Source organism: Lycium barbarum, chromosome 11 (genome assembly GCF_019175385.1).
Source record: "Lycium barbarum isolate Lr01 chromosome 11, ASM1917538v2, whole genome shotgun sequence".
NCBI lineage: Eukaryota > Viridiplantae > Streptophyta > Magnoliopsida > Solanales > Solanaceae > Lycium > Lycium barbarum.
In genome coordinates, this window is record NC_083347.1 from 26,406,174 (window position 1) to 26,478,262 (window position 72,089).

The window sequence follows — 72,089 nt, forward strand, 5'->3', positions numbered from 1 at the left end:
AAACTAAGTTCTTTCTGATTTCTGGAACATGAAGAACATTCTTCAAAGTCAATGTCCTGCCCGAAGTCATTTTGAGAGTAATATTCCCAACGCCTTCAACCTTAGCTGTTGCGGAATTTCCCAAAAAGATTGTTTCTTCGGGCCCTGCTAGAGCATATGAGATAAACATCTCTTTGTTGGAGTAGACATGGTGTGTAGTGCCAGAATCAATCCACCAATCTGTTGGATTTCCAACCAAACTGCAGTCAGAGAACATTGAACACAATTCCTCCTCTTCTTCATTCTTCTCAATTATGTTTGCTTGATTTTTCTTCTTCTGGTTCTTGGGGCACGACAATCTACAGATTTATGTCCAGTCTTGCCATAATTGTAGCAATCTCCTTTTTACTTTTTCTTCTTAGAATTGTTCGCTGGCCCCGATGATTTCTTCCTTTTGCTGGACTTCGGTTTAGCAGTCTCAACAATATTTGCACCTGATATTGTTGAATTACTGCTAACCTTCCTCTCTGCAGCTTTGTTATCTTCCTCGACCTTTAGACGAATCACAAGATCTTCGAGCGTCATTTCCTTGTGTTTGTGTTTCAGGTAGTTTTTAAAAGCTCTCCACGAAGGAGTCAATTTTTCAATCATAGCAGCCACTTGAAACGCCTCATTAATTATCATTCCTACAATATTAAACTTGTAAGTAACGGTATAATTAATACTTGCAATAAACGTATTAACACGAATTATACCTTCAGCAAGGAGATCATAGATAAGGACTTGGACTTGACTTCCGACAGAGTTATTGTCCATCATTTTATAGTCCAAAAATTTTGCACTACAAACTTTTTCAAACACGCGTCTTCAGTTTTATACTTCTTCTCTAGAGCATCCCATAACTCCTTTGAAGTCTTTGCAGTGCTGTAGACATTGTACAAATCATCCTCTAAACCACTAAGGATGTAGTTTTTGCACAAAAAATCTGAATGCTTCCAAGCGTCGATAACCACGAATCGCTCGTTGTCTGGTACTCCTTCTTCAGGAACTGGAGCATCTTCCCTTATGAACCTTTGCAAACTCAGGGTAGTCGAATAGAAAAACATTCTCTGTTGCCATCCTTTAAAATTAATTCCAGCAACTTTTTCGGGTTTCTCCGCCGGTTGCGGTGCCGGAGCAGTTCGACTAGAACTAGCAACATTGCTCGTAGAGCGAATGACAGGGGCTATTGTTCCAGTACCAATAGCAGTCACATTTGCAGTTTGGTCTCCCATTTCTGTTTGGAAAAACATAAATAGGATTAAAAATCGGAGAAGTTTTTATATCTTCAAACCGAATGCACAAACTTATATATACTCGATGAAGTTTTTATATCTTCAAATCGAGTAAACAATTGAATAGAAAGTTATGAAAACTTTAATCTCAATACCAGAGTAGAAAATTCAAATATTTTAGTCTCCAAATGAGTAGAAAGTTACGAAAACTTTAATCTCAAACTGGAGTAGAAAATCTGAAGATTTTAGTCTCCAAAAAAGCAACTTTTTTTTTCCTGAAAAGTACCTTTTATTTCTTAAAAGAGTAACCCTTTTTATTTCTAAAAAGAGTACTTTTATTTCTGGAAAAACACTTTTATTTCTTAGAAACAATGAAAATCAACAAAGATTTTATTTGTTCAAACCAACACCATTTACTAACTTCGGTAAAGTTTTGATATTCTTTAAACCGAATTTACTAACTCGATAAAGTTTTTATATTCTTTAAATCGAGTAGCAATTTAGAAGTAGAAATGAACATAGAAAAATACATATATTAAATTCCTTAAGATTGTTGTCCAATCTGTGCTCAAAACAATAAACGCTGTTAGTAAAACAATGTTGAAAGCAGGAAATAATATCTCAACAAACTGAGAAAAGAAAGTGACGAAAATAGTAAACCAGAAACTAAAGACGGATAAAAATATTCAGAAAATAAATATCTGAGTCCACAGAATTCACTGTGTGTCCTTAAGAAATTTAATCCCCTCAAGTACCTGAGGTTAAGGATTACTTTCTCCCATGATAAAATGGATAAACCTTTCAAAGATGTAGCGGTACCTCAAACGTCTTTGACTTCACGCGAACTCAAAGATGGCAACAAATCACACAAGACACAGACTCAGTTTTGTTTTGTAAGAAATATGCAGAATGCATATTTTGATTTTGAAAATTTCAGTAGTTGAAATATGAGGCATTGCCTCTGTATTTATAGCCTGTGAAATACCAATTGTGAACAGGTATAGTGTCTGTTCGGAAAGGCCATGCCTTTTTCCGAAAATAACAAATATTTTTTGGGGGAAAATATTCCGCGAAGTTAAAAATAATTAATTTTTAGAGCGGAAAAATTTCAGAAATGGAAAATTGAATAAAGTAAATTTTGTCTAAAAATATTATCAATCAATCAGATCATTTGATCAAATTCAAATCCAAAATTCAAATCCGAAGCCGAGCCGAGCGACGACGACGGCGCTAGGGGAGTCCCTCTTCTCAACTCTTTAAGAGCTAGAAAAAGTGCTTCTATATATAAGCACACAAATGTAAGAGTAACTTTCTTCTCCAATCTTATCAAGGTTTAGTCTCCAAAACCGGGTTAGAAATCACTGAAAAAGTACTTTTATTTCTGAAAGAATACTTTTATAACTCAGAAAAGAGTACTTTTATTACAAAAAAAAAAAAAAACAATTACTTTCTTCTTTGTCAAAAGAGTAAGATTCTTGTAGATTAACAGAATACATAGTATATAAAATTATTAATTTCCTTAAGATTGTTGTCAATCTGTATTCGAAAAATAATCTAAAACAGAATCTGGAAAGAGAAGAAAAATCTAAAACAGAATCTGAAAAGAAAGGAAAATAAATTCGAGTCCACTGAATTCACAGTGTTTCCTTAAGGAAATTATTCCCCTCAAGTACCCGAGGTTATGAAATATATCCTCCCAGGATAGAACGAATTAACTCACCAGCGTCGCGGTACCTCAAACGCCGGTGAACGGCGAACGCAAAAAAAGCAGCAAATCACACAGAATATACTTGAAGTGCAAAAAGAAGGAAGAAGATAATCAGAATTTTCATTTTTTATATGAAAAATCTTATGAAAATGAAGTATTTATAGCCAACAAAGAAAAGGAATGAAAAGGTGTGAAGCCTTTTCCATGAAAAGGTGCAAAGGACCATTTTTCATTCACACCTTTTCATAAAATCATAACACTTTCGACCTCCGCAAATTAACCATTTTTTTTTAGCGGCAATCGTCAGATGGGAAAGGCCAAAACAAAATAAAAAGAGGCCAGCATCTCGATTATTTTGTGCTTAGTGCCTAGGTAGTTCATTAGAGATATTCTTTCTTTTTCTTGTTTACTCCTTAGTAGTACAAGATTTCAGTACATAACACAACAGACGCATGCACAACCCATTGTAAATAGTTTATAAAAAGAATCAGTAGTTATTTTACAATTTACTTGTTACTTTTGAGTTACTCAATTAGCAAGGGATAGTTGGGAAAGAACAATTTTAAGCATCATTATACACAAGTGGGAGCTAGTTAGTACTCTATAAATAAGGAGCAAAGCTTTCTCATGAGACAAGTTAATTAAGGATCAAAGTTTTTTTAGACATGGCAGAGGAGGTCATGAAAACTACTAACAATGTAGAGATGGAGGACGAAGAGAAGCTTGAAGCAGCACCACCATCCAAATCCAACAGTCCCAGCATTATTCCGAAGAGAAAACATGTTTCATCGATGATCGCTAAGAAAATGTGGTCATGCTTCTGTTTCTGCTGCCCAGAAAATTGTGGTGACCACAAGTACACTTCCTAAAGAACATTAGCCCATTTGCCACAACAATGTGATACATAGTATTATTTTATTTCAATAAGATGTTTTACATTATGGGGATGTTATGTACTTCAGTGGAAAAGCTTCATGAGTCTGGCAAAGGCTCTGCCCTAGCTAGGCACAATCCTTAGGATTATAATGAACTAAGTTTGCAACTAATAATTCTCTTTCTTCACTTTCTAAAATCTCTTGAAATCCATACTCTGTTATGAATGGGCCTAGACCAATATTAGCAAAGCAACCCAATACCATATTAAGTGGTTATGTTGGAGATCCGGGTTGATAAATAGCGACTTCGCGGAGCAAAATAGGTTTATGCTAATTGTGGAGAAAAGTATCTGATTCCTCTCATCTCCATTTTTAATCAAACTTCTCATCCCATTCTATGTATCAGTGTATTTCTGTTCTTCTTCCTGTCTGGTTAACCCTCCTTTTAAGGACGGTTAGTTGTTATTTGCTCCTTGTTTCCATTTCTCAGTTGTATTTTGTGTTCTTAGTGATTATAATATATATTATCATTGCCTTGGTAACTTGGGTTGTTAAATATATATACTCCTAATGCCTTCTATAGACAAAGCAGAATAATATTTTATACTAGGTTAAAGTTTCATATGCTATATATGCTCAGATGGTGGAGATTTTTTTATTTTTTTTGGTTATATAATGTATGACAGCCTATTATTAAGCAAGTGCAACTTGTAGCTTGAGCAGGTGAGGAGACCCGCTTTAGTGAAAGGTGTTATTTGGAGGGCAAAATTGCTTCAAACTGGATAGCAGAGCAATAAATTTAATCCAAACAAGGGAGGAGATAATTGAATTAAAAATAATTTTACACGCAGCATACCATGTGGAAAAGCTTTCTTCCATGTTGGACAGCGGGGTCTTTTTCGTCTGAATAATATAACAGGGGCAAATTCAAAACTTTCGAATGTAGAATCCCAAAGAAGATAAATTCAACAACAATTATATTATTCATTTCCTATTGTCAATAGGAACCTAATGTTCTGTTGGACCAATTTGAATCCATTTAAATATGCTCTGGATCGACCCAACTCCGTATAATTGCGTTTTTCCTAGGCCTGGCAGCAAAAAAGGGCCGATCTTTGACAAGAAAGCCAAAATGTCTCCAAAGGTAAGTGACATGACAAACATTTAGAGTTTTAGACCGTGATGACGAAATGTAACTATAATTTCAAAAAGATTATGAAACGTAGCCATAGTAAAAAAAATAAAAATAAAAAATCGAAACGAAGCTACTGTATTTATGAAACATAGCTATCGGCACTGCAATATGTGTTGATACAACTCTTTCGCGTGATTTCGGTTGATACAGTATGCGTTGGTACAGTTGATACCTGCCTGAAACAGCTGAACTGATACAGCTCTTTTGTTGATACATCTGATACCGCCTGATACAACAATTGTAGCTATGTTTCGTAAATACGCAAATTGTAGCTACGTTTCGTAATTGCGCTTCAAACTTTAGCTATTTATGAAATTTTCACAAGTTTATACTATATAACCAAACAGAACCCGTAATTACAATTTTTATAGACACTCTCAACTAATTACTCAACATAACACATAACAGTTTTTATAATGTATCAATTTAATGGTATAATTATCCCTTAATTTTAGGCTTCAATTCCGGTACATCTAATCGCTTTTTTCCAATTTTCTCTTCCCCTTCAGTCTCTCTCTCATTCTCACGGAAGATATTTTGGCTCATTGTATTTGTATTTGTAAATGACTGGATTCTACATCTTTAGTGGTAATCCTAGAATCCTAATGTTCTGAATAACGATGTCCGGAAACTGTATGTGTAGGAGCTTTGGTTCTGTTTTGTGTATTCCATTTAATGGTAGGTGCATTGCTGATTCTAAGAAATTTTGTCTGAGGTTGCAGTGAATGAGCTTATGAGTTCTTTTTTTCCTCCCACTAACTAGTAATTAGCATATCTGACCAAAATATTTATTACTTTTTCGATTTCTCTGACGATCTTGCTCCAACAAAATAGCTCTAGATTCAATGGAGCGCTCTTCTTGTTGTTGTGATAGAATGTGTGGTGATTATGGGGATTTCTAGGGGTGATTATGTTTTTTTTTTTTTTTTGGTGACTGTCTAGTGGTGGAATGATTGTATATCGGATGTATTTCAAATGTATGTTGGCTGAATAATATGAGATATATGTCACGTGTATTACTATACATATGAGATACACGTGATATATCAGCGTATGCCACTTGTATCACATGTGTATGCCACCGCATGTATAGTGTATCATTGTACATACAGAGATGTATATACGACGTAATCATGACATACAAATGATACATACTGTGTTTGTCAATATATATCGTCGTATCTCATCTGTCTGTCGATGTATAAGAATGCTAAAATTGTTGACCACTTATGAAGCTAGTACAAATTCATTTGCTGTCATCGTTTTTCTTGTTTCCTTATGTATAGTGAAATGTGGTGGTGGATGGAGGTGACATCGAAGGGAGTTGGATGAGAATAGTGGCAGTTAGGATTTGCGAGGAAGAGAAGATAAGAAGAAAGAAAAAAAATACTTAAAATCCTTGATTTCATGAGATGTGTTGGAAGGTCTTATATGCATATTAGCTGGATTTTTTTACGTTTTGCAAAATTAGCGTTATATTTTGCAAAGTTAATAATATCGCTATAATTAGCAATAAACGTCATTTATATTGCTATTTACGCAAAAAAAAAAAATTGCAAGGTAAAGTTTGGATTCGCAATGCAGAGTTTTACTGAGCTGGGATTGAACCCATAACCTCGGGGTATTAGGTGAAGGGCAAAACTTAAAGACCACCGATTGGAAGGGTAAAATTTAAAGAACACTCCAAATGAAGGATAATCCGCGCAAAAAAATGGAACCGGTGGGGACGGAATCGTCCTATAACACATTACCGGTGCCGCTATGCATGTATCCCATGGTTTCTTTCTTTCTGGAACTTTTGTTCATTCTCCATATTTGGAGCAGTGGCTATTGGCGAAAAACCATTCCGAATTACATAAGTTTACAACTGTGCTATGTTGTGTTATCCATAGAAATCATTAACCACCAAAATCGAAAAGGATGTTATAAACATGACAAATTATATGACTTTTTTGGTTTGAATTCAATCAAGGGAAAAGATGCAAATATACCCCTCAACTTTGCGATTTAGAGCAGATATGCCCCTCGTTACAAAAGTGGTGCATATATACCCCTGCCGTTACAAAAATGGTGCAAATATACCCCTGCAGTTACAAAATTGTGCAAATATACCCTTTTCACTAACGGAATTTTTTTTAAAAATCATTTAATTTATTTTTTAATTACAAAAAAAAAGTCTACCTATATTTTCTTTAGTAGACACAATTTTCTAAAGCCACATGGTAATTTTTTTTTCTGGTGGGCCGGGTCTGGTAAGTTTAAAAAAATATCTCCGTGACTTTAAAAAAATAATATCTTCATGACTTATTTTGAACCATAAGTTTCAAAAGTCTTCCCTCTTTCTTAAATGTCGTGTCCAGTCAAATGAGTTCACATAGATTAAAACGGTGGGAGTATCTTTTTAAGTTGAAAGTAAATAATTACTAATTAGGGAAGGATATGGCATAGGCTTAATCCTTCCACTGTTTTTTTGGAAATATATGTGCAGATATCCTTTGGTTAGAGGTTTTAGTCCATGTTCCCCTCTAGCATATGTAATTTTTTGCATTAATAGACATGTTTGGAGTCAAACCTAATCCCCCACACCAAAGGATCACAACCTAAGGTGATGGCTTATATATAAGAGGACTAGAATGAAATCTAAAAGTATCAAGTACGAGGATCAAATTATAGATTCCCTACATCCATAATACCCAGTAGCCAGATATGAGATCTCCTCTAAAAGTCCAGTTGAGTGATAGAATTATGTCAAGTAAATGATTTACTTGGACCAAGTTTAAAAAAATGGGTAGACTTATTTTTTTAAAGTCACGGGGATATTTTTTTAAACTTACCAAACCCGACCCACCAGAAAAAAAAAATTACCATGTGGCTTTAGAAAATTGTGTCTACTAAAGAAAATATAGGTAGACTTTTTTTAATTAAAAAATAAATTAAATGATTTTTTAAAAAAAATCTGTTAGTGAAAAGGGTATATTTGCACCATTTTGTAACTGCAGGGGTATATTTGCACCATTTTTGTAACTGCAGGGGTATATTTGCACTATTTTTATAACTACAGGGGTATATATACATCACTTTTATAACGAGGGGTATATCTGCTTTAAATCGCAAAGTTGAGGGGTATATTTACACCTTCTTGACTAAAATACAGGCAGTATATATATATAAACGAAAACACCAAATTGAATAAATCAATAGTGAGTGGTGGCGTGGTCTCATTCCTTCCATTGCTTTAGCTTTATTGGTCAACCACAATTAAAAGCTTTCCATTATATTCTCATGTGACAAGATTGCTATGAATAAATAATGCCACATTACTTTTTGGTTGGGTTATTCTAGACTAAAGCTAGAGATGTCGCCTGTTGTCAATCAGCACATCCATTTTCCAATTTGCTGTTCATTATAAGCATTTATTCTAACACGATAAAGTACGTTAATAGTGGAGAATTTTACGCTAATAAATTATTTTTAAATAGAATCTATGCTTAAGTGGTTGTCACGGACGAAGTGCAAGGGTAGCCATTTTTGGAGCTTTTAATTTCCGTTTTAATCGGGTTTTGCAAATTATTTAAAGTTTAGTCAATACCTTCTCCCTCTCTCTTGTTATAATGAGACTGCCCATTTCTCTTCTTCTGTATTATTGTCTTCTTCTTCTACATCCCCTAATTCTTTTCTACTACATACGAAAGAACTTATTCTATTTCACCAGTAATTCACAAATTGACATAGCTCCGTATATATACATCTTCAACGATGAAGTTTTACCACTTTCATCTTAACCAACAACAAAATTCTCACCTTCATAATGTTGGCTTTAGTTATTCTGCAAAATAGAGATATACAAGTCTGGAGTTTGAACTAAACAGTTCGAACTTCAGGACACAATGTCATGAAGTTTTGAACTGAAAAAACTGAATTTAGGGACATAGTGTCTTAAAGTCTTGAAATGGAATTGAACTTAAGGACATAATATCCTTAAATATTGAATTGAAAAATTAAACTTCAAGACATAATGTCATGAAGTTTTTGAATCGAAATTGTCCTAACGTTTTAGGAAGCGAAGAAGAGGCAGCATTTACCCTTTTAAATTTTGGTTAAACATTAAATAATTTGCTATAAAATCGAAACATCGTCCTAAAAGTGGCTAGCTGGTTAACCCAATCTAGAATGGAGTCAATTTAATACTTTAGTGACAAATTCAAGTCTAAACAAATCAACTAAAGTTTAAAAAAGAAGAAGTTTGAGTTGCTTTCATTTTTAGCTCGAATGTACAATTCTAAAGAAGATAAACTAGTTTTCAATTACAAGTTTCAAAGTAAGTGAAATTTGAACTACTTCATGTTTAAATTGTGTCCAAAATCATAAATGACATAGCTTTTTATTTAAACCCTAAATCCTTGAGATTGAGAAATTAAATAGTTTTTCAATAGCTCTCTTAGGTACTTAAATTAAAATGTGAGGGGTGATCCTTTTTTTTTTTTCCTCCCAAAAAACTGATAGAGGTTATGGACACCTAGCATTGGTTTCCACAACCCCCACCCTAGCCCTGCCCCACCCCCTCCTCTTATGGGCCTAAAACAAACCTGCTCGTCACGGGAGGCCCAAATGGTGGACTTTGGGCGCCATAATTATCATAATTGGGTTTGGACCATCTTGATACAATCTCCTTGTCATGTCAATTTTTATTGCTCTAGGCTAAAACATATATTGTTATGTTTTGTAAACTGAAAAGTATTATTATATTTCTTATTATGTATATATATGTCAATCACCCAAAATGTAACGAGCGGTGAATTATCGAAAAAGTTATCTTGCTAAATTTACCACTCGTTGTCGAAAAATTTCTTCTTGAAGGTTGAAATTCTCAATTCTAAAAGAAAGAAGAAAAGATATATATCCAATTCAATTATACTAATAATTGAAATGCTCAACTCTAAAAGAAAGAAGAAAAGATATATATTCAATTCAATTATATCAATCATTACCTTATTTGTTATAATGACTAAGTTTCTTTTCTTATGTTTTTAACTTTTTTGGTCGATTTCCATATAACCTAATATCCTTCTAGAAGAACAAAGCTCACGTTGATTCAAAGCCACCACCAGAAATGCCAAACAGATAAAATGATTTGGGCTACATTGTCAAAAGATAGCTAGCAAGGCCTTCAAATGTCAAATGATTGATCTAAGTGGAAAACTTTAGGATGAGAAAGTGATTGAAATTCAAGTCGAAGATGTACTTCTTTTTAGTTTTTTATTCGACCAGTTCATCAGCTTATCCAATACTACTTCAATCTCATTTTAATAGTCAATTTGACCAAATTTCTAAATAGTCAATTTGACCAAATTTCTAAAATCAGCTTATTTTAAATGTTTGTCAAAAATTACTTTTGACGAAAAGCAGTTTGTGTTTGGCTAATTAAGTTAAAAAGACATTTTAGCAGCAATTAGTGTTTGCACTAGCCAACTGTATGTATTCGTACACACATGATACGTATAACCTCCACGTCTCGATAGTCATGACCCATGGGGGACCCACGAAGTCCATGTACTAGTCACTCCACACACAGCCCAGAGATGACTTCCACAACACCAGCCACTCCGCACACAACCCAGATGTTACTTCCATATCACTAGCCATTCCGCATACAACCCATAGATGGCTACTATATCAAATCTGTCCATAATCTCGGATGTTCCCTTCTTACTTATCATCATCAGTACCAATCACAGTTCATAGCAATGTATCATGAAAAATGAGTATGAATGCAATGCATAATATCAATCTCAAATGTAAGCATATCAAATCTCAATCGTGTCACTGCATGAGCACATATCACAATATCAATACCGAACCAAGTTCTTTTCTTTATCAATGATGATGCCAAGATAAGTGAGAGACGACGTATCACAATCACAACGTGACAATTTAGCCACAAGTCCAATACCACACACATGGCAACAAGCCAAATCATAACAAACAAGGCAACAGGCCTACAAAGTCAACAATAATACCAACCTAAGAATATCCATCCCAACTTCATACCCGAAGTCTTAACATACTTTCTTCGTCAATAACTAACTCTACATATGCTTCGCTAACTGGAGTCTAACCAAAAAGGTAAGTCGTAACCTACCTAGCTTCCGAGCTGGTGCCACGAATAGTCAAATCTGAGCCTTGCCCTTCCAAAGAGCCTCTGAATACTCAAAGTCTAGCCATTACCGAAATCTAAGTTAGAAACGGGGAGCAACGGTACCCATATTTCTATACATTCATTCGAATCAAAATCAACTAAGGAAAAAAGGGAAATCAGACTCATAAGGGTAAAACGGGTATTTCAAAAGATAGAATTGGTAACCCAATGTTCTAGAACTTCAATTATACTCTCCAATTGTTAATTTAGCTCAATCATTGATCAATTTCATTATTCAAGGAAAAACCGCCAAATTAGGCCTAAACTCTAGCTTTCCGTATTCAATTTCTCAACTCAAATTGAAGACTCAAGCCTATGGGTTACTAATTAATGAAATTTCATGCTTAGAATAGTCAATCCATCAATTAATCTCACATTCAAAGCTTCAAATAATAAATTTAAGGTTGAAACTCATCTTCTCCAACTAGCTTTCTAGATTTTCACCGTAGATTTCAAGCTCAAGCTTAGGAAAGTAAGTAATAGATAACAAGGTGGAAGAGACTTACCCCAAGATGAATCCACTCAGAAAACACTTCAATCGCCCTTGATTCGCATTGGAGAATTAATTTTGGGAATGGAAATGAAGGGATTAGTTTAGACATTTAATGATTCTGGAACAACGTCTTCCGCTCCAGCGGAAGTGGTCCCGCTGCCGCGCATTCGCCTCGGCGGAATACCATCCGCTGGGGCGGATTTGAATAAAATCACAGAGTTCCGGCGCTTGCCGACCAAGCCTCGCTGAGGCGGGTCCGCTAGGGCGAGAGACCAATAACCATTGAAATTCTGGTTATTCAGCAAGTTCATCCCAAATCCCGACATACACCCGAGACCTCCCAAATACAAAACGGATATGCACATATACATAAAAACACTCTACGAACTCGCTCGTGGTCTTGAAATTCCCATCGGAGGTCTATTTGATCGGGTCAACCCCCAATGGCCAAAAACTAACTTTCCAACCAATAGCCCAAAACGCTCCCGAGTGCCTCGGGAACCAAACCGAATACCACACCAAGTCATAATCAACCCTCCGGACCTCACGGAATCGATGGATTTTCGAAAAAGGTCTGTTTACCCAAAAGTCAACTATCGGTCAAAGGTTTTTCGCTTTAAGGTTCTAATTCTCATAAGTTACCATAAGACTCGCCGGATTATCTCGGGAACCACGTCACCCATTCTCGCCGGTCAAAATCATTCTAATAGGGCTCGGGAAGGGTCAATGGGGGCAAATGGGTCAAAAGTGCAATAATGACCAAACGGGTCGTTACACAAGAACACTATAGAGATGAGATCTTTGTGGAGGCATTTCTTTGTGCTCTTATTCAGGACTCGCTCGGTTGGGGATTCATGCAGTGGCGGATGTAGATAGAGCCGAGGGGGTTCATCCGAACCCCCTTCGGCGAAAAATTACACTGTATATATAAGGTGAAAATTATTTTTTATGTATATATAGTAGACGTTGAACCCCCTTAGCTTCTTCATTTATGGCTTCTTTATATTTTTGAACCCCCTTGACATAAATCCTGGCTCCGCCACTGGATTCATGCCAAAACAAAGAAAGGGAATAGCCTTTACATACCTTGTTAGCTTCCTTGCTAGTCCAACCTCACAAGCGATTCAACCTTATTTGCCAAGAACTCCTCTTATTCCACCTTACTTCACTACGAAGTACTCTCCGACTTGCTTGTGAAAACTTGAGAGAATTTTATAAAATGAAACCTTCAATAGGTTGCTGCTACTCCTCGTTGAAATAGAAAGACGGCACAAGACGTTTGTTGTACATCATGGAATTGCAAAGAGGGAAAAAGGAATTGGAGAGAGGGAGAAAATTATTTGCAACCACTTTACTAGATCTGAAAGAAGCCAAAAAAAGAAGATATTTTGCTGTTAACTTAGAAAGGAAACGTTACTACCATATGCACTAACATGTTGCATGCAATTTTTCCCTATAAAGATTTTTTGACAAAAAGAGTTAAAGATGTATGAGCCCCTTTACATGTGTGGCTGCCTTGCCACCTTCCTAACATCATCTTTTAAATGATTCCCAGCACCACCTCCCATATATACACATTCATTAGCTCCCTACTTAATAAAGCTCTACGTGGGCCATGTTCCCCCATTACTTATCCACCAACTTAATCACAATATTTAATTCTCGCTCTTCTACTATAATCTAATATTTAATCAATTGGCTTAATATCTAGATGGACCCTTAAACTTGACATGTTTTGTAAGATAGGCATATAAACTTATAAGGTGACCAGATAGACACTTAAACTTACTCAAAGTGTATTTTTCAAGTTTTTCAGTTGTTTTGAAAACAAAAACTATATTTTTCAAACACTCACAATTTTTATGGCCAAACAAGCCCTAAATATATCACAAAATATTTTTTTTAAAATGCAAAAATAAGGCAAACGCATATACATGAGACTATAAATGTGCACTTAAACCAATAAATACTCGCTAATCGCAATTTTGCAGCTTTCAATTAACTCGGATTTTTTTTTACACTTGAATAATTAAAAAACAATAACTTTACCAATAAAAATCCTTAAAAAAAGAAATTTCAAATTAAGAAATTTCTAAGTTCAGTATTTCAAGTGTAAAAGAAATTTCAAATTAAGAAAACTGTAAAGCCGAGAAGAAAATCCTTAAAAAAAAGAAATTTCTTAATTTGAAATTTCTTTTTTTAAGGATTTTTATTGGTTAAAGTTATTGTTTTTTAATTATTCAAGTGTAAAAAAAAACCGAGTTAATTGAAAGCTGTAAAATTGCGATTAGCGAGTATTTATTGGTTTAAGTGCACATTTATAGTCTCATGTATATGCGTTTGCTTTATTTTTGCATTTTAAAAAAAATATTTTGTGATATATTTAGGGCTTGTTTGGCCATGAAAATTGTGAGTGTTTAAAAAATATAGTTTTTGTTTTCAAAACAACTGAAAAACTTGAAAAATACACTTTGAGTAAGTTTAAGTGTCTATCTGGTCACCTTATAAGTTTATATGCCTATCTTACAAAACATGCCAAGTTTAAGGGTCCATCTGGGTATTAAGCCTAATCAATTACATACATAATTAATTCTTTGATCTCAATTTACTTAAATAACAATCATTTTAACACACTTCATATACTCATTATCATGCTCATACAATATAGCACTAGCCCGTAGCATTTTTTGGCACACAAAAAAAATATTATTTTCAACCACCATCGTCCCACTTTAGGTCTGAAATCATTTCGGGACTCCAACTTCTTATACAACGAGCTCTTTATTTGCATATTCGAATATGATCGAGATTCTCCATGGCTCGGGTCTACTTACATACGTCGGGCGGCTCTAGCCATATCCCGAAAGCCCGGGGTATTCCATCGATGAAACTTATACTCTCTGATTCGCGTAACCTCTAACCTTCACGACACTTAATTGTCACTTGTTAAACATAATATAAATACTTACAGCCTCAAAAATAATCTTGTCCTTGAACTTATGTCGATTAACTTATAACGACAAATCCAACGTACAAAAGTACGGGATGTAACAGCAAGATTACTATTTTATTCACGCAAAAAAAAAATCATAAAAAGGGGGATTTGTAATTTTGAAAATAAGACAAGTTACTATAATATGTAAATCTGACTTGACTGTGTAAAAATTTATTGACATTGTTGATGTATATATAAGTTAAAACTCAATTTTTTTTCTAAAAAAATAGGATTTAAGTTATACGCATTAATAGTGTAAAGATACTACTCTAATTTGTAAATTTTAACTTGGGATAGTATGTTACTTAATAATTTTCACTATATTACCATTGCTTATTAAGATATTTACATGTAATAATCTAACAAGTGGCCTAAAAGTATAAAAGATTTATGTAAATATACTTATTATAGCATATTGAATTGTTTATAATTAAAATCAATATAATTTAACTTGTTAAAATATATTATGTCCCTTGCTATTTATTCTAAGAAACCAATCAATACTACTATTACACATAGAATTGTCTGACAATTACCATTTGAACAATTTTATTGTGTAAATGCTTTCTACCCAATCTTACGTAGAAAAATTCAACTTTAAAAAAAAAAATCCGTTATATCAAATTAAATGCACTTTCTCCTTTTTTTCCCACTCTGTTTCGGTTCTCTTTGACTCTCTTATTTTGAATTTTAAAAACACAATTTCAGGTATGGGTCTTTGTGATTCCTTCCTAAGCTGGCTTCTAAGGTAAGTCTTCCCTTTCGTTCACAATTTTCTCTTTTTTTTTGCTTGACAACTTCTCAAGAATTAGATTCCCTCGTATTTAATTCTATGAAAAGGTTTATTTGAAAGGACCATATGCATGCCTTTTCTACTGAAGTTATTGTATTCTTAGCTCATTGTGCTTATGTGATCAATAGAAACGTCATCATTATTGCCATATGGATTGAGACGTAAAAAAAGTCAATGTCAACTAAATAAACTGTCATGTCATATATATTTTGTTGGCCTAATATTAATTAGATGACTTTTGAAGTAATATATATAAAGTTGGATACTGTTAAAATAAAATGATTTTAATAAATAATTACAATAGTTGGGTGAATTTCTGAGTTTCGTCTTTACCATTATTGGATCAGGTCATTTTAGCCGTTCATTATTATTCTTATATGCCATAAAATATGGAACTTGGTGTCCACGGGAAATGGGTCATGGTGGGGCTCTGATTACTTTGATTAGTATAGATAATAATCTGATGATTGCAGGTGGGACTACTTGGTTCTTGCAATGCATCTCTTACATTATAGTACTATTATTATATTTAGAAAGAATGCTAAAGGCAGAGAAAAAAGGTGCGCAACTTATAAAAATTTCTAACTATTTAGAAGAGCCGGTTGGGCTCCTTTTTCGTCGTCCAACCGGCTCTTTTTGGTCGTCTTCCAAGTTAAAAAATATATATATATATATTATGGGCCCCATAAAACAACAATTAATATTAAAAAAAAAAAAAATTGGGCTCCATATTAAACACCAACCAGTATTAAAAAAAAAAAAGGAGAGAAGAAAAAAAGTGGAACCCACCACATCCAAACTCACGAGAAAATAAAGTGGACCCCATATTAACAAAAATTAAGCAATATAAAAAAAACGTGAATCCCATATTAAAAAAACAAACAATGTCAAAAAAAAAGTACATACTTTGTATTCGTAGTAAACACTAATATAATAAAGTTTTAAATACGGAGCACAAACTACAATGTTATATTAATCGTGTTTTGAACATAGTATTCCATATTGACAAAATCAAGCAATATAAAAAATAAAAAATAAAAAGTGAATTCCATATTAAAAAAACGGAAAAGGCTCATAAATACCCTTAACCTATTGAAAAAGACTTATAAATACCCTCCTTCCACCTTTTGGTCTAAAAATACCCTTAAGGTTTGTTTTTGGCTCAAATATACCCCTCAAACTAACAAAGTTAAAGTTAACTCTTTTAAAAAGCCAAATGACATTTTGTGATTGGACACATATATTATTTAATTTAAAAATTAAAAAATATGAACAAAACTGATTTTTTTTTGCATTTCGTGAATTAATCAACGAAATATGTTTTTTTTATTTTTTTTTTGCATTTCGTGAATAAAAAAACGAAATAGGAAATTATAATTTTTTTTTGCATTTCGTGTATTAAAAAATGAAATAGGATAAAAAAATTAATTTTGTTCATATAAAAACAAAATTGGAAAATATATTTTGTCCAATTTTCCAATTTCGTTTTTATATGAACGAAAATAACTTTTTTTTATCCTATTTCGTTTTTTAATACACGAAATGCAAAAAAAAAATTATAATTTCCTATTTCATTTTTTTATTCATGAAATGCAAAAAACAAAACATATTTCGTTGATTAATTCACGAAATGCAAAAAAAAAAATCAGTTTCGTTCATATTTTTTAATTTTTTAGTTTTTAATTTTTAAGTTTCCACACAATTTTTAAAAAAAAAATATGTAAATTACGGAATTTTATTATTGGCAATTTTTTTTTTAAATCTGGAATTTTAAATTACTGGCAATTTATTATTGGCAATTTTTTTTTAAATCTGTATTTTTTTTTTTAAATTACGGAATTTTATTATTGACCAATTACAAATTGCCATTTGGATTTTTAAAAGAGTTAATTTGAACTTGTTAGTTTGAGGGGTATATTTGAGCCAAAAACAAACCTTAAGGGTATTTTTAGACCTAAAAGGTGGATGGAAGGGTATTTTTAGACCAAAAGGTGGAAGAAGGGTATTTATGAGCCTTTTTCAATAGGTTAGGGGTATTTATGAGCCTTTTCCGTTAAAAAAACAAAAAATGTCAAAAAAAAAAAAAGTGCAGACTTTGTATTCGTAGCAAACACTAATATAATAAAGTTTTAGATACGGAGCACAAACTACAATGTTATATTAATCGTGTTTTGAACATAGTATATATATATATATATAGTGCAAACTAATAATGTCCAAAAGGGTGGGCCCCATACTAAATAACACCAAGCAATATAAAAAATAAAAATAGTACAAATTAATAATGTCAAAAAAAAAAGTGCACCCCATATTAAAAAATCAAACAATATTCATGTAATTTCCAAAGTATCTCATTAAGTCAATAATGATGGATTCATTGCCACGTGCGTATTAATCCATTAGTGGAGCAAATAAAATTGCTTTTCTTCAAAAGGTTAAGTAGTCAAACCATACAATTTTCTTTCTTTTTTTTATATTAGCCTGAGATCTAATCTAGATATTAAACTGTTATATTTGCTATTCCGCCATGTCATTTATTTGTTATGTTTACTAAAATAAATATACTTAAAATATTTATATTTTAAAATATTGTTATTCTTACTCTAATAAATGTGAAAAGAGATTAATGTCATAAAAAAAAATATCAAATGGAGATCAAATAATGAATAAGGTAAATTAGTCAAATTATAATTCTAATCGGCGTTTTCTTAAAAAAGCATGCAAAAGACAACATAACAAGTAAAATGAGCTAAACCGAGAATATTTACCAAAAATTAAAAAATAGTATTTCTTCTTTTAAATAGAAAATCAATTTCTACTTTATTTCGTTTTAAACATGTAAAATTAATTTAATAATTTGAATTAGAATTATCCAAATCAAAATTTGATAAAAAAATAATAAATATTTTACACCTTTAAATTAATCGAATTAAAATTGAAAGTATCAACTAATGCTTAAATATTGTTATTATTTTATCTCAAAGAGAGGAAAATAGTTTTCTTTTAAACAAATCTTCTCTTTTAAAAAATATTAATAAATTTGCCGATTTTGTATTCGTAGCAAACATTAATATAATAAAGTTTTAGATACGGAGCACAAACTACAATGTTATATTAATCGTATTTTGAACATAATATATATATATATATAATCACTATTCAAAGACAACTACATACACATAGATGCAGTATAATCTAAAGTGTTGGGCCCGTGCGCAGCACGGGCATAGGCCATCTAGTAAAATAAATAAACAGGAGAGTATTTTAGCATACAAGACTTCGTCAACTCTCCAGTTTAAGTCTTTTAAAAGTATTCATACCTCTCTATAACGGTATCTGTATATAACAGCACCTCTTTATAGCAGTTAACTTTTTTCGAAATAGATTTTTTATGTTATATTTTACTTCTCTATAACAGCATTTCACCTATAACAACAACAACCAACTTTATAATAGTACGCTCTTTGTAAAATTACCCCTAAAAATAACAGCTATCTTCTTTTTTTGGTAATATAATAATTAACCATCTTTAAAAAATAGAATATCTATGATTACCAATAATGAGTGTAGAGATTTTGACAAAATATTTGATCATTTAATACACTATTACAACAAAAAAATATTATATGAATATATATATTTTCATCATTAAATGATTTTCCTTCATTATACAAAGTGTGATTAAGCTTAGAATTTGACAATTAAAAATGAAAATTAGATTTTATGCATCTTTTTTGCCTATAACAGTAAAATATTATTTAAATGTTAATGCTGTTATAGATGCATAATAGTCATTTTTTATAATAGCTAAAAAAATTCGGACTCAACGATATTGTCACATCGAGGTTTGACTGCAGTAATGACCGTAAAAGAAGTAACTGCTTTTTGCCTAATGTCAATCAACAGAAGAAAAGGGCCAAAAGAAAATAAAAAGAGGCCAGCATCTCGATTTTTTTTGTGCTTAGTGCCTAGGTAGATAATTAGAGTTATTCTTTCTTTTCTTATTTACTCCTTGGAGTACACGATATTCCAGTACATACACACACATATTGTAAATAGTTATAGAAAAGAATCAGAAGTTATTTTACCATTTACTTGTGACTGAGTTACTTAATTAGCAAGGGATAGTTGGAAAGAACAATTTTAGGCATCAATTACACACAGTGGCAGCTAATTAAGTATAAATGAAGGGCAAAGCTTCCTCATTTTTTTTTCATGAGACAACTCAATGAAGGATAAAATTAGTTTGTTAGACATGACAGAGGAGATGAAAACTCATACTAATCATGTAGAGATGGAGGAAAAAGAGAAGCTGGAAACAACTGCACCATCCAAACCTGACAGTCCCAATATAATTCCGAAGAGGAGAAAGGTTTCATCGATGATCGCTAAGAAAATTTGGTCACGCTTCTGTTTCTGCTGCCCAGAAAATTATGACGACCACAACACTGCCTAAATTATATAGCAATTTGCAGCAGCAATGTGGTATTATTTTGTTTTGTCTACCATTTTATTTTTAAAAATAAGATGTTTTAAATTTTAGGGATGTTATGCTAAGGGGAAAGTCTTCATGAATCATTGGCAAAATTCTCTGTTGTAAGTATGATTATAAATTTATAATGAAGTATGTTGGCAAACTTTTCTCTTGCGTCCCCTTTCGAATTTCTCTTGAAATCCATACGCCTAACGCCTTCTAATTCTATATGGACAAGGCAGAATAATATTTGATCCTATGCTAAGAATTGCTTTAATATGTTCAGCTGCTGGATATCTATTTTTTTTTAAAATCATAATGTGTATGATAACCTATGGAGTATTAAGCAAGTGCAACTTAGAGCTTGAGCAGGTGAAGAGACACTTTAGTGAAAGGTGTTATTTGGAGGGTAAAATTGCTCCAAATCGAATATTAGAGCAATAAATTTAATCCAAACAAGGGAGGAGATAATTGAATTAACGGAAAAGGGCCAAATATACCCTTGTACTATTGGAAAATGGCTAAATATACCCCTTGTTATACATTGAGTCCAAATATACCCCTGTCGTTATACTATTGGCTCAAATATACCCTTCCTCCGTTAAAGTTGTTCACCTTGGACGTCCTATCCTACATGACAGTGACATTTGATGAGGTGGATGCCACGCAGCATCGCCACCTCATCACCCCTAACCCATTTTACTCCTCCCCTCTCCCACCACTAAAATTTCCACCCCGTTCACATCATTGCCACCACTATTGCCATATAGTTACAACACAGAAGTTTGAGTTCAGATTTGGGAATCACTTAAGCTTTGGCTCTCAACTCCAGCATTAAAGTGTGATTTGTTTCATTTGATGTTGGGCCAACAAATTGAAGTGGACCTGTTCGCAGTCACAGATGAACACAAATCATGGAACACCTGTGCAGAACTTACAAATCATTCTGAAGCAAAATTGAGTAAACGTGGGTGTCGTTGCTGGGACCAATGGTCTTTGGTTGTAGAAGAAAATAAGTGTCAACAGGATAATCAGATAAGCAACTTGCTAATATGATTATGGTTTTTCACTTAAATTTACTTAATGATGGTTCATTGCAGCAAATATGTTACTTGTGAGGTATATGATTATTGTTCTTTTATAGGATGAAACTGTATGGCGGCAATGGCGGTGAAGGGGTGGAAATTTTAGATGTGGAAAAGGGAGGAGTAAAACGGGTTAGGGGAGATGAGGTAGCAATACCACGTGGCATCCACCTCATCAAATGTCACTGCAACGTAGGATAGGATGTCTGAGGTGGACAACGTTAACGGAGGAAGGGTATATTTGAGCCAATGGTATAACGAGTTAACGACAGGAGTATATTTTGACCCAAAGTATAACGAAAGGTATATTCGATCATTTTCCAATAGTATAGGGGTATATTTGGCCCTTTTCCGTTGAATTAAAAACAACTTTACACGTAGCATGCCATTCGGCAAAATTATCAAAAGCTTTCTTCCATGTTGGACAGCCGTGACCGTCAGTGAAGAGAGGTATTTTCGGAACATTAGGTAACATTGGGGTCTTTTGTGTCTAAATAATATAACAGGGCAAATTCAACCCTTTTCCCCAATAAATTCTTCTTGTACATGGGTTTAAATATTATTATTTTTAAAATAATATGCAAATATATGCAAAAAGTTTACACCACTTAATTAAAAACCAACGCTATCCTAGGTTCAAATCCTTTTAAAAATCACATTTTTATAATAATATGTGTTACTTGAGCAAAAAATGAGAAAATCAATGAAGTTGAGTACAAGGCTTAGGAACATGTGGCAGAACCAAAAGAATATATATACAGAAATATCGCCAATACTGCAGTTTCTCGGGAAAGTGTGGTGGCAGGGCCTCATTTTTTTTTTTTTAACTATTAAGTGTGAGGACCCCGATTAGGATTAGCTCTAATTAAGTATAAAGAAATTATCTGGGGTCAAACTACAAGCCCCTAAGTTTTAACTTTGGTGAAAAAGTACTCCTAGTTACAACTACTATGTTTTTTACCATAAAATATTTAAACCAAATTTGAAAAAGATGTTATAAATATATGCACAAAGCTAGAACGTCAGTTATGCGTTCGGTCATTTTGGTTCAAACTTTTTATTTATCTTAAAATTCAATGAATATGTACAAATTACTAATTTAAAATCCAATAACTTGAAAATCTTTCCCGAACTTATAAACTTCAAATCTTAGCTTTGTTTACACGGAAAATCGTTACAATTGAATTTGTGTACGTGGTCAAGGACACGTGGATCAATGTAACCAAAATTATGAAATAGCAAGTAATAATTAACAAGACAAATGAAAGTAAAGCATAGCTAGTCGTGTAGCCTGGGCCTTGGAGAGGCTTTGAGCTAGAGTCTCCGGGTAGTGAATCACTATCAACACCACGAATTAAACAAGAAAGAGCAAATGCTAAGAATAATATGAGTACTCTATATTGTTGTATAATGTTTCAGATGCCTTACAATAGAATGAGTACCTCTATTTATACTAGAGCTATGGGGTATAGATTCCATGAATCGTGCCCCTTCAATTACCAATATTAATGTTGCAATAAAAGGCAATAAAGAGTAATAAAGGCTGAAGGAAACTTGGGGGTCTTCTGTAACCGCAGTGCATTGAATGACGTTTGACCGGTGATTTGACACGCTCTTCCGGACCCTTTGTAGTTTCTGCCTCCAGAAACAAGTTACCGAATTACTTATCCAGAGCCTCGTATGATTTCTCGGACCCCTTGTTCGCTGACTCGGATCTGACCTGTCACCATTGCCACGTGACACCTTTTGATATGTCCACTTGGTGTCTACGGATTTCGCCCTATACAGATAGTCCCCCCACTTTCCGGTTACTCGCTGAGATGTGACCGGGAAGTGGAAGACTTTCCCCTTCTTGCCTGGAAATCATGTAGTTACCCTCGCGACTGCCTCATTAAAAATCTTGTCAGAAAAACCCAATTGGGACAAAAACTGGGCGAAGGGAAAAAAAGTGCAGTATTTAGGGATTCATGTGATAACTCCGCGCTGGTTCTTCTACTATCAATGGCCGGTTGGTGCTAAAAAAGTACCGCCACCACGGAAAGCTTGATCTCGAGTTTTAACTGTTCATCCGGAACTTCTAATCTTTGACTCTTGGATTTTTAGTTTTCCCAAAAACTTTTAGTGCTTGAATTTGACTCTTGGGGTTTTAGTTATACCCGAAACTTTATAACCTCGCAGCCTTGGAGGCCGGAGGTGTTAATGACCAGGAATTTAGATCTTCTGGTTCTGGTAAAGTCCAGAATAACATGTCCTGTTAACTTTACTACTTGGAATCAAAGCATCCGGCTTTGGCCGTTTGACTGGATGACTTTATAAGAGAGGGCCCTTTTATTTCGGCGCTTATGAAGAGGGCGTCTCCAGTTCATTTAGGCACAATTGCTCGGATTCGTAATTCTTATTTGCTTTTAAGCGTGAGCAAATTTAAGAATGATTCGTTTCATTCGGATGTATACGAGAATGCTTAAAAGGTGCAAAGTTTTGCTTCATTCCATTCCTTGAACGTACACAAGTGTTTAAGACTTTGCGTATATGACCGTTTATAGAAAATGAATAAAAATACATTGCAAGAGAACTATGGCCAAGCTGACATCTATTGGGTCTAGCCGATTCCTGATCCCGGTTCCTTCTATTTTTTTTAGGTCGATCTGGCAGCCCCCATTTCTTTTCTTTATTCCTAAGCTAGTTCGAGCTATCTCCGGTATGATTCCCACAATGTTTTTTTTGTTATTATTCCGGAGCCATCTCCAAATGCTTCCGATACTTATTGCTGTATTTTCGCTGCTTTGCCGTGACAATCCCCAGTGTCCGTAGACATTACTGTTCTTCATCTAAGTTGTTTTCCGGTGACTCGCTCCGGAAACGCTCCTACCGTCTGTCAGTCCGTGGTCCTGACAGGTATGGTTCAAACCAGTGTCTTGAATACCTTCGATCAAAGTTCAGTTGACCTTGATTCCGGGCCTTAGGAGATGTCGGTATATTTACTTGTTCATCTTCTACTCGAATCTTCGACGTTTACCGATTGTGAACATCTTCCCACATCGTTGCCTAGAACTCTAATGGATTTTCCTTGAGTTTTCCTGAAGCATCTGAACTAAGAGGGTTGAGACCCATAGTGAAAGCCTCAGCTGTCCATTCATCCCGAACCACGGGCAACAACATCCTTTCTTTATGGAACCGGGTGACGAAGTCATGGAGAAACTCGATCTCCCCTTGCGTTATGCGGAAGATGTCTGCCTTTCGCGTTCGAACTTTCCGGGATCCAGCATGTGCTTTGATAAAAATATCCGCGAACATAGCAAATGAATCAATAGAGGGTTCAGGCAAAAGAGAATACCAAGTTAAAGCCTTTTTAGCCAATGTCTCGCCGAATTTCTTGATCAAGACCGATTATATCTCATTCGGTTTCAATTCATTTTCCTTGACAGCCTTGGTGTAGGCCGTTATGTGCTCCTGCGGATCCGTCGTCCCGCCATACTTGGGGATGTCCGACATCTTGAACCTCTTTGGGATCAACTCCGACGCGATTTCGGGCTTATATTCCCGCTGGCTGTATCTCTTTGCATCTGGGCCCTTCACGACTGGCGGAGCCCTCGATATTTGATCCATACGGGCTTGCAATTCTTTCGCGTTCTTTTCCGCTTTCTTAGCGCTTTTGTTCATCTTATCAGTTATGTCTTTCATAAATTGCAAGACTTGTGTCCGGAATGGATCATCTCGGACGGATTCGCTCCCGGATGCGTCTTCATTCCCGACGGTCCTTCCCTCCTTTCGGTCTCCACTGGATGTTTCGGTCTCTACTGGGTGTATTGTTTCTGACAGTTGGTACCGGAGGAGTCCCTTCGGGCCATCTGAGTGCTCCGGTGTTTGGATTGCTAGAAAGTGTTGAAATAGTTTGCCTCATGGATTTTATCTCCTCCATCAGTGACCGTTGTTGTTCCTTCACGATCTGCATTGTTCCTTAGGGGGTTTCGTCAGCAGGCGTCATTTCCTCTGTAACCCGTTGATTTAGACCGTTTTCGGGGGCAATTGCTTCATCATTGTTTCTGGGAGTGAGATGAGTTTGGTCATCAGTAGTGTTTGTCATTTCTGAAATATATGTTCTAACAAAAAATACTCAAGAAAATTAGTATAAGAAAGTGGGTCACAATGATACCACAATTGTCCTGGCCCCACTGTGGGTTCCAAACTGTTTACATGAAAAATCGTTATAGTTGAATTTGATTACGTGGTCAAGGACACGTGGATAAATGTAACCAAAATTATGAAATAGCAAGTAATAATTAACAAGACAAATGAAAGTAAAGCATAGCTAGTCGTGTAGCATGGGCCTTAGAAAGGCTTTGAGCTAGAGTCTCTGGGTAGTGAATCACTATCAACACCATGAATTAAACAAGAAAGAGCAAATGCTAAGAATAATATGAATACTCTATATTGTTGTATAATGTTTCAGATGCCTTACAATAGAATGAGTACCTCTATTTATACTAGAGCTATGGGGTATAGATTCCATGAATCGTGCCCCTTCAATTACCAATATTAATGTTGCAATAAAAGGCAATAAAGAGTAATAAAGGCTAATAAAGGCTGAAGGAAACTTGGGGGTCTTCTGTAACGGCAGTGCATTGAAGGGCGTTTGATCGGTGATTTGGCATGCTCTTCCGGACCCTTTGTAGTTTCTGCCTCCGGAAACAAGTTACTGAATTACTTATCCGGAGCCTCATATGATTTTCCGGACCCCCTCGTTCGCTGACTCGGATCTGACCTGTCGTCATCGCCACGTATCACCTTTTGATACGTCTACTTGGTGTACCCTATACAAGCTTCGTTTTGTATTGACATGAACCCAATGATATGACTTTTTTGGTATGTGTTATTTGAATTTACTAAAATCCTGCCAAAAGTCTGACTGAAATTGCAGCATATAAACGAACACACCAAATTGCATAAATTAATAGTGAGTGGTTGTGTGGTCTCATTCCTTCCATTGGTTTAGCTTTGTTTAGTCAAAAGTCAAAACACAATAAACAACTTTCCATTATATTCTCACGTGACAAGATTGCTATGATTAAATAAGGTGACATTACTTTTTGGTTGGGTTATTCTAAACTTAAGCTAGAGATGTCGCCTATTGCCATTTGCCAATCAGCACATCCATTATCCAATTTACTGTTCATTAAGCTATATAAAGGACGTCAATGAATCGTATGCTAAAGTGGTTTAGACGGGCGAAGTGCAAGGTAACCATTTTTGAGCCGCCATTTAAATTTTAATCACGATTTGCAAATTATTTAAAGTTTAGCCAACCACAATTAACAACTTCCCATTACATTCTTACGTGACCTAGAGTAGAGTCAGTTTAATACTTAAGCCACAAATTCAAATCTAAGTAAATGAATTAAAGTTAAAAAAAAGTTTGAGTTGCTTTCGTTTTTAGATCGAATGTAGAATACTAAAGAAGATAAATTAGTTATCAATTACAAGTTGTTTCAAAGTAAATGAAATTTGAAGTACTTCATATATGAAGTGCGTCCAAATTCTTTAATGTCATACCTTCTTATTAAAAAAGTAAATCCTGTTATGAAATATTAAGGATGGATGTCCACCACTCTAGAAATAAATTCTCACCTCCTCCATGATCTCAAAGGTTCAATGTAATGTCTCTCACTTCACCATGATCTTCCCCACATTCTCATATGTTGAATGTCATATTTATTGCTACCCTTTTATATGCCTCTATGCACCACTATAAATAGAGGCATATGAATTCATATTGTATATACTTGAACATACTTGGATGAATGAAAAAGCTCTCTTCTCTTGTCTCTCTTTATCTCTCTATTTCTATTGTTTTCATCCTTTACTATTGCTACTCTTTTAGCTTAATTTTACAACACGTTATCAACACGAATTGCTCCGTTCATCTTCTCTATCAAGCGTATTGTCACGACCCAACCCCGTAGGCCGCGACTAGTGCCCGAGCTGGACACCCATACACACCCACTTACCAGAACCGGCATACAAATGGCAAATCTAGATTCGACGTACACTAACTTATACAGATACAAAGATCAGATACCGTCTTAAGCGGTCACATATAACAAATATATATCACACAGAAGCCAGCAAGGCTGTCGTAAAACATATCGCCCAAAACATATACATACATACAGGCTGTCATAGCAAATGGAACCGCTTAGACGCAAGCCACACAGACATTACTGAACCATAACGACCCATGACCTACATACATGTCTACAGGCCTCTAACAAAGACAACAGAATCATATGACAGGACAGGGCCCCGCCGTACCCCTGAATATATACATACATATATACAACGGAAGAGTCTGTACCAAAATGTAGGCTCCAGGACAAGGGAGCACTCCAAAGCAGCAGAATGGATAGCCTAAGCTGTCGGGTCACTCACGTGAACGTCTGTACCTGCGGGCATGAAACGCAGCCCCCGAAAAAAGGGGGTCATTACGGAATATGTACTGAGTATGTAAGGCATGAAATGCAACTGAAAAGATCATAACTGAAGTAGAGATTCCACGAGTCAAGTATGATAATAAAGAAACCGATGTACCTGTACAGTACGAGACAGAATCAAACATACCAATACCACATAGCGTATCCGGCCCGTTATGGGACTCGGTGAATAAAATCATGTCATCACGTCATCATGAACATATGTATACGTATACCGTACCCAGCCCTCTAGTGAGGGACTCGGTGAATAGAGTCATGCATGTCAACATCATATATCATATATATACCGTACCCGGCCCTCTAGTGAGGGACTCGGTGAATGAAGTCATGTCATCATATCAACATGCTATCATATCATCATGCATATACATATATACGTACCGTACCCGGCCCTCTAGTGAGGACTCGGTGAATCAAATCATCATATGCCCTCCTGGCCGCCGTAACATATCATCATGTCATCATGTCATCATATACATATACCGTACCCGGCCCTTTAATGAGGGACTCGGTGAACAATGCAGTGAAGTGCGCACGATAACATACCTGGCCCGGGACTCGGTGAAAGACGTATTGAGGCGTGCACGAGCAGAGTAGTGAGAAACTATATGCATATAAATCAAGACTCGATAGATAGGTGCGCAAATCTACACTTAAGGATCATAAACACGTTTCGAGTCAATCCGAGTTAGTATGAAAAAGTTATGGACGTTTTAGTACAGAACCTTCTACGAACGTTTCAGAAGTCATTTTTGGAAAATCAAAGCAACAATCATGTTAGGTACCTTTCGAATATCGTTACGGATCAAATCAAATAGAGCTTTTGGAACCATATGTACGTATCAAAATATATCAAGGACTCAATGGAACAATCAAACGTGCTATCATTTGAAAATCAAGACATTAGTCATATCAATTATCTTTCAAATGCTATTCGGAAACATATCAAATAGATCTTCGGACATCATGGATACGCATCAAAACCATATGAAATAGCTTATGGAAGTCAAGAACATTAGCCATCCTAGTGGCTCTAAGAATAGGAATTTTTTTTGAAATCATACATATACGTCATCTGCTCGTTTCATAAGGATCATGCCAAAAGAAAGAAAGAAAGGGTAAGCCTTACATACCTTGCCCGCTTCCTACGCTAACCCGAACTTAAGTCTTTGGCTTCGCAAGATCTACAACAATATTAATGTATACCAAACATTAACTATAGATACTTAGAAGTTCAATCTTCAACCAACACTTTATTTACAGAAATTTCGGCAGCATTTCCCCTGTAAATACAATCATCCCCGAGAATCCAACTCGGCTAAATCATCAACAACAAATCCGAGAATTTAACTCGGCCAAATTATCAACAACAATACCAACAGTTATTCTAACAATATCCACAATCAATTCAAAAGCATACTAACGTTAGCAACTTCTTTCTACAAACTTCGACGACGTTTCATTTACGTTCAATTCATAATTGCTTACATATTCAAGTACTAATCCGCAACCCTTCAAACAATATTCAAGAACACTTCAAACAACCCGTACAATATTCAAAATAATCTAACCAATATGCCATTCCACCCGAAACCTCCAAAATGCAACACGAGCAATAACAACACATTCCCTCCTTTCAAATTCATAAATTACACCAACAATTCACACACTAACAACATTATTTTCCATGAATACAAGAAGTGATATTAAAGTCACATTAGCTTCTAAAACAACCCTCCAACACTTACAACTTCAACTAGAATTATTAAACCTTCATTTTCATCATAGATTCCATTACAACAACAATCAAAATACTAAGTAAAATTGGTCCCTTATTTCTACACAACACACACGGCCAAGCACCACATATACACGGCCACAACATACATCCATATTTTCATGAATTTCATCTATTTCTACATACCACAACATACACAACCATCCATAACATATAAAAAGAAGATTAATTCTTACCTTTTCCCCTTAACTTCTCACTTGGCTAGGGTGATGAACTTGCAACAAAGAGTGGTCTACTTGCTCCAACAATTATCCCACGTTAAAGAGGACCTTCAAATTAGTAGGAATGCTAGAAAAAAATATTTTTTTGTGATCAAAATTGAGGGCTCAAATTTTTGTCTCTTTGGCCGAATGGCCCTTATGTTTTTTTTCCTCTCCAAGTTTCTTGAAAATTCTCAAGGATGAAGAATGAAAAATGTGCTCTATTTACCATCTTTTATCTATCCATATTGGGCTCCCATGTGGGCCTTGGCCCACTTCATTTTGGACGGCCACAGGTCTTTATTTCAAGACCATTTCTTTTTTTTTTTTTTTTTTTTTTGTAATTCATGGAAAATTATTTTCCTAATTTCAAATTTGCCCTTAGCCTTTCCTCAATATTTCCATGAGTCATCTTGCGAATTCCCTTTTTACCCCTAGCCTTTCTTAATATTTTGCACATCAAAATTTTCATAAACAACTTATATATTAAACAAGATCAAAATATAGCCTTGCCCTTAACTTCTCGCAATTATTCTTGAAATATCCAAACATACAAAATACGGGATATAACACGTATGTGGTAGGTGTTATTTTAACTTCCACAGCTTCGACCTCCAATACCCTTTTGGTCGTCAGGTTTAGATTACCAAAGTTTATGGCACCATGTGTGTTTCGGTGATCATCCTATCCAAAAGCGACCTATGAAGTTTCAAAATGAATTTCAATTTTGACAATTTAATTAAGATGAGAAGGTGAGATTATGCGGTGATTGGTTTAAAGGTAGCATATTTTCTTTTACTTTCCCCTTTCAAATTTGATATAAAAAATATGTATTTATCTATATTTATGAGACTACCGCATCCTGAGTGTATTCTTTACGTCCTTTGCTATTTCTAAATGGGATCTTTTCAATATGTTAATTTGCAATTGTTTTCTTTCTAGATCCTATGTACTGATATGTGGTGCAGGTACCTAATAATACAAGATATATTCTAACAATTTAATCTAGTGGATGTAGATAAAACAGACATAAGATCAGGTAGAAATTTACATCTACCACATATCATGAAACAAATTAAATTATTTTACTTTCAAGTAGAGATACTTTTGTTCCTTTCAGCTTTTCCTTCTTTGATCTCAATTCTAACACATTGGTTTATTTTACGTTGAAAGCTTTACATATTGATTTATGAGGTGCTAACATTTTTAAATGTTTCAGAAAAGTACCGAAGAATAAAGAGAAAGATTTTCATGTTGATTTTCTTAAATCTTATTATGACTAAATTTGCTCAAGTCTATAACCATTGATGGTGGTGATATATTTAAAAGGCTTGAGGGCGAGTCCCAATACATTTGGCCTATTATACCATTGGTTGAGGGTAAGATGATGGATTGAAGTCCCGTCGCACCAAGAGGGTAAGACATTGAGTTTGAGTCCTAGTGCACTATGATGATAATGTAAGATATTGGGTTCAAGTCCCATCGATTTATGGCCTAACACACTTTTATATGGATAAGACGTTGGGTTTGAGTCCCGATGCACTATATTGTTGATGTAATGATGACTAAAGAAAAATAATCTGCATTTAAGAAATGTTATGAAGCCCGTCCCACTGAATTTGGTCCATTCCCTGAAAAGAATGTGGTAGTAGTGCATATAAAGTTTGAAAGAAGACAAATGGTTAAATGTTGGTATGGAGGGACAAAATAATAATCGTCATCATTTTGGTAATTATAAAAGGAAGAATATTATGAGTCCTCAAATTGGTCCTTCAAAATGTGAAGGTAACTTTTGCCTCAATGTGGTATGAAAGGTTATTGGACACGAGGTTGTCGTGCGACCTAATTTGATAAAATTTAATAAATCCTCCATCAAAAGAAAGGAATATCATTTCAAAGTGATGTTGAGGTGGGTCATACATATATATATATGATAAATGTCAAGGCATGACTGTGGGCATTATAAGGAAAATTTATGAAGCACGAACAAATGGTTATAGTCAATTCCTTGAAGAGAATGTGACTTGTAATAAGCATCGTGAAAGTGATTCCGTCAAGATGCGATAAAAAATATGGATAAGGACATGCTCATGTATGGTTGAACAAATACCACAACTCACCTCGACGGAAGGTTTGAGAGAAACAAAAAGAAAATATTTTGGCATAAATGGTCATCTAATTTGGTCACGTACTTTTAGTACGTCACAAATATTGTGGTGTGTTTTATTATGAATTAACAAAGCGTAAAAGCAAGAAATAAATCTTGCTTATAAAGGTTGTGGCCATGACTATAATGACAATTACTCCCTAAAAGGAGATGTTCACCATATGGATGGTATTATGAAATATGTGTACATAATTAATTGGGAGCTCTGGAAAAGCTAATATGTTACTACTCGGGGGAATGAAACTGCCCATAATATTGGTGTTGTAGTAAGTCTCAAAAGAAACTTTTTAAGTTTCAAAGGCAATGGCCAGAAATGAATTATATTGAGACTATAAATTATGGAAAGGTTTAATATCTTCATATTACTACAACTATTGCGGGGAAACAAAATGTATGTGAAATGTTGCCCGTTTTTCCTCTGAATTTGTACCACATAAATATAAGCATGATGGAATCATATGCTATGAAGGTTGGCATGACCGGTTGACCATCCTGGTTAAAATGTGATGTGAAAATAATTGAGAATTCATGTGGTTATATTTTGAAGAAATAAAGAGATTCTTCAAGAATTCTCTTGTGTTGCTTGTTCTCATGATGACAAATTGATTAATTTACCAGCTAAGGTTGGGATTGTATCCCACAATTTTGGAACGTATAAAAGGTGATATATATATATGGCCCAGTCACCTACCATGTGGACCAGTTTGCTATTATATGGTTTTAATAGATGCATCTATATTATGGTCACATGTGCATTTGGTTTTTGCAAGGTTGTTTGCTCAAAATTAAGAGTACGATTCCAAATTATGAAATGATGTTGATAATGCTAGTTTATATCCAAGTTGGTTTAGCAGAAATTGTATGCTTCCAATTATAGCTAAACAATTGGTTTTGAGAACAAACTCCCAAAATGAAATTTAATATGTAGCAGCACTTGTACGCATCAAGCCAACAAGTTATAATAAGTTCCCCTATCATTGGTCCACGGTCAGGAACCAAATAATTCCCATCTAAGAGTTTGAATGTGCGTAAATGTATGATTTAATTGCTCCACCACAATGCACAAAGATGGGTCCCCAAATAAGGTTGGAAGGTAAATGTTAGATTTCCTAACATTAGGGGGGGGGGGGGGGGGGGGGGGATGATAGGCGGCTGAAAATAATGTATATTTAATGAATAATCACTGTTATTATCCTCGTTGAAAAGATAACTCAAGTTAACTGTCAGACGCATTTTCTGACCCAAAAGACAATATTATATTCTAGTTGCAAATGCTCCAATTAGAACTAAAGTCCTTGAAGGACAACGTCTATGACGATAGACCAATCAGTTCCACACATAAAACTCCTTGAAGAAAGAGAGGAGCAAATTATCAAGATGGTCATAATAATGAGGCGGGTGCTTTAAAAGAGTACCACGACATAATACTTTATAAAATCTTGGGAAAGGTTCAGGTACCTGAAATTGATGAAAAATGAAGAGATCTCGATAAATTATGTCACGTTGGAACCGATATCAAATGACCGTCGATAGTATCTTTGATACAATGTAGTGCTCAATATTATAAATGGTGATGAGGATCTTGAATTTAAATCTGTCAAAGAATATGGACAGATTGACCATATACGCAATTCAAGTATATTTTTTTTCACTGGGAAAAGTGATGTTTTGGACCTATAGCCCAAGGACTTCAAGGTATAATGTCAGTGGGGTACAATTGGGTTCTTGTGCGAAGAGTAAAATGAGAAATAAAAAACCGTAAATATAAAGTACGGCTTGTGCCTTGTGGCATAAACGTTTTTCACGCAAGTCCTGACATTATTGTATGCAGATGCATGTGTTCTCCTGTGATGGATGCAATGAGATTTCTTATCAGTGGCAATACATGATAATTTTGAATGCGTATAACTAGTTGTTGCCAACATGGTTATATTGACAAGGAAAGAAAATCCGTAGGGATTTAAATTAGTCTGAAGCATATAAGGTTTACGAAAGTGAAGCTTCAGCAAATCTTTAATGTGTTAAAGTGATTCCATTGAGTACTCCGATGGTGGTAATGTCGCTAGATATAATCTAGACCTCATGAAAATGATGGATAAATTGAATCATGATCAATTCTATATTGCGAAAGAAATTATTGACATAGATTTGGTTATCCTAACAAATATTATCAAGGTTTTGTTGGTTATGTAAATGCAGGGCATTATTTGTATTATTACATGAAGTTTGGTCTTCAAGCAAGTACTGATTTGCATGTGATGATACTGCCACACTATGACGTTCGACATGGCAGTCAATTATTGATACTTATACAAAGCAATTCAAGAATGCGTGTCTGGCTAAGATGAATAATTCAACACATTTTGCAATAATATGATGTTTATTTGGACATTATTATCTATTAAGACATGGACATCCAAGGGAGGGGGGGGGGGGGGGGGGGGAGTGTTATGAAATAATAAGTGTGGATGTCCACCACTCTAGAAATAAATTCCCATCTCCTCCATGATCTCAAATTTTAATGTAATGTCTCCCACTTCACCATGATCTTCCCCACATTCTCATATGTTGAATGTCATATTTATTGCTACCCTTTTATATGCCTCTATGCACCACTATAAATAGAGGCATATGAATTCATATTGTACATACTTGAACATATTTGGATGAATGAAAAAGCTCTCTTCTCTTGTCTCTCTATTTCTATTGTTTTCATCCTTTACAATTGCTACTCTTTTAGCTTAATTTTACAACAGATCCTTGAGATTGAGAAATTAAAAGATTTTTCAAACTTCAATAGTTTTTCTAGGTCCTTAAATAAAAATGTGAGGGGGATTCTTTTTTTTTGTTTCCAAGAAAATGTTAAGAGGTTATGGACACCTAATATTGGTTCACAATGACGCCCCTCCCCCCCTCCCCCCCCCCCCCCCCCCCACCCCCAACACACACTTTCTTATGGGCCTAAAACAGACCTACGCCGTACAAGAGGCCCAACTCCTTCACTTTGGGCTAGCCAAAACTCTCATGGGGTCCTCGTGTTATGGAAAAAAATCTTTATCTCTAAGATACTTGATAAAGTTCAGTGTTACAAATAGCCCGTTTGGATTGGCTTATAAGTTGCTTATAAGTTGTTTTCAGTTTTTTTGAGTGTTTGGCTGGCAGCTTATAAGCCATTTTGTGCTAAAATAAGCCCAAAAAAATAATTTGGCCCGTTTGGCTTAGCTTATCTAAAGCAGCTTATAAGCTGTTTCAGCTTATAAGCCAAAAAAAAAATAAGTTGGGCTATACTAACTTATATTTTTTGACTTATAAGCTGTTTTCAGCTTATAAGCTGTTTTTTTTAAGCCCATCCAAACAGGCTCAAAGTCCCTTCTATATTTTGCTCAGAGGCAAATGAAGGATTTGAATTTAATGAGTTCAACTTTTAAGCTTCTTAGTTAACTCATTGTATTTTTGAAATTATGAGTTGATAATTTAATGTTTGAAATTCTTTATCTTTCACATTTTAGTGGTTTTTACACACGGCATGGTAATAATGGCATGGTAAACTTTTAGATGCTCTAATTTATTTAGTCCACGCTTTGTGAGTACACATCTAACGTTGCATTAATTACTCATATTAATTCAGCTAAGTCATTTCATGAAAATAAAATGATGAATATGAGACATTTTTTTGCACGGATTGCCCTTCTTTTGGGGTGGTCTTTAGATTTTGCCCCTCATATCTGTGGTCTTTAAGTTTTGCCCTTCGCGTAAAAATCCTGATGTTTTGGGTTCGAACATCCGCTCAGGCATAAAAATAAAAATAATTTTGCAAGGCAAGACTTGGGAAAGTTATGCCGGAGCCGGCATACGCGCGCTTAAGGCATGACTAAAGTTATGTCGGATCCGGCAAAACTTTTTGCATAGTTTAGTTGTGCCTTATGGGGCAGAATTTTAGTTAAGCCATAACTAAAAGTATGCCCCATAAGGCGGAATCTTTCCTTAAGGCATAGACTTTGCCTTAAGGAAAAGTTCCGTCTTATGACTTTTCCTTAAGGCATGGTTTAGTTATGCCTTATGAGGCAGACTCTTAATTAAGGCATAACTAATAGTATGCCCATAAGACATAACTTTTCCTTAAGGCATAACTAAAAGTTTGCCTTGCAAAGTAAAACGAATAAAATATATGTCTTAAGGCAAAGTCTGCCCCCTCCGACAGACTTTAGTTATGCCTTAAGCGTGCGTATGCCGGCTCCGGCATAACTTTCCCCAAACCTTACCTTGCGAAATTATTATTTATTTTTATGCCGGAGCGGACGTTTCTAACTCAGAACCTCAGAGTTTCTACGTGAAGGGCAAAAATTAAAGACCAACAATTTGAGGGGCAACAATTAATGACCACCCCAAAAGAAGGGCAATCCTGCGAATTGCCCAATATGTGAACCACATCATCTAAATTTCTTTATCTGTTATCTTTTTACTTATTTTAAGTCTACAATGTGTTTATGTTATATGCTGACCTTATTAATTATGTAATGTGATCCGAGCGCGGAAATGGAAATCTACGATTAAACATAAACAAGAAATATATGAGAGACTGGAGTCGAATTTGAGAAAGAAAAAGGCTAGAATCTAGCAAAACAAGGATAAAGTAGGTCTCAGGTTCAAAATTCAACTAAGACAAAAACATTATAGGTGATTTTTCTCACTTATTCAAACATTTGTGGACAGAGGCGGATTTAGGATTTGAAGGTTGCGGGCGCCACTATTTTATATAGGCAATTCCTATAACTAACCCCAAAGACCGGATAGGAAGGATAGGCCGGTTACGTTAATTTTGGGTTGATTAGATTAGGTCTGTTATCTCTTTTATTCGTAAATAAATAAATAAGTTTGATTTGGTTAAGCTTTTTTCACACTTGATTATAAAATTTAAATTCTAGTCTAGAAGAAAATGACAAAAACAAATAACTCTTGAACGAGCGCATCCAATTAGTATTTTCTAATATGTAGCTTAATTATTACATATTCTTTATTTGACTACATTAATTTACATTCAATATTTTGAGTTAGTTTTTTTTGTCTCAATTATAGTTAGTTTTTTCCGTCTCAATTATCAAGCTTTATGGCAATTGTTTGCCAAAAAAAAAAAAACAACAAATTTTCAAAATATAAGAATCAACCCAAAATATCTAGCAAAACAAACCCTTTTGATCTTTTAAAAGTTAATAAAATAGTGCTCAAATTATCCTCCAATATAGATGAATATCATGTTGGGAAGAAACAAGCAATAATCAAATTGCACAATGAGGTAACAGCGGAAGAAATACCCAAGTCGAAACTTCCCACACTATTTGAACCTGTCACACCCCTTTTTTGCGCCCCCGCGCTATAAATGCGCAAGTTTTTATTATTAAAGGGTTTTTCCATTTGAAGTGACGGTTTTGAAAAGGGATTATTTATTTACTCAGAGTCGCCACTTGGAATTGAGTTTTGGTGTTCCAAGTCACCTAATGAATCCCTAATCAAAAGGAAATGACTCTTTTATTATGGTCCGCGAAAATAGAAGGCCGGGTAAGGAATTCTGTTGACCGGGGAGAAGGTGTTAGGCATTCCCCGAGTCCCGTGATTCTAGCACGGTCGCTTTATTGACTTATACTTAGCTTAAACTAATTTTGGGATATATTATGAATCTGAGCCTTGATTTGCTCGCTTTTGTTGTTGAACTTTTTATTGGTCTTAACTTGGCTGCGTAACCGCATTCCGGATCTTTTAAGCATCTCAAAATAAGATGCATAACTGCATTCTTACTCGAAACAAAATTAATTATTAAAACGAGTTTGGCCAAGGTGCGTAACCGCATCCTCGAGTTATTAAAAAATGTCTCGAAATAAGATGCGTAACCGCATTCTTAATCGAAACAAACATCTTGAAACGTGCCTAAAGCTCATCTAGCGTCAAGAGCAATTATTTGTCTCTAAAATTCGAGCCTTTAAAAATTATTTGGTTATTATTTTTAGTCATTTTTCACTCTTTGACAACGGGTTTTGAATAAATTCGCAACTCATCTCGCTCCCTTACATTTAATATCCAACAATCAAAATAAAGATGCATGGACTATAATAAGTAAACCCATTTAGTCAAACATTTGCACTAAGCTCAAGACAAACACAAACTTTACCAAATAATCAAGTAAAAATAACTGAAGCATAGTGAGCCCTCACTCATGGCTAAAATGTGCTCAAACAATAGGCTACCCCCTAATGAAAAGATATCATATTATTAAGACATAAAACATGTTTGGTTAAAAATTGTTATTTCCCTCAACAAAGGGTTTAACATAAAGGTCAATTAAATTCCGAGAAGAACATAATATCAGCTCAAATTTTCTCAACTGCTCATGATTAAACATCCAATGAAGAATTGCTACAAAACTATATAAATATCCAACATTTAAGAAGAAGAAAAAAAAAACTATTAACTCAACAGTTCTTAATACAAGAGCTTACACAATTAATATCACAATCAGCGTATAGAGAATAAAGAATGGACCTTCATATTTATCGCAAGAGACAAATAATAACTAAACCAAATAGTTGGAATTTCCCTTTTAGTAACTATCAATATGAATTATCACAATTAATGAACCAACAAATTAAAATTCTAACGTGAAAGAGCCATTTAACATTCTGCCAAAATAGTTCTATTATATCATAACAAAGGTTCTCATTTTTAATAAATGAATAAAAACGTGTGGACAAAAAGAGAACTTGACAATAGCTAATAAAATCCCAACGAAAACCAAAGTTCCGCCAATAACTTATACCTTAACCATAAAAGGGAAAACATGAATCATTATTTAGGATTAAAAAAAATACTTTAACATTTCAAATACTTAATCATTTTTCAGTTGATTTTGCTAATCAAGCAACAATATCGTAGGAAGATTCAACAAAGGAAATTAAATAATGATTAAGAAAGACCATTCATTGCATAAAACAGAATAACGTATTCACGAGCATAGTATTCCAATAGAACGACAGTGAGCAAAAACCGGACCTTTAATAGCTTTTCTGCGATACAATGATAAGATAGCCACGACTCTTTCATCAGAACTCAACTCAAAAACCCACCGGCGACCGGAACCGAAAACAGGAACCACGAGGATACCCCATGAACAACCCTGCAGCCTCGACGTTCAATGGTGTTGGGACAGGTCTTTCAGCTGCGTTTTGGGTAGAAAAGGGTGGTGTTCTAATGGGTCTGTTTTGGGTGTTTCATGATGTTTTGGTGGCTACCTTTTGGAACTTGTTTGACAGAGATTTATATGGTTAAAAGGTGATGAAATTGCTATCTTTTCTGATGGTGTGGGGACGGGTGGTGACTGATCGGAAAATGAGAACAGGTGATGGGGAACGATGGTGGTGGGCTAGTAGTTTAATGGTGGGTTTTGGTATTCTGTTTTTGGTTGTCTCAAGTGTGTTTCAGATGGGGTTTTGGGGTGGTTTGGATGGTGGCCAAAACAGTGGAGGTGGTGGGGTGTTGAACGGTGGAGAAGGTGCGATGAAAGGTGGAGATGACGGTGGTGAATGGGTTGGAGGTTGGATGGAGTTGGTGGTTAATGGTGAGTGAAGAAAAGAAGAAGATGATAATGAGATTTTTTTTTCTGTTTTTCTATGCCTATGCCTTTTCTCTCTTTATATTTGTGCCCACCCCAAGAAACAAAATGACCCCTTTTCTGTGCACGTGTTTCTATTCTCCTCTTTCTTTCTTTTTTTCATTTTTTCCTTTTTTTTTATTAATTGTGTGACCCCACCCCCAATAATAATATTCCCTCAATTCACGTGAACCCCTCCTTTTTTTTGTGATAAAATTTGTTATAACTTTCATTTTGTGGTGAGGTGGTATATTTTTATGAAAGAGTGGAGTAGTGAGCAAGAATTATTCTAGGTGAGGTGTCAAAATGGGAATGATATCATGTGTGAGTTGGTTAAGGAAAAAGACAAAAGTAATGAGATATTTTTGAATTATCTAAAAGAAAACTTAAACTAAAATAAAATATACTAACTAATTTAATAAAATAAAATATCACCCAAAATATTGAAACGAAATCAAAATGACAAGAAAATAATTCTCCTAATTAAATAACACTATTATAGTAGGTTAAAACTATTTTATAAAACTCAAAAGTTGTGAGAACTTTAGAAACTAAGAAAACATATTTTTTTGGGGAAATTTTCTTTCTTTTGTTGCAAATTAAAACAAAACTTATATTCTAAAAGTAGCAAATATTTTTTGTTCTTTTTGATTTTTGCAAATAAGTCTACTAAATAAAAATAGAATAAAACTAACACATCAAAATTAAAATTAAAAGAAATATTTAAAACTCTAAGATGAAACACACGGGGAGGGTCAAAATTACGTGTCTACAATACCAACAATAAAATAGCAAAGCAAGCAAAAATAAATCGAATGGAAGAGACACCAAATTTACGTGGTAAAACCCCTTCAATGTGAAGAGGAAACATCCACGGGACCTCCGGCCCACAAAAGCTCCACTATAAAAAATAAGAGTTATAACAATGTTCTCCAAATGACTACAACAACAAAGCCAAGCACGGAGCAACAATACATAAAAGATAGCACCAAAACTAGCGAAGTAAGGAGAGAAATCACCCCCAAAAACGAGCTACTGTTCGTACTCGAAAACTAGAGCTACAGACCACAAAATCCGATCTCCACAGTTGAAATCGAAGAACCAGATATTTAGAACCCCCACTTCAAATTTCAGCACGATCCAACGGTTAACGAATCGGGAAACGCAATTTAAAGCGGACTGCTGTAGCAGAAAATTTCTAGACAAAAAACTGCTTTCTCTCTCACGTTTTTCTCGCTATATGGCTGCAATGAATTCACTCTTGTGTTCTCAAAATAAAACCTACATTGATCCTATATATAGAGGAAATTTTGGGCAAAATTGGCCTGGTCCAAATTGGATTGGGTTTTATTAATCCAATTTCACATAGGAAGGGAAAACCCAAAAACCTAATTGGATTGAGTTTTATTAATCTAATTCCACATAGGAAGGGAAAACCCAAAAACCTAACATATCACGTCATCAGAAAGAGAAAAATTATATGTTAATTAAATAAAATCAATTCAAAAGAAATTTCTTATGAAGCAAATTTTAATTAAAGAAACAAAATAATGATTGTTATAAGTAAATTGAAAAATAAAAAGATGATGATGAGAGATTTTTTTTTTTAAAAGCAACAATCTATATATAATATAAAGCTAGGCATAGATAAGGTGATGTGGCACCTCTCTATGACCACCATTCCTATTTTTCTTTTTTCTCCTTTTTTTGACATTTTCCCCTCCATTTCTCTATATAAAATAACACAATAATTTCCTAACTAATTGAATTACCAAAAACCTCTCCCACGTTGTATTAACCTATTTATTACATTTCAATAATCATTACAATTGCATATCAGTTAGATACCTTTTCACCTCCCCATTTTTCTATATTCTCATAAATTCACATTTAGTGTTCTATTATAAATACCGACTAATTAAGATAGTGCTCATTGGTGTTTCATATCATGTTTTCAGTCCCAATTTATTGAGAATCTGATCATATCCTATTGCTTCGTGTTTTTCTTTTGCTTTATGTTTGAAGTCTTCCCCAATGTGCTATTTTGATGAAACAAATGCAAGTCATCCGGTAACAATAAGCATAATCAGGAGACATAGTGTTTCAATTTAAATATTTTAATGTTTTAATTTACATATATGTACGTGTATTGTATTATCTGAATTCTTACATAATAGTAATATGAATTATTTCTTTCATGTTTCATTTTTTGTCGTATGATATTTGCATGAAATGGTTACTTTAACACCACTGACAATATGGAGATAGCAATATTCATTTTACTCCACCAGAAGCAAGGTATGGCCTACTTCTTTTTAGACTACTATTTTTCCAATTTACGTTCTAATATATCTTCATTCCTTTTTTGGATGTATCTTTAATTTTTTGTAAATGGAAAAAGATTAGAGGGGAAGTGTAAGATCCATTTCTTGAGCAAATTTATTAATGAAAAAGAGTATTAAAAGAGATGTTGTAAAATGAAGTTTGGTGCATATTCAAAAGCAGATATTCCTATTTCTTTACAATTGCTCAATTAAAGAGTTATTACCAATAACTTATCGTTTCCTTTAATCTCTCCATTACTCTCCTCCTTCTACTTCTTTCTTCCTCCATTTCTTGAAATCAATGTATAATCAATGCTGTATTAATTTGGAATGGAATTATTTTTCTTCAATCGTGGTTTTTATATTGAGTTAAACATTTATGTCATTTTAGTTCTGTAACTCCTTTTAATCACCTATCTCTCATCTTATATCATTTCTCAATTAACTATTCTTCTTTTGTTTTTCTTTCGTTTTTTCATATTCTTTTATTTTCTTGCTATCTTTTTATTCTCGGCTATGTTTTTTTTTTTACTGATTCTAATGTTAAAATTAATTCAGGTGAATAAACGTTAAGATACTTCTAGAGCATGAAGCTGGAGATTTCTATCTAAACATTAACTCCTACGGATTCTCTTTACTTTGTGTTTTTGATGTGCCCATTAAATTTTTAGGAGTAACTTTCAAGAGAAATATGTACATTTTGGAATTCACAATATTTTTAATATATTTAATGAAATTATTTTAGAGCAAAAGGTGGTTGTTTATTAAAGGAGACAAGAAGATAAGGGAAGAAGAGGAGAATGAATTTAAAATAGCCATTTTTTAATCGAGAAATGAACTGCTATATAAGGACATAAGAAAGGAAGGAAGATGGAAAAAGAATGAAAAGTGTAAATTTCATTCGTCTTTATCTTTAATTTTTTCTTTAAATTTTAAATGAAGATAAAATTCCGAAAGCTCTAAAATTTAATCTCTAATGATACGACAATTTTTTTTAGTACTTATATGCACATATCAAATGTACACAGTAAAAAAAACATTGTATTTAACCATATATACACATAAAAAGATCATATTTTCTTGATTCTTTTGTCCTTTTAAATGCTTTTTTAAATAAAAGAAATAGAGAATAGTTTCACCTATATTAATCTGTTTAGTATTTGAAGATAAAAAGAACATTAAGATTTTTTGTTTTTACATGATATTTTAACGTTTTACTATTTTAAAGTTCAATGATGTATTCAATTACTGCGCGAAGCGCGGTCAAGTTAACTAGTGAAGAATAAAAAGAAGGAAAAAGAGGAAAAGAAAAGGAAGGAGGAAAGAGAGGCGAGGGTGTAGGGAAAAAAACAGATGTGTAAATGCCTGCTGTAGGAATCAAGCTCGGGCGCGAGAAACAAAGACCTTAAGTGATTCGCTCATACCACTGGCACCAGAGCAGGTTTATTTACTCAGGGTGCTATTCAACATATAAATAGGTTTCTTCACAGATATTTGCATACATACTCGGAATTTTTGCCGAAGCGTGCGGGTGGCGTGGCATCCCTACCTCATAAGGTAGATCCGCCCCTGTTTGTGGACAGAATTATCCGATACCTATGCTGGTGGGAGGTAGCAGGTATCTGTGAAATTAGTCTAGGTGCGCTTAAACTAACTCGGACAACATAGTAATAATTGACATTCATTATTTCATTCACACGAATAGAATCCAAGAAGAAGAAAAATTGAACTCATACGTGAAAATTTTATTTAAGGAATTCAAGAGGGGATCATTTGAAGATTCGATACTTAGGAGAATCTCACACTATGTGTTACAGTGGAAGACATGGGACATCGTAGAATACTCTTACACTTATAATTAGGAATATGTGGGTGTGTGAGTGTGCCTGCAGTTGCAGTAAATTTCCTGGAGTCGGTAGTCAAGAAGTTTGAGGTTCACAAATGAAATTTTGTGCGTGGAAATGAGACAAATATTCCTACTTTAACAAGAAGGTTCTTGACTTGCATTGTACTACTTTAAATACTCCACATTAACGACCTCGACATGTTTTTCCAAGGTTCTTGACTTGCTTCCTGGAATACCGTTGCAAATAAATGTGCATACAAATAATTACTGTGTCTTTTACACTATTATTTAGAAAAGAATGCTAAAGGTGGAGAAAAAAGTACAAAACTGCAAGTTGGGAGAAAAATAAAAAAGCAAGAGAGCATTTTAGCATGAAGACTCTCGTCAACTCTCCAACTTGTGTCTTTTAAAAGAAGTAGTAACGACCGTAAAAGAATTGATTTTTTTTTTGTCTAATGTCAATCGTCAAATGAAAAGGGCCAAAAGTAAATTAAAAGAGTCCAGCATCTCGATTATTTTGTGCTTAATGCTAGGTAGTTAATTAAAGAGTGTTCACTTTTTTGAATATATAACACAACACAACTACACACACAAGGTAAATGGTATAGAAAATAATCAGAAGTTATTTTAAATTTTACTTGAGACTTAGTTACCAAGGGATAGTTGGAAAAGAACAATTTTAAGCATCATTATACACAAGTGGTAGCTAGTTTATAAATGTGGGGCAAAGCTTTCTCATGAGACAAGTTAATTAAGGATCAAAATCTTTTTTAGACATGGCAGAGGAGGTCATGAAAACTAACAATGTAGAGATGGAGGAAGAAGAGAAGCTTGAAGCAGCACCACCATCCAAATCCGACAGTCCCAGCATTATTCCGAAGAACAGAAAGCATGTTTCATCGATGATTGCTAGGAAAATTTGGTCATGCTTCTGTTTCTGCTGCCCAGAAAATTGTGATGACCACAGCACTACCTAAATAACCTTAGCCCATTTGCCACAACAATGTGATAGATAGTATTATTTTATTTCAATAAGATGTTTTATATTTTAGGGATGTTATGTACATTTAGTGGAAAAGCTTCATGAGTCCGACTGGCAAAGGTTCTGGCCCTAGCTAGGCACAATCCTTAGGATTATAATGAACTAAGTTTGCAAATAATAATTATATATCTTCACTTTCTACAGCCTCTTGAAATCCATACTCTGTTATGAATGGGCCTAGACCAATATTTGCAAAGCAGCCCAATACCATATTAAGTGGCTATGTTGGAGATCCGGATTGATAAATAGCGACTTGGGGGAGCAAAATAGGTTTATGCTAATTGTTGAGAAAAGCATCTGATTACTCTCATCTCCATTCCTAGTCGAACCTCTCATCCCATTTTATCTGTCAGTGTATTTTCTGTTCTTCTTCCTGTCTAACCTTCCTTTTAATGGGTCATTTGCACGATTATCCTTCAAAGGCAATGGTCTTTAATTTTTGTCCCTCAAATTGGTGGTCTTTAATTTTTGTCTTTCGCCTAATACCATGAGGTTTGGGGTTCGAACCCCGGCTCATTCAAAAAAAAAAAAAAAAATCTTCATAAGGCAGAGTTTCGTAGTAAAGTTAAGCCTATACGGGCCAAAGTTAGGCCTCAGACAAAGTTTTGAATACAAAACTCTGCCTTGCAAATCCAAACCTCTGCCTTGCGAAATTCTTTTTTTTTTTTAATTGAGCTAAAGTTCGAACCCAAAACCTCGGGGTATTAGGCAAAGGGCAAAAATTAAAGACCACCAATTTGAGAGGCAAAAATAAAGACCAGTGTCTTTGAAGGGAAATCCGCTCAAAAAAATGCCGTATAATTAAGAGGTTTTCCTAGGCCTGGCAGCAAAAAAGGGCCTATCTTTGACAAAAAAGCCAAAATGTCTCCAAAATTATGTGACATGGCAAACATTTAGACCGTGTTGATGAAATGTAACTATAGTGTGAAAACAATTATGACACGTAGCTATAGTAAAAAAAAATCGAAACGCAACTATTGTATTTATGAAACATATATAGCTATCAGTGCTGCAGTATGCATTAATACAACTCTTTCGCACGATTTCAGTTGATGCAGTATGCGCTGGTACAACTGATACCCGCCTGATAAAGATGAGCTGATACCTGCCTGATACAGCTCTTTTGCTGATACATGTGATACCACCTGATACAACAAGTTTAGCTATGTTTCGTAAATACGCAAACTGTAGCTACGTTTCGTAATTACGCTTTAAACTTTAACTATTTATGAAATTTTCACAAGTTTATACTATACAACCAAACAAGACCCGTAATTACAATTTTTATAGACACTCTCAAGTAATTACTCAACATAACACATAATAGTTTTTAAAATGTAGCAATTTAAAGGTATAGGTATCCCTTAATTTTAGGCTTCAATTTTGGTACATCTAATCGATTTTTTCCAGTTTTCTCTTCCTCTTCAGTCTCTCTCTCATTCTCACGGAAGATATTTTGGCTCATTGTATTTGTATTTGTAAATAACTGGAATCTATATCGTTAGTGGTAATCCTAGATTCTTAATGTTCTGAATAACGATATCAGAAACTGTATTGTAGGAGCTTTGGTTATGTTTTGGGTATCCCATTTAATGGTAGGTGCATTGCTGATTCTAAGAAATTTTGTCTGAGGTTGCAGTGAATGAGCTTATGAGTTCTTTTTTTCCTCCCAGTAACTAGTAAATAGCATATCTGACCAAAATATTTATTACTTCTTTGATTTCTCTGACAATCTTGCTCCAACAAAATAGCTCTAGATTCAACGGTGCGTTCTTCTTGTTGTTATGATAGAATGAGTGGTGATTATGGTGATTTCTAGGGGCGATTATGGTGATTTTTTTTGTGACTGTCTAGTGGTGGAATGATTGTATATCGGATGTATTTCAAATGTATGTTGGCTGAATAATATGAGATATATGTCACGTGTTTTACTATACATACAGTAACATACATACGAGATACAAGTGACATACACGTGATATATCTGTGTATGCCACTTGTATCTCATCTGTATGTCACTGAATGTATAGTGTATCATTGTACATACAGAGATGTATATATGACGTATACATGACATACAAATGATACATACTGTGTATGTCAATATATATTGTCGTATCTCATGTGTCTGTCGATGTATAAGAATGCTAAAATTGTTGACCACTTATGAAGATAGTGGAATGTGGTGGTGGACGGAGGTGACATCGAAGGGAGTTGGATGAGAATAGCGGCAGTTAGGATTTGTGAGAAAGAGAAGATAAGAAGAAAGAAAAAAAAAAATACTTAAAATCCTTGATTTCATGAGATGTGTTGGAAGGTCTTATATGCATATTAGCTGGATTTTTTTACGTTTTGCAAAATTAGCGTTGTTATATTTTGCAAAGTTAATAATATCGCTATAATTAGCAATAAGCGTCATTTATATTGCTATTTACGCAAAAAAAAATTCCTTTGTCAATTTAAAACCTAGTAACTTAAAAGAGAAATTGGCATAAACAGTTGTCAACCAATAGCTAGGAAATATATATTTTTCATATATTAATATATAATATACATAGAATTAATACACATTCTTGATGCATAATAATGTATATTTAGCTAGTGAATATAATTATTCTTGGCCAACGGGACAAATTTGTAACTTGCCCACTTAAAAGGCTAGAATTCTAAACCCACAAACTTCAAATTCTGATTCCGCCTTTGAACTGAGCTATTATATTGTTCATATTAGGTGATACGGATCACAAAAATATTGAATTCAGATAACCCAGCGGCCCAATACTCCATTGGCCTTTATGTAGAATTAATGGGGCAATTTGCAGGATTGCCCTTCGCTAGGGGTGGTCTTTAATTTTTGCCCCTCAATTTGGTGGTCTTTAATTTTTGCGCTTCGCTAAAAATCCCTTGGTTTCAGGTTTGAACCGTCACTCAGTTAAAAATTTTAAAAAAATTTGCAAGGTAGAGTTTGGATTCGCAAGGCAGAGTTTTACTGAGCTGGAATTCGAACCCACAACCTCGGGGTATTAGGTAAAGGGCAAAACTTAAAGACCACCGATTTGAAGGGTAAAAATTAAAGAACACTCCAAATGAAGGATAATCCGCGCAAAAAAATGGAACCGGTGGGGACGGAATCGTCCTATAACCCATTACCGATGCCGCTATGCATGTATCCCATGGTTTCTTTCTTTCTGGAACTTTTGTTCATTCCATATTTGGAGCAGTGGCTATTGGCGAAAAACCATTCCGAATTACATAAGTTTACAACTGTGCTATGTTGTGTTATCCATAGAAATCATTAACCACCAAAATCGAAAAGGATGTTATAGACATGACAAATTATATGACTTTTTTGGTTTGAATTCAATCAATGCCTACCAAAAGTCTTGACTAAAATACATGCAGTATATATATAAACGAAAACACCAAATTGCATAAATTAATAGTGAGTGGTGGCGTGGTCTCATTCCTTCCATTGCTTTAGCTTTATTAGTCAACCACAATTAAAAGCTTTCCATTATATTCTCATGTGACAAGATTGCTATGAATAAATAAGGCCACATTAATTTTTGGTTGGGTTATTCTAGACTAAAGCTAGAGATGTCGCCTGTTGTCAATCAGCACATCCATTTTCCAATTTGCTGTTCATTATAAGCATTTATTCTAACACGATAAAGTACGTTAATAGTGGAGAATTTTACGCTAATAAATTATTTTTAAATAGAATCTATGCTTAAGTGGTTGTCACGGACGAAGTGCAAGGGTAGCCATTTTTGGAGCTTTTAATTTCCATTTTAATCGGGTTTTGCAAATTATTTAAAGTTTAGTCAATACCTTCTCCCTCTCTCTTGTTATAATGAGACTGCCCATTTCTCTTCTTCTGTATTATTGTCTTCTTCTTCTACATCCCCTAATTCTTTTCTACTACATACCAAAGAACTTATTCTATTTCACCAGTAATTCACAAATTGACATAGCTCCGTATATATACATCTTCAACGATGAAGTTTTACCACTTTCATCTTAACCAACAACAAAATTCTCACCTTCATAATGTTGGCTTTAGTTATTCTGCAAAATAGAGATATACAAGTCTGGAGTTTGAACTAAACAGTTCGAACTTCAGGACACAATGTCATGAAGTTTTGAACTTAAAAAACTGAATTTAGGGACACAGTGTCTTAAAGTCTTGAAATGGAATTGAACTTAAGGACACAATATCCTTAAGTATTGAATTGAAAAATTAAACTTCAAGACATAATGTCATGAAGTTTTTGAATCGAAATTGTCCTAACGTTTTAGGAAGCGAAAGAGGCAACATTTACCCTTTTAAATTTTGGTTAAACATTAAATAATTTGCTATAAAATCGAAACATCGTCCTAAAAGTGGCTAGCTGGTTAACCCAATCTAGAATGGAGTCAATTTAATACTTTAGTGGCAAATTCAAGTCTAAACAAATCAACTAAAGTTTAAAAAAGAAGAAGTTTGAGTTGCTTTCATTTTTAGCTCGAATGTACAATTCTAAAGAAGATAAACTAGTTTTCAATTACGAGTTTCAAAGTAAGTGAAATTTGAACTACTTCATGTTTAAATTGTGTCCAAAATCATAAATGACATAGCTTTTTATTTAAACCCTAAATCCTTGAGATTGAGAAATTAAATAGTTTTTCAATAGCTCTCTTAGGTACTTAAATTAAAATGTGAGGGGTGATCCTTTTTTTGTTTCCCTCCGAAAAAACTGATAGAGGTTATGGACACCTAGCATTGGTTTCCACAACCCCCACCCTACCCCTACCCCACCCCCTCCTCTTATGGGCCTAAAACAAACCTGCTCGTCACGGGAGGCCCAAATGGTGGACTTTGGGTGCCATAATTATCATAATTGGGTTTGGACCATTTTGATACAATCTCCTGTCATGACAGTTTTTATTGTTCTAGGCTAAGGCATCTATTGTTATGTTTTGTAAATTGAAAAGTATTATTATATTTCTTATTATGTATAGATATGTCAATCACCCAAAACGTAACGAGTGGTGAATTATCGAAAAAGTTATCTTGCTAAAATTACCACTCACTGTCAAAAAAGTTCTTCTTGAAGGTTGAAATTGTCAATTGTAAAAGAAAGAAGAAAAGATATATATCCAATTCAATTATACTAATAATTGAAATGCTCAACTCTAAAAGAAAGAAGAAAAGATATATATTCAATTCAATTATATCAATCATTACCTTATTTGTTATAATGACTAAGTTTCTTTTCTTATGTTTTTAGCTTTTTTGGTCGATTTCCATATAACCTAATATCCTTCTAGAAGAACAAAGCTCACGTTGATTCAAAGCCACCACCAGAAATGCCAAACAGATAAAATGATTTGGGCTACATTGTCAAAAGATAGCTAGCAAGGCCTTCAAATGTCAAATGATTGATCTAAGTGGAAAACTTTAGGATGAGAAAGTGGTTGAAATTCAAGTCGAAGATGTACTTCTTTTTAGTTTTTTATTCGACCAGTTCATCAGCTTATTCAATACTACTTCAATCTCATTTTAATAGTCAATTTGACCAAATTTCTAAAATCAGTTTATTTTAAAAAGTGTTTGTCAAAAATTACTTTTGACGAAAAACAGTTTGTGTTTGGCTAATTAAGTTAAAAAGACATTTGAGCAGCAATTAGTGTTTGACCAAGCTATTAAAAAGTGTTTTTAACTATATTTTTCTCAAAAATGCTTTTGGCAATCAAAAAAATAAGTTTCTAAGAAAAATCGCTTCTGCTACACTCCAGAAATACTTATTTTCTCCCAAAAGCTTGGCCAAGCACTTCACTTTTTAAAATAAGCCCTTTTAGGAAAAAATTATACCTTTGGACCTGTATTGAGAGCTAGACATTATTAATTACGTCTTTCGAATAATCTCCAAGTTTTGAACTATTTAAGTTTAAATTTCTAAATAACTTTTTCTGCTGGTTGCATTCTCTCCTTAAAGCTTTATATAGATTTCCACACGTTATCACAACGGCAATTTCAAATGCTCTTGATTTCCCATTCCATTTACATTTTCCTCAAATTATACAAAATTTTAAGCTTTTATTATATAAAAAATTCAAATAATCAACCGGAAACACTAAAGTGCATGAACGAAAAGCGTGCCATATGACATATGAGAATGTAAATTTCAGTATATGATAGTTTCAAAACTAAATCGATATATTCCTGACTAATAACAAGTATTTTCAGTAATTTCAACAACAGATGGAACATATCTACACATCTGAAAATGTTATTGAAGAGAAGCAGATTTTATATATTTAGATTTCCACACTTTATCACATCCATGTTAGTAGGGGTGTACAAAGTAAACCGATAAACCGCACCAAACCGATAAATCGAGTCAAACCGAGAAAAAAAATCCGACTAGTGGTTTGGTTTGACTTGGTTTGGTGTTGAAAAAAAAAACCCGACCATAATTGGTTTGGTTTGGTTTTAGCTAAAAAAAGTCAAACCGAACCAAACCAACCTGACATTATATGTATTCAAATTTTAAAATATTTCATACATAAAAATATTTATTTGTAATGTAATTTATAAATATTTCTTAAATTTTTTCGTACTTTTTTTTTTATTATCATATTATTCAAGCTTGAACTTAGAATTTTGAATGTCAATAAGTTTTATATCCTATGGATGTTAATAACTCAAATAAAGTCCAAACCAAAACCAACTCAACACTAATGCTAACAAAAGAAATTCAATTTACCACTAGGAATGATAATAATGTTGAATATCTATTCTTTAATTTTGCATAACTGGTTTACAGAGTGAAAATACATAACTTAAGTTTTTTTTCTTTGTTATGTAATTTGTACTTATTAGCTGTACTTATTTTAGCATGATTTAGTATTTTTAGATTATGGTCATTTTCTTTATGGCTTATTAATTAGCAATATTTATTTTAACCGATTTTATTATCTTTTGTTGAATATTTTAATACAATGTCATCACTCTTCTCACATTTTGTGTTATTTTCTTAAAAAACACCTTAATTATAGTTGTATCTTACTAGGACTAAATAAACATTTGAAGTAAAAGTATATATGTTTTGCATCAAGACTATTCCGGAAGAAAAAACCCAAAAAACCCGAGGTTGAAAACCCCAAATTTTATTAGTTTAGTTTGATGTATAAATTTAAAAACCCGATGCAATTGGTTTGATTTGATGTTTAAAAAATCCGAACCAACCCGATCCATGTACACCCCTGCATGTTACGCAATGTATGGACTTAAAAGATCCTCGAATCCACAAAAACATTGACTCAAAATACTTAACATTTTTGATGAGTTGTAGAAATACGCATTTTAAATGTGCGCCGCATTTTGCTGTATATTAGGCATATGGCTCTTTCAAGTTTCATTATTGATTATTCTTTCCAGTCCCATAAAAAGATAAAACTAACTTTTCGGCAAATTCTGCTTTCCAAATCAAAAACCTACAAGGAATCTTATTCAACAAATTCTTAATTGCTATTTATAGTATATAATTTTATCAAGCTAATCATTCCTCTTTGTTTTTTTTTTTTTAACAAGCAACCTAATCAATTCTCTATGATATTGTTGGAGCAAGTATTTGGTGCCGAATATAGGATAGATTTTTGAGTTCAACTAAATTTATTGATTTCTGTTCGTCTTAACATATACATACATATATATATATATAGATATACATATATATATATATATATATATGTATGTATGTATGTATTGTATATAGGTAAAACCGAGGTAACAGATATCCTCAGTTTCTCGCTATGAAAGATATGTTCGGTCGGTACGAGACCGGTCCTATCAAGACCCGGGGTCCAAGCCCGACCTGGAACGAGGCATTGAAGCGAGATGAAGAGGCGGTTGAGCACCACGACGAGAAGTCGAAATATCCGCCATCAGCCGGATATTTCGACACCGATTGCATTAACAGCTATCAGCAGATTCTGTTCCTTATTTAGAATTGTACTAGGGTTGGGACTCCTCTACTATATAAAGAGGAGGCCCCCATTTATTTTGGTTTCAGTTTTTTTCTGGACGGGAGAAAGGCATATTCATATATCAAGCAAGCAATAAAATCTCTAGTGTCAATTCATCTTCTTAATTCTTACAATACTGTTCGAAGTTCATCACTTGATTGTCGAGTGACGTCCTCGGATCTCGATATTCAAGGTCAATTGTGTTAGTGTCAAGTTTTTCTGATGACAATTTTATTTGTGCAGCTATAATAATTGAATTACACAGGGAATAAAAGAGCCCACAAGGCAGCCCAAAGGAGATGGGCTTACACAAGTTTAACTCAGTGATTAGTTCCCAACTCACAGGGCAACCCACACGAGATGGGCTTACACAAGTTTAACTCGGTGAAATCTTCCCAGCCCTACAAATGGATTCTGCGATATTACAAATATTGTGGTGGCTGACAAGATACTCTCCAGCAGTACAAAATCAGTTCAAGGAAGGAAAAGATATATGCGCCATTAAAGAAGGAATATTCCACGGAGTGTAACAATCTTGTCGACTTTAATGCGGCCTCATTGTTATACCCCATTTTAAACGGGTCAAAGTAGAGTACAACATATTGGTGATTCCTATTTTTGTTTATTTTAAGGAGTCGTCACCTAATTAGTTTATTGGTGAATTAGGACACCTAAATATTAACTAAGGCAAAGTTAAACTAAACCTCCGTGAATGGTCTGCTTAATTAGCGTGATTCTAGGTAAGGGTTCTAGATTATCCTAAAGGGAATGGGTTAGGCATCCTTTAGAATCCATTAATTATGGTTACCGGCCAAACTTAGGTTAATTAATTAAGGCTAAAGATGCAAATATTTAAATTTTAAGAAAATGACTTGTAAATGTTGCTAAGGTTTTAAAGGAAAATATAATAAGGCTATTTAAAATAAGACTTATAAATGTCGCTAAGGCTTTAAATAAAAACGCTATTTAAAATAAGACTTGTAGAAAATATAATAATTTGCATAAAAGAAGACTTCAAATGCTATCTAAAATAAGACTTATAAATGTTGCTAAGGCTTTAAATAAAAATGCTATTTAAAATAAGACTTGCAGAAAATATAATAATTTGCATATAAGTAATAGCTTTTAAGAGAAGACTTAGCAAATTTGAACTTTGGATAAAATCATGTTATATGAATATGGCAATGTAGGCAATATCTAGATTTATTTTATAAAATATGATGCAAAAAGGGCGTGAGTTTTCTTTCTCCTTTTATTATTTTGTATTAACTATACTCGGCTAAAAAATGTATAATTGGATAAATCTTAAAAAAAATTGTTTATAAAATATACTTGAATTCATATTTGCGATATTAGTGATGTTTTAAAATTTTAAGATAGTAGGAATAAAGCGTGATCTTAATTCAAAATATATGTTCATGGCTTTGCATTCTTGAAATTCAATTGTTTTAATAAAAGCAAATATTATAGGTACTATAGACAATTTTTAGAAATAAAAAAAATAAAAATAAAAGAGAATAAAACTGGTAGAATTAACTAATAGTTTTCCCTTAAAATAACTACCCGTTGTTTCTAAAACTATCCATACTAATTCCCCTATAATTCATCTAAGCTAAGTAAAAACAAAAATAAGATGAAGTGTTAGTCAAACAATCAAATACACAAAGATAGTAAAATGGCGGAAATATAAAGAAGTTCAAATGGGCTGGCCCATTTTAGGATGCTGCGATCTGTTGCTGCTGTTGGGCTTCGGCCCAGAAGTTTTTTTTTTATTTTGCTGCTGGTAGGCTAGACACGAGAAGAGAGTTTCGTTGGGCTTTAGCCCAACACCGAATACGAGAGAAGACGAGCCCCTCGGACTCGTATGCGATGGTCATGCATAAAAACGAAAGAAAAGGATTAGTATGCAATCAATAAACAAGGCTAAACATGTATAATATAAATAAAAACAGACCAGTGGATTATGTATATAATATGTATATTTGGGTATATTTCGTATATATACATTCATACGGATACTTAGAAGGTTAATATCGGAAAGTTTTTGCTCCCATTTTCCCGATGTCGCACAAGTTCCAAGGGATTTCATGAATCCCAGGCATGGCTAACACCGGGGAAGGTTCAAGCTTAATCCATAATGACCCGCTAATCTCCTTATAAATGTATTTACTTAGACATACAAGCCATATACATACATATACCTAATCAAACAGAACATGCTTGCAATGTAAGAATCGTAAGGATCGAATAAACAAAACATAAACAGACTCTACAGATTTGATCTTACACTTCTGAATTTTCACGAGACAGTTCAGGGACAAGGAGATAGCAACCTAATGTTCCATAGAATATTTACTAAGTATAGCAATCTATGAACAACTTGATAACTTTTAATCACAGTGGACTACCTCTAGTTGGTGTATTAACAGCTTCCAAACAAGCGTTACTTCAATGAGTGCAGCAGCCCTTTCAGATTTTCTTTAAACAGATGAACATTTAAACTAAGTGATTTAGCTTTTTAGTGAAAATCTTGACATAGGCAGGAAGGACAAAGTAGACTTAAATCCCCTATGATGAAGTAACAACAGACCTAACCTCATTTTAGTTTCCTAAATCCAGCACTTACCAATCCCAGCTATGATACAAGCTTTTCATTTAAACCAGATTTTTAAAGAACACAGGAAATACTAAAAGGCGCATGGGAAGCATCGTATGGGTGAAATATGAAATGAACAAGTGTAGACGACCACGTTGTAACTATACTAGACTGAAATCATCTAAAACAAGCCTTTAATAAACTCGAATGACCTGGACAGGTTTATATCCTTTAAACATATAGCGCAACCGATACTATAACCTAAATCAAACCCATATTTATCCCAAAATCCATAAGTAAATACCTACTGATTTGTAAAACAAGTTGACAGACTCATTTTCCATATTATCACATTTATAAGCATAGACGCAATCAGACATAACATGCTTTAATCATGCTTGTGAATCATCAAGTGCATCGCAAACGAGATTCAGACTACATTCCACCAGTCAAACCTTATAAACACGGAAGAAGACTGCTTAGCATGTCACTTACAATAACTAATTGATTTGAATTTAACTAACATAAGGACAGATTAATACACAGGTTATTTCATACTCTTAAGCTAACCACACGATTGTTTCACCGATTCATACTAGATTGGCTAGGTCATATTGGACTAGATTTAACTCAATTAAACTGACATGAACAACCATAAACAACAAGTGATTATACATGCTTAACTGATCATCAACCAAATTAGCTAGGAATGGAACCTAAATAAATCTATAAAACTTACTGGATCGAATTATCAACATACAAATGAACAGTATTCAAACTAAACCAAACATGCTAATAGCCTAAACTAAGTAATAATAGCCGCATCCAACAAGATCCAAACTGAGCTAAAACATAATAATGACTAATCTAACAACAATAACTAAGCTAAACATCAAACTAAACCATATGAGCATATAAACCTACGAAACTAAAAATGAAGGGAAAGGAATGGGATTTACCTTCTTCGGGTGCAGCGAAGTGAGGCTTCGAACCTCCGAACTACCTCGAAACACCACAACTCTGAGCTCTCAGGCACTCAGATTCGAACAAATACCAAGGCAAAAATAGAACAGGTTTTAATATTTTGAGACGATATCAATAAAATTAAAAACTAGTATTTTTAAAGGGGAATTTGAGCGGTTAAAGACTTGTATTTTCTGGGTATTCAAGGCGGCTCAAACTTGTTTTTCTTTAGGGGAATTTCGGCGACCAAAAAATCTCCTTTTAAGTTCCACTAAGGTTTGTAATTTTGTATTTATAGACTCAGATTAGGGTTTGGCTGGGATTCGAAATTTTGAGCGGGTTTTTTCGGTCAACAACCCCCACCCCAGATACAACGTTCGAATTTTGTCGATCTTTCAGAAGCTTAATCAGAAAAGAAAGAAGTAGACAAAAACTATTAAAACCTTCGTACCCGAAAATAACAAAGGAACTGATAAAAAAAGATTTGGGTTCATGAACAGACAAAACCCATTAAGGTCACCTCAGATCGAGAGCAGTGGGGAGGGGAAGAAACAAAAGCAAACCCTTCAAACGACAGAAATTCTGAAGGGCGAAGGACGGGCTGATTAATTCCTACCCTTAAACGGCCATGCATGGTCTGGATTCAACGAAAAGGCCTATGTGGATTTGCTATTTTCGTCGACGAAGAGAGAGGAGCAGGGGGGGGGGGGGGGGGGGGGGGGGGGGGCTTGCGGCGCTGAGTGAAGAGAAAGAGATAACCTTAATGTTCATTATTGTTGAATAAGGCGGGTCGGGTCACCGGGTAGTGGGCCGGGTATTGGGTTTAAATAATGGGCTGGTGAATTTAGAGTATGGGCTGGGTCGGGTAGGTTGAAAGGTTAATGGACTAGGTCGGCTAACTGAATTAAAATGTGGGCTGGATGAATTAAAATGTGGGCCGGTTGTTAACGAGTGGCAAGTTGGTTTCATCGGATTGGGTTGATGAATTAAAAATATGGGCTGAATGAAAGAAAATAATTAGGGCTTCTAAATTTAAATACAAGACCTATTTAAATTAACTATATACTAACGTGTGAAAAAATATTACCTAATATAAAAGTATGTATTTATTAGTGCTCGGATAAAAAATAAAATTATAAAACGTCGTAATAACCGTGCGATAATATTTAAAAAGTTCAACAGTAAATAAAAGTTATTATTTAAGCGTGCGAAAATAAATGCGATGTGTGTGCATAGGATGGTAAAAAATGCTGAAATGATTATAATGCAAATTATAATAATACTGGTAATAATAATAATAACAAATAATAATAATAATAATAATAATAATAATAATAATAATAATAATAATGGTGGTAGTAGTAATGACAATAAAATATTAAATAATAATAGCTAGTGACTGCAATAGAATAATGAAACGCCGGTATTAATAAAAAGCTGATAATTATAGTAAAATACAAATAATTATTTCTTAAGTTGCCAAAGATATTAGAAGCGTAAATAAATATTTTGGAGAAGGCGGGACAAAATTGGGTGTCAACACTCATCGCGCAAGGAAAGAAGCAACAACTCCAGCTTTATTCTTGGAAATAGGATCACTAATTCCTTTTTCCAAGGATCAAATCCCTTGGGTTGATTTCTCTGCGTGAAGAGCCTAAATAGCCATAAAAGGGATGCTTCACAAAAACAGCGGATATGCTTAGTCTCATTCCCTTAGTGCTCTGCTTTACTCTTAATAAACATTGTATGTCCGAGTGATTTATAGTGTAAGAAAAAAGAAAGGAGAGTTACAATAAAGCTTGTGAGGCTTTGTATCAAAAAGACTAAGAGTGATTTGAGTGTAGACGTAGGAACTCCATTCAAACCTCCATTGTACCAAAACTTTAACAAAGAGCTGCAGAGAACACCCTTGCAACCCAAGGGGACTGGACTAGGATTCACATTGAATCTGAACCAGTATAAAATACTTTGTGTCATTTATTTTCTGCACTTCACTTTAGCATTCTCTGAGCAAACAGTCGACTACTGATTTAACCTACTCGACTAACAGATCGAAAATTTTTACAATTCACCCCCCCTCTTGCACTTTCAATTGGTATCAGAGCAAGGTCTCACTTTCAGTTGCTTAACCGCACGTGAGAAAAGACCAAATGGCTGGATATCAAATTCCTGGAGCAATATTGCAAGATGGGCACTCCACAACAAGGCCACCATACTTTAATGGTGAACACTATTGCCATTGGAAGGAAAGGTTTAAAATATGTGTGCAGTCAACTGACTATCAAGCCTAGATTGTGATTAAGAAAGGACCTACACCTATTGCAAGAGCCGGCACTGAAAACAAGGAAGACACAGATACTTTGACAATTGATCTAGAGTCACATGACATTACCAAAGAACAACAAGAGACACTGCAAATAAATGTCAGGGCAATAGCTTTGCTCTACTATGCAGTAAGTGGAGAAGAGTATGCAAAAATTTCAAATTGTGACACTGCTAAAGAAATGTGGGATAAACTTAAGGTCACTTATGAAAGAACGTCAAAAGTAAGAGAAACAAAAATTGAAGCTCTAAGACACGATTATAAAGCCTTTATGATGAAGGATGACGAGAACATCGAATCAATGTTCACAAGATTCAGCAAGATCATTGGAGAACTCAAATCCCTTAGAGTAACTTATACCAACTCTCAACAAGTTACAAAGCTTGTTAGAAGTCTGCCAAAAACTTAGGAATCCAAAGCAATTGTCCTTGAAGATGGAAATCTGGATAAGTTCACTTATGATGAATTAAGGGGAAATCTGATAGCATTTGAAAAGAATCACATTCAAAGATATCAGAAGGATGAAAAGAAGAAAGTGGTCGCTTTCAAGGCTCAAGTTGAAGAATCTGATGATGACTTTAAACAAGAAGAAGTGGCCATGATTTCTTGGCATGTGATAGAAGCCATGAGAAGATCAAGAAATAATAGAAAAAGAAGCTCAAACTTTAGAAAAGGTAAGACTTTGACTGGGCAGCAAAAGAATGATGGAAAATGTTATGAATGTGGAAAATATGGCCATATCGCATTTGAATGTCCCGAGACAAGAAAGAAACCAACTAGAAGTTATCAAAAACAAAGGGCCTTCAGCAATTGGAGTGAAGATGAAATTTCAGATGAAGAATCTGAAGAGATTGAAAATGTGTGTTTCATGGCTCTCGAAGGAAGCAGTAAGGAACACCACAAGAAAAGAAAAAAGGGAAAATGGTATCTAGATAGTGCGTGTTCAAGACATATGACAGGCAACAAAAGTCTATTCAAATCAGTCGCTGATTTTGATGGAGGATTAGTAACTTTTGGAGACAACTCGACTGGAACGGTAATTGGTATTGGTACTATTACTTTTGATAATTCTTGTGACATTTCAATTGTTTGGTTGGTAAAGGGACTTAAGTACAACCTTTTAAGTGTAAGTCAGTTGTGTGACTCTGATCTTGAGATAAAGTTTAGTAAATCTGTTTGTGTCATAGAAGACTCCTCTGGGACAAAGATTCTTCCTGGAAGCAGAAACAAAAATGTGTATACTTTGAATTCTGTCAAAAATTCTACAAGTCATATATGCCTAGCATCAATGGGAGAAAATCCGTGGATGTGGCACAAGAAACTTGATCATGCCAGTATGCGCTTAATTGAAAAACTGGCAAGACATGATCTTGTGATAGGATTGCCAAAACTCAACTACACTAAAGATCATTTATGTGATTCGTGTCAAAAAGGTAAACAAACTAGAAACTCTTTTAGTTCAAAAGATATTGTGTCTACATCCAAGCCTTTGCAACTACTTCATATGGATCTAGTTGGTCCTAGTAGAACTGCTAGCATTGGAGGAAAAAGGTATGCATTTGTTATAATAGATGACCTTTCTCGCTTTACCTGGGTAATATTTCTTGCTCATAAAGATGATACTCTAAAGAATTTTAAGTTTTTTTTGTGAGAAAATTCAGCGTGAGAAAGGATATTACATCACTTCCATTAAAAGTGATCATGGAGGAGAATTTGAAAATAAAGCTTTTGAAGAATTCTGCAATGACCAAGGGTACACACACAATTTCTCTTCACCTCGATCTCTGCAACAAAATGGTGTAGTTGAACAAAAGAACAGAACCCTTCAAGATATGGAAAGAACAATGATCATAGAAACAAACTTACCACATCACTTTTGGGCCGAAGCGGTAAGTACAGCTTGTCATATTTTGAACAGATGTCTAATCAGACTAATTCTCAAGAAGACTCCTTATGAGCTATGGTCTGGTAAGAAACCAAATATTAGCTACTTTCATCCTTTTGGATGTAAGTGCTTTGTTCACAATAATGGAAAGGAAAATCTTGGTAAGTTTGATCCTCGAAGTGATGAAGGTATATTTCTTGGTTATTCTCCTACTAGTAGATCCTATAGAATTTTTAACAAACGTATTTTATCTATTGAAGAGTCTATTCATGTTGTATTTGATGATACTAATCAAATAGCCGAGAAAAGAAAAATTGCAGATGAAGAAGACAGTCAAATACCTACTGCAGTGGTTACAAGACCCACTGAAGAAAAGGCATCATGTGAGTCGACTTCTGATACACCTCAGTCGACTGATGTTACTATTAGAACAATTCCAAACGAATGAAGAAGCGAACCTGACTATCCAAAGAAATTTGTTATTGGAGACATCAATGAAGGGAGGAAAACTAGAGCATCTAGTAAAAATAATGTAAATATGGCTCTCATTTCTCAATATGAACCAAATAAAGTTGGTGATGCCTTAAGAGATGAATACTGGGTAAAAGCTATCGAAGAGGAACTTGATCAATTCGAAAGAACAAGGTGTGGAATCTAGTTCCCAAACCTGAAAATGCTTCAATCATTGGCACAAAATGGGTATACAGGAACAAGCTAAATGAAGCCGGAGAAGTAGTCAGAAACAAAGTCCGACTTGTTGCTCAAAGATACTCACAACAAGAAGGAGTTGACTATGATGAAACTTTTGCTCTTGTTTCCAGGTTGGAATCCATTAGAATTTTGCTTGCATATGCCTCTTTTAAAAAATTCAAACTTTTTCAAATGGATGTCAAAAGTTCTTTTCTAAATGGGTTCATTGAAGAAGAAGTGTATGTCAAACAGTCGCCAGGTTTTGAAAATTTACAATTTCCCTATCACGTTTTAAAATTAAGTAAAGCTTTATATGGTCTTAAACAAGCCCCTAGGGCATGGTATGATCGCTTAAGTTCATTCTTGGTAAGTCACGGCTTTTTCCGAGGAAAGATTGATACAACTCTTTTTATTAAACGATCCTCTTTAGGGAATCTCATTATATAGATATATGTTGATGATATTATTTTTGGAAGCTCTAACCCTTCTATGTGCAAGGAATTCTCAGATCTTATGCAAAGTGAGTTTGAAATGAGTATGATGGGAGAATTAAAATTCTTCTTAGGACTACAAATTCATCAAACTGACAGTGGAATATTTATATGTCAAGCAAAGTATGCCAAGGAACTCGTTCAAAAATTTGGAATGTCTGACTCAAAAGCTATGGGAACTCCAATGAGTCCTACATGTACTCTTGACAAGGATGAGACAGGAAAACCTGTTGATGAAACTAAGTATCGCGGTATGATTGGATCGTTGCTTTACCTAACTGCTAGTCGACCAGATATTATGTGTAGTGTGTGCATGTGTGCTAGATTCCAAGCTGCTCCAAAGGAATCTCATCTTACTGTTGTTAAGCGTATCATTAGATACCTTTATGGAACAACTAACTATGGTTTATGGTATCCTAACACCAACGATTTTACACTTGAAGGTTTTCAGATGCAGACTTTGCAGGTGATAAACATGATAGAAAAAGTACCAGTGTTACTTGCCAGCTTCTCGGAAAATCTCTTATTTCCTGGAATAGCAAAAAAATAGGGATCAGTCTCTCTCTCTCTACCACTGAGGCTGAATACATTGCTGTTGGTCAATGTTGCACACAATTAATCTGGATGTCTTATCAACTAAGTGATTATGACTTGTTTTTTAAACCTATAAAAAATTTCTGTGATAATTCTAGTGCTATATGTCTGTCCAAAAATCCTTTGCATCATTCTAGGGCCAAACATATATATATTAAGCATCATTTTATCAGAAATCATGTTGCTCAGGGAGATTTTGAAATAGTTTTTGTTCACACTGAAAACCAACTTGCTGATATTTTTACTAAACCTCTTCTTGAAGAACGTTTCTGCATGCTAAGAAGATCCTTGGGAATTATTGATAAATCTGTCTAATTTTTTTTGGTAATCCGTGCCATATTTTTCGGCTGCTCAAAATCCTTACCATAAATTGTATTTCCATCCCCATTATGACCGTCCCATCTTCCCATGTTTTACTTGTTTACCTTCCCCATAAAATCTTTTCCCCGTTCCTACATATCCCCATAAAATCTTTTCCCTTTTCCCTTCTCTTCTCTTCTTCATCTTCACCATTCCCCGCCAAACCCTCCTATCTGCATTTCATCTCTTCAATGGCGAAAACTCAGAAAACCCACCCTCTCTCCACCCGCCAAAGTTCCAGGCTAAAGGAAATCGGTAAGAGCCTCTCTCCTGCTCCTCATAACTCAAACTCTAGCGACTCCTCTTCCTCTGACGCCTCCGACCCCGTTCCAATTTGCAATCTTGGCAAGCGCGCTTTTGCTGATGTCGCATGTTCAACCACCTCAAAGAAACTCAAAACCATCACTGAAAAACCCCTTGATCTTCGCAAAACAATTTGGGATGACCACCATCAAGAACTCTTCTCGTCTCTTGAAGACAAAACCATTGTATCTGGTAGGATTGTTGACCTTGACCATATGCTTTCACTGTGTTGTAAGTGTTATACCCCATTTTAACCGAAGTCAAAATAATTTACAACATCCCGATAATTCCGGGGTTAATTAAAGTACAGGAGTCGCCACCTAATTATTTATGGTGAATTAGGGCACCTAAGGCTAATTAAAGTAATTATCTAAAGTTGATTTTATTTTAAAGTCTACGAAACCAAAAAGATCTAGGTAAGGGTTCAATTAGTCTAAAGGGAATGTATTAGGCATCCTTTAAGACCCATTAACAATGGTTAACCGACCGGACATAGGTGAACTAATTAGGCTAAGTGTAAGTTGTAAAATTATGTACAAAAGGCTGATAATTCAGATTATGTTTTCAATCGATACTTGGGAAAACATTTTTTATGAAAATATATATTGGTCGAACGCATAGAAATTGAAACGATCCTATAGCCACAAAAGCCTCTTTTCCATTAAAATGTATGCAACGTATAATTGGCTTGAAGATCAATTTGTATTCAAAGGAAGATTATATTTGTTTGTAAAAAAAATGAAGGCTGACTTGCAACCTAAATCCTTTTAATGAAAATATTTAAACCAACACCAACCTAAAGGTGAAAGAAAATAACCAATTACCTGTTCAATTTTCTCTACATTCTAAATGTCGTATTTCATGCAAAACCTACGTAATCCATTATTAACTACGACAAACCTTAAGTGCGACTCAACGGTACTATATAGTAGCTTAGTTCTTAATAGTCAATTACACCAAATATGGAATAAGGGTTAGTCACACAACAAGTAGATAACAATGCACAATAGCGTGGAAAAAACAATTCGGATCCATGTTCAGACCCCGAAAAAGACTTTGTCCTTAATGATTGTTGTACGGGCGATATAAAAGGCTGAACCAGAATGTGTAGGCATCGTTCAGTGATGGTGTAGTTGAGTCTAAAAAATGAGACTCTTAGGCTCCAGAGTTCATGCAACAAAGAAGGAAGAAAATGAAGGGAATTAGCAAAGGGAAATTTAATTCTCAACAAACTATGGAAAGTAAAATAGACGCAGTCAAACAATTAATTCCAAGTTAATGTCCACCAATTTCACCTTGCCATGACTAGTCACATTTTCACCACCCAATGTTAAGAATGATGACAAAACCAAAAGTTAAGGAGACGCTAGAGGGTACTAAAGCAGACAGCTAATCAGAAAAGTGTTGGTCGTGCTTCCAACGAAAAGAGTAATAAGGCAAATACACAATAAGTCTCGAAACTACAAGTATGCCACTTCATCAACAGTGCAATGAACTTCTCAAATGGACATATGAACAAATATCATAGTATTTTAATTTGATGTCCTAATCAAGATCTAGAGCAGAACCCACAGCTGTCGTCAAATATAAAATCCAATACATGATAACTGAGTATGATACATGATATAACCCACAGACTTCTACCCTTACAACCAAATATCATTGAGGAACAAACATAATATCACACATGATAACTGCCCAATAATTGACGAAAAATAGCAAAACGAAAGATAAGAAAGTTCAGAGAGTTTAATAACAAACAGAGGACTACAAAAGGGAAAAGATAAGAATGTCCAGTGATAAAAACTTGCAACAAGAAAGGTTCCTAGTCATCACACTGAAAATTTAAGGACAGACAGATAGAGTACAATTAGAAAACAGATTGAAAGAATGCTAATTGCTTCTCACAAAACAAAAGTTACTTTTCTATAAGCTGGCATTAAGCAAGAAAACAGAACTTCAGTCGAAAGCCCCATGAAAGGAAACATTATTTCAATTGAAAGTCACTATCAAACTCTTTAACTAGATTCTAATACCAAAAGGACATCCTAAACCAAGTAAGTTCGTCGTTTAAGCCTAACGCTACATTATCCTAAATTGGACTTAATCACAAGGTAAGAAATCAAATCCACTCATCATAGACAGGTTTAAAATGCTTAAACATGCTTCAACGACAACTTCTTCTCAAATTAAACAAAAAGCATGCTTTAAGGGGATCTCGTCATTGTCATGTTTGCACAAGAAGGTAAAGGATATTTATTTCTAAAGCAGTTGAGCCACTAATCAGATTCGAGTCTTGGTAAATTAATCTATTTAGACTAAGCTCATATACATATAGAGTACTACAATGTAAACAGTTCGCACTTTCTAAAATCAGGAACTGGAAGGCAGAACCAATTATCATTTCAAACTAAGGCTAACTAGACTAAACTCATACAAATTTTGAAACAAAAATGGAAGAAGAACTTCACATTCAGAAAACTCTAGAAAACAGATTTAACATGATCTGGTTTGTAGGGCTTTTATAAAAACATATCTAAATACTAACAAATGGTAAAAACTAAGACGTGAACCTTAATGTCTATTTATCATTCGTCAACTACAGCTACTACACGAAATAAGCAATGCAAACAAGTTTTCGAATCACGAATGGCAACATCAAGATATTAAACATGATTTTCCTATGCTAACATGTTTTAATGAAGACGATAAGTCAAAACTGCATCGGATTTTACCTGTTGGTCAGTGAACTGGGTGTGGGAGTCTCGAATCGATGCTCGAACCCGGCGAACCCGAACTCAAAAAAAGTCTTTCGAATCGAAAATTTCGATATCAGCCGAAACAGTATATCCTTTTTAAAAAGAAGTTTGGTTTGATTTTCAAATAATCTCAAAACGCAAGTAATGACTAAGCCCGAAATAGAACAGGATTTGAACAAATCCAAGATTTAGAGTAGGAGTGGAAAATAGAAATGTTGAATGTGGTAAAGTATCCGGTCCCCTTTTAAAACATCTCGTAAGAGGTGTATTTATATGAAATGTATGCTAGGGTTAGGGTTCTAATGAGCGGGATTTTGAATCAAGGGTTCAAATCTTGAATTAGGAATGCCCGTTGGAAGATTTTGGACGGACATGTGGACCTTCACGTGATTTGGGCAGATTTTTCTCAAAATGGTGAGATTTGGTTCGAATTCGGGTCTGCTCTGTTTAGCTTTATCTGGTTTTGATACGCATAGATAGGTGTGGGGAGACTAAGCTTTCCTGAAAATAGGAGGGAGATGAGAGGGATGGGAGTGAGAGAGAACGGAGAAAAGAGAAGTGTTGCACGAGAATGGTATCACGGTCTGCCATTGTTGAAGGCAATCGATCCTTTGTTCAAAATAAGAAAGGGATGAGAGAGAGATGAGGGTCGGCTGCGCTTGTTTTGGCTTCATTAGGTTTAGGTATAGAAATGTAGGAGTTGGGCCGGTCGGGTCGGGTGTTGTTGATGGGCTGGATCGGGTAGAGTTGTTAAGGGACGTGGGCTTCCGTTTGGGCTCAAATGTTGGTCCGAAAATATGGGTTCTTCTTTCTTTATTTTAATTATTTTTTGGGCTTCTAATTTAATAACTAGTACAATATATACTTTGATAATTAGTGATTAATGTGTAGAAAATAAAAGACTTGATAAAGTATAATTAATTTAACGAGCACAAAATCCGAAAATAAAATGATGACGAACCATTTTGAAATTTGTGATAAAGTAATACTAGTAATGTTGATAGTAAAATAGTGAAAATGAAAGTAACGATATTAGTAGTAGTAAAAATAAAAATAGCAGCGAAAATAAAATATTTAGCTCGTTAATAAATTTAGAAGCCCAAAGAAATAAATAGGAATAAAGGAGGGACGAAATTGGGTGTCAACAGTAAGATAAAACATTTATTTGTCTATCAAGGTTAGGAAATTTTTTTCACAACCCCTCCTCATGTGTATGAAACCCCTGTTCGTATGTTTTATGCAAATCTCCGGTCCTCTAAGGCTAATGAACTCGAAACCATGGTTCTTGGTACCCACATTGTATTAAATTGCTCTGTTCTTGACTCTATTCTTGGTTGCACCTGTTCTGGGTTTTCCGAAATTCCAAAAAATTCCTGGCCTGAATCTCTTGAAGTCTGCTTTGATGATGTTAAGAAAACCCTTTCAAATTCCACCTCTGTCCCTGCTCAAATTGGTCCGTCTAACATCTCTTTTGAGGCTCGTGTGTTGGCTCATATGGTTGCGACTACTATTGTCCCTCGTGCTGGGTCCTACTCGACTATTTCCCAACGTGATGCCATCTTTGCCTTTTGCCTTCTCTCCAAGAAGAAAATCAATTTGTCCTCCATAGTCATCAACTACATGATTGAGTGTGCGTCAAATCCTTCTAGCCTCCCATATGGTATGCTCATCTCTCGCATACTTGAAGTCCACAAAATTGACTTAGTCGACTATCCCATTACTCTCGTTAAGCAGTGTTACAACTCTAGGGCGTTTGGTAGCATGGGGTATGTCTTGAGCAATGAATCTTGGGTGCTAAAGGAGGTCTATGATGCATCTCAACCTGGTCCCTCCACCAAATTGAAAAAATCAAATCCTTCTGTCTTCTCTGCTGAATGTTATGCAGACCTTCTCTCCAAACTTTCCTCTATGGATGTGAAGATTGAGTCCATCAAAGACTTAATGGCATCTACTTTGTTTCAAGTTGAGAGAATTCGTGATACGACAAAGGAAATGGGTACTGATGTCTCTAAGCTGCGGGTTAAACTGGATGCTGTGATAAAAGAAGCTGTCAAATTGTCTGCCAAGCTTTAAGCCAGTGTTGGTGCCATGCCTGAACGTCTCACTACTCCGTTGACTGAAATGAAGGATGCTATTGTGAATACCTTGGCTTATTTCCTTCGTCGTCCCGTCTTCTGACGCTAGGAGTAGTTCTTTTAAATCTGGTTGTTTTTTGTTGGTCTGTTTAAACAATGTTTTTGTGGACGCTAAGTTCGTTTGTTTTTGTTGCACTTTGGTTTACTCTTTTTGTGCTGATTGGTTCAGCATCTTACTAATGTTCTAAGCCTATATATCATCTGTGTCTGTATCTATAGCATTGTTTATGTGTCTGTTTTTTTGAGTGATGCCAAAGGGGGAGAAATAGCCAGTCAACTGTTCAGGGGGAGCTTGCAAGGACAAGTCAACTGATTAGGCTAAGCCTCCACCTATTCAGGGGGGAGCATCCGCCACAGGGAAGTTGACTACATCTCATTTAAAATTGTCATCCTCAAAAAGGGGGAGATTGTTAGTGTCAAGTTTTTCTGATGACAATTTTATTTGTGCAGCTATAATAATTGAATCACACAAGGAATAAACGAGCCCATAAGGCAGCCCAAACGAGATGGGCTTACACAAGTTTAACTCAGTGATTAGTTCCCAGCTCACAAGGCAGCCCACACAAGATGGGCTTACACAAGTTTAACTCGGTGAAATCTTCCCAGCCCTACAAATGGATTCTGCGATATTACAAATATTGTGGTGGCTGACAAGATACTCTCCAGCAGTACAAAATCAGTTCAAGGAAGGAAAGGATATCTGCGCCATTAAAGAAGGAATATTCCACGGAGTGTAACAATCTTGTTGACTTTAATGCGGCCTCATCGCGCAAGGAAAGAAGCAACAACTCCAGATTTATTCTTGGAAATAGGATCACTAATTCCTTTTTCCAAGGATCAAATCCCTTGGGTTGATTTCTCTGCGTGAAGAGCCTAAACAGCCATAAAAGGGCTGCTTCACAAAAACAGCGGATATGCTTAGTCTCATTCCCTTAGTGCTCTGCTTTACTCTTAATAAACATTGTATGTCCGAGTGATTTATAGTGTAAGAAAAAAGAAAGGAGAGTTACAATAAAGCTTGTGAGGCTTTGTATCAAAAAGACTAAGAGTGATTTGAGTGTAAACATAGGAACTCCATTCAAACATCCATTGTACCAAAACTTTAACAAAGAGCTGCAGAGAACACCCTTGCAACCCAAGGGGACTGGACTAGGATTCACATTGAATCTAAACCAGTATAAAATACTTTGTGTCATTTATTTTCTGCACTTCACTTTAGCATTCTCTGAGCAAACAGTCGACTACTGATTTAACCTAGTCGACTAACAGATCGAAATTTTTTACAATTCACCCCCCCTCTTGCACTTTCAAATTGGTGTTCATCACGCTAGATCTGTAATCTTTGCTTTATTTTATCATCCGCATTATAATCTGACATTGTGTTAAATTAAACCACATATCCTTAGCACCACATATATATATATATATATATATATATAAGTTTTTATATGGACATATAATCAAGGGATAATAATATCTTTGATCCCTCAATTATTTAATAAATTTCATTAATTTTGGTTTTTGAGATATATGACTCAACATATTTAACGTTCGATTAATTAGAATGTGTGTTTTGGTCCTTTATGTAAGAAATATGTTATATTTGGACTACTTTTAGATGTATATGACCCTCAAATATGGGGCAACAATACGAGCTAAACATAATAGTTCTGAAATTTTTTGAATATTCACAAGCAAAGGAACCAAAAGTGCATATTTCATATAATTGAAGGGTATATGCTTAGCAGAATATTATAAGGATTAAATTTAAAATTTATTAAAATGACCATATTTACTATTAGATGTATAATAAAATCATATTCATTCTGAAAATAAATTAACTTTATGTTTTGAATTCACCTCTGCATTTGTTCAAGACAAAGTTCAAGAAATAACTTCCTTGCATAGCTCAACTTAACTGTCATCCTGTCATTAAACAAGTTATGAATGCATGTCATGTTTAAAAATGGTACAAATTAATAACTTTTGATGCTTAGTTTTTCCACCAACTTTTTTTCCACATTTGAAGACTTCTATACAATTTACATTTTTTAATGAAATACATTTTGGGAGTTGCAAACTTGCGGCTACTAATTTAGATTATTCCTGATTAAGTTGCAATGGAAATATCTTAGGTCTTTCTCACAATGGAAAAAACAAAACGAAATTCGGGGCTGAGTCCCAGTCCAACCGACTTGATGGAACGACATGTCAATCCTAAGCACTTGGTTAGATATATGACAGATTTAATTGTCTGCTATTGCGACCTATGTGATGCCACTTGTGCATAATTAATCTTATTATTAGTGCAATTTAATTCATTATAGCAAGTTATTCATTGTAATATATTTTTGAATTAGTTTAGAAGCATTATATATGACATTATAACTTCTTATGTTGTAAGTATTTAATTGGTTGGGGAAGATAAACTATCAGTTGAAACGTATTTTAATTATAACCCGATAGTATAAAAAAAAACTTACTCCTATATTGTGAGTGCTCAAATTTTAATTCTTTTGCATTTCCTACTAAATTGATGAACTGAGATTTAAAAAATCTTCCAGGCTAAGGTATGAAAAATTGCAAGGAGCTTATGAAAAATTGCAAGGCCTTTCACAATTATATTATACATAGACGTAGAAATTCCAAGGCGTTATAGAAAAGTGTAAGGTGTGTGAAGACATTGTAATTAAGTAAAAAGTGTATTCTCTTTAATAGCTTAAATTTTAAGTTAAGATAGTCACATAGTTCAATATAGTATCGGAGCAGTCAAGAGGCTATGAGTCCAAGTCTCTCTGCTATCCTTATCAAAAAAAAATTTTCACGTGTTTGACTATGAAAAGAATCATATAATATATATATATATATATATATATATATATATATATATATATAGCTTAAACTTTTAGATAAGAGATGATCACACAATTCAACAAGACCATTCATAAATTCAACGCAATTATATCAAATAGGAAAGCTTCATAGAGAGCTCTTTCCCATTAAATGAGTTCTATTCGACGCGAATCTTAATTAGTCATAATCAGGCCAGAGAATTTTGAATGTCAAATAATTATTTCCTTTCCCATTAAATAAACTCTATTCGATGCGAATCTTAATAGTGGGGTCAGTGAATTTTAAATATTAAACAAAATTCTTACAAAAAAGAATTAAAAAGAAATTTGTTGCGGCAGGGTGAAGGAAGGTGGAAAGTGAGAGAAATAGGCTTCACCTTCCTTTGAAAATGGGAACCTATAGGCTATGCGGCAGAAAAAGGAGATGAGGAGGAGTCACGAAAAGTGAACAGTCAAAGATACCCATTGACTAGGGGTGAGGGATAACTAGGGTTAATTAATAACTTTATATTCTTAGATAAAATAATACCATAATGGCTTCTACGTATTTGCAGTCAGCTTTGCTGAACTATATATCAGCATAGATTAGTCAAATAATGATTTGTTGTCACTTTCGGAATGATCCAAGTCTCCTAATTTGCACGTCCTTTTGATTTCTCTATCTTTTTTTTTTTTTTTTAAATCAAAACCATACATTCCATTACTAGATAAACTTATTTACTCCTCTCCATTTACACGACGTAGGGAAAAAGATAAAGAAAATTAGAAGATTTTTTATTATTATAGTACTAGACATAAAATTTGAGAAAAGACTAAGACCTTGACATAAAATGGTATCTTGGTTCTTTGTTCTGCTACTAACTTCAATACGAGAATTTACGATTTCTACTGAGGATAAAATGAAAATTTTAAGATTAAATAATATTTAAATATAAAAAATGTTAATTTTCTCAGAAAGAAAAAGTGCTACATACATAAAGTGAAATGAAATTAAAAAAAAAATTGAAAGGAAGAAAATTAGACATTTGACCCTATATTCCAAATATTTGTTAATTTATTTGAAATTTATGAAGCTGTTGCTATACTTTTTGCAAATGAGAGAAAAGAATACTTTATTTTGAATTAATGAAGCTGGTGTTAGAATACAGGTTTGGAACACTTTTTTGAAATTTGAAATCCAACTCTAAGTTGAATTTGAGAATTTATAACCAAACACTTATTTTTGAAATAATATGGAAAATTATTACGAAAGAAGTGCATAGTCCTCATGGCCAAGTGGCCCCTTTAACTTTCTAGGGGTGAACTATTATTCCATTCTTCATTGCGGAAGACGCATTTGATTTCTTTATATTCCAATGTTGTTTTCTTGCACATTAATTTCTTGGGGTTACTTGCATGGAATTTCTACGTAAGTTCATTTTTAAATGGGTTTGGAAATAGGAGCACATGTGGTATATTAATTTTTGGCATAAAGACACTTTCACACTGGTAGGTAACATCATTCAAAATCACATTTTTCTTCTTTTTGGACTTTTTAATATAATATCTGCAATCAAT